This window comes from Triticum urartu, chromosome 1A, assembly GCF_056163025.1.
Source record: "Triticum urartu cultivar PI428250 chromosome 1A, HENAU_Tu73, whole genome shotgun sequence".
NCBI classification, from domain to species: domain Eukaryota; kingdom Viridiplantae; phylum Streptophyta; class Magnoliopsida; order Poales; family Poaceae; genus Triticum; species Triticum urartu.
Genome location: NC_141873.1, coordinates 57,196,065 through 57,268,153, shown reverse-complemented (window position 1 = coordinate 57,268,153; position 72,089 = coordinate 57,196,065). Strand labels below are relative to the sequence as shown.

Below are 72,089 nucleotides of genomic sequence, written 5' to 3'. Positions count from 1 at the left end.
TATGCACCGTTGCCAAAGTTCGTCGTGCCCAGACACCATGTGATGATCGGGTGTGATAAGCTCTACGTCCATCTACAACGGGTGCAAGCCAGTTTTGCACACGCAGAATACTCAGCTTAAACTTGACGAGCCTAGCATATGCAGATATGGCCTCGGAACACTGAGACTGAAAGGTCGAGCGTGAATCATATAGTAGATATGATCAACATAGTGATGTTCACCATTGAAAACTACTCCATTTCACGTGATGATCGGTTATGGTTTAGTTGATTTGGATCACGTGATCACTTAGAAGATTAGAGGGATGTCTTTCTAAGTGGGAGTTCTTAAGTAATATGATTAATTAAACTTAAATTTATCATGAACTTAGTCCTGGTAGTATTAACATATCTATGTTGTAGATCAATAGCTCATGTTTAGCTCCCCTGTTTTATTTTTGATATGTTCCTAGAGAAAACTAAGTTGAAATATGTTAGTAGCAATGATGCGGATTGGATCCGTGATCTGAGGTTTATCCTCATTGCTGCACAGAAGAATTATGTCCTTAATGCACCGCTAGGTGACAGACCTATTGCAGGAGCAGATGTAGACGTCATGAACGTTTGGCTAGCTCAATATGATGACTACTTGATAGTTTAGTGCACCATGCTTAACAGCTTAGAATCGGGACTTCAAAGACATTTTGAACGTCATGGATCATATGGATGTTCCAGGAGTTGAAGTTAATATTTCAAGCAAATACCCGAGTTGAGAGATATGAAGTCTCCAACAAGTTCTATAGCTAAAAGATGGAGGAGAATAGCTCAAGCAGTGAGCATGTGTTCAGATTGTCTGGGTACTACAATCACTTGAATCAAGTGGGAGTTAATCTTCCAAATAAAATAGTGATTGACAGAATTCTCTAGTCACCATCACCAAGTTAGTAGAACTTCGTGATGAACTATAGTATGCAAAGGATGATGAAAACGATTCCCGAGCTTTTCATGATGATGAAATCGATGAAGGTAGAAATCAAGAAAGAGCATCAAGTGTTGATTAACAAGACCACTAGTTTCAAGAAAAGGGCAAAGGGAAAGAAAGGGAACTTCAAGAAGAACGGCAAGCAAGTTGCTGCTCAAGTGAAGAAGTCTGGTCCTAAGCCTGAGACTAAGTGCTTCTACTGCAAAGGGACTGGTCACTGAAAGCGGAACTGCCCCAAGTATTTAGCGGATAAGAAGGATGGCAAAGTGAACAAAGGTATATTTGATACACAGATTATTGATGTGTATTTTACTAGTGTTCGTAGCAACCCCTCGGTATTTGATACTGGTTCAGTTGCTAAGAGTAGTAACTCGAAACGGGAGTTGCAGAATGAACAGAGACTAGTTAAGGGTGAAGTGACGATGTGTGTTGGAAGTGGTTCCAAGATTGATATGATCATCATCGCACACTCCCTATACTTTCGGGATTAGTGTTGAACCTAAATAAGTATTATTTGGTGTTTGCGTTGAGCATGAATATGATTTGATCATGTTTATTGCAATACGGTTATTCATTTAAGTAAGAGAATAAATTGTTGTTCTGTTTACATGAATAAAACCTTCTATGGTCATACACCCAATGAAAATGGTTTGTTGGATCTCGATTGTGGTGATACACATTCTCATAATATTGAAGCCAAAAGATGCAAAGCTAATAATGATAGTGCAACTTATTTGTGGCACTGCCGTTTAGGTCATATTGGTGTAAAGCGCATGAAGAAAATCCATGTTGATGGGCTTTTGGAATCACTTGATTATGAATCAGTTGATGCTTGCGAACCGTGCCTCATGGGCAAGATGACTAAGACTCCGTTCTCCGAAACAATGAAGCAAGCAACTGACTTATTGGAAATAATACATACTGATGTATGCAGTCCAATGAATGTTGAGGCTCGCGGCGGGTATCGTTATTTTCTGACCTTCACAGATGATTTGAGCAGATATGGGTATATCTACTTGATGAAACATAAGTCTGAAACATTTGAAAAGTTCAAAAACTTCAGAGTGAAGTGGAAAATCATCGTGACAAGAAAATAAAGTTTGTACGATCTGATCGCAGAGACAAATATTTGAGTTACGAGTTTGGTCTTCAATTAAAACAATGTGGAATAGTTTCACAAAATCATGCCACCTGGAACACCACAGCATAATGGTGTGTCCGAACGTCATAACTGTACTATTATTGGATATAGTGCAATCTATGATGTTTCTTACTGATTAACCACTATAGTTTTGAGGTTATGCATTAGAGATAGCTACATTCACGTTAAATAGGGCACCATCTAAATCCGTTGAGATGACACCGTATGAACTATGGTTTGGCAAGAAACCTAAGCTGTTGTTTCTTAAAGTTTGAGGTTGCAATGCTTATGTGGAAAAGTTTCAACCTGATAAGCTCAAACCCAAATCGGAAAAGTGCGTCTTCATAGGATACCCAAAAGAAAATGTTGGGTACACCTTCTATCACAGATCTGAAGGCAAGATATTCATTGCTGAGAATGGATCCTTTCTAGAGAAGGAGTTTCTCTCGAAAAAAGTGAGTGGGAGAAAAGTAGAACTTGATGAGGTAACTGTACCTGCTCCCTTATTGGAAAGTAGTTCATCACAGAAATCTGTTCCCGTGACTACTACACCAATTAGTGAGGAAGCTAATGATGATGATCATGTAATTTCAGATCAAGTTACTACCGAACCTCGTAGGTAAACCAGAGTGAGATCCGCACCAGAGTGGTACGGTAATCCTATTCTGGAGGTCATGTTACTTGACCATGACGAACCTACAAACTATGAGGAAGCGATGATGAGCTCAGATTCCGCGAAATGGCTTGAGGCCATGAAATCTGAGATGAGATCCATGTATAAGAACAAAGTATGGACTTTGATTGACTTGCCCAAAGATCGGCGAGCCATTGAGATTAAATGGATCTTCAAGAGGAAGGCGGACTTTGATAGTAGGGTTACTATCTACAAAGCTATAATTGTCGCAAAAAGGTTTTCGACAAGTTCAAGGTGTTGACCACGATGAGAATTTCTCACTCGTATCTATGCTTAAGTCTGTCCGAATCATGTTAGCTATTGCCGCATTTTATGAAATCTGGCAAATGGATAAACAAAACTGCATTCCTTAATATGATTTATTAAAGAAGAGTTGTATATGATGCAACCAGAAGGTTTTGTTGATCCTAAAGGTACTAACAAAATATGCAAGCTCCAGCGATCCATCTATGGACTGGTGCAAGCATCTCGGAGTTGGAATATACGCTTTGATAAGTTGATCAAAGCATATAGTTTTATACAGACTTGCGGTGAAGTCTGTATTTACAAGAAAGTGAGTGGGAGCACTACAACCTTTCTGATAAGTATATGTATGACATATTGTTGATCGGAGATGATGTAGACTTATTCTGCAAAGCATAAAGGAATGTTTGAAAGGAGTTTTTTCAAAGAAAGACCTCGGTGACGCTGCTTACATATTGAGCATCAAGATCTATAGAGATAGATCAAGACGCTTGATAAGTTTTTCAATGAGTACATACCTTGACAAGATTTTGAAGTAGTTCAAAATGGAACAGTCAAAGAAGGAGTTCTTGCCTATGTTACAAGGTGTGAAGTTGAGTAAGACTCAAAACCCGACCACGGCAGAAGATAGAGAGAGAATGAAAGTCATTCCCTATGCCTCAGCCATAGGTTCTATAAGTCATGCTGTGTACCAGACCTATTGCATACCCTGCCCTAAGTTTGGCAAAGGAGTACAATAGTGATCTAGGAGTAGATCACTGGACATTGTTCAAAATTATCCTTAGTGGAATAAGGATATGTTTCTCGATTATGGAAGTGACAAAAGGTTCGTCGTAAAGGGTTACGTCGATGCAAATTTTGACACCGATCCAGATGACTCTAAATCTCAATCTGGATACATATTGAAAGTGGGAGCAATTAGCTAGAGTAGCTCCGTGCAGAGCATTGTTGACATAGAAATTTGCAAAATACTTACGGATCTGAATGTGGCAGACTTGTTGACTAACCTTATCTCACAAGCAAAACATGATCACACCTCAGTACTCTTTGGGTGTTAATCACATAGCGATGTGAACTAGATTATTGAATCTAGTAAACCCTTTGGGTGTTGGTCACATGTCGATGTGAACTATGGGTGTTAATCACATGGTGATGTGAACTATTGGTATTAAATCACATGGCGATGTGAACTAGATTATTTACTCTAGTGCAAGTGGGCGACTGAAGGAAATATGCCCTATAGGCAATAATAAAGTTATTATTTATTTCCTTATATCATGATAAATGTTTATTATTCATGCTAGAATTGTATTAACCGGAAACATAATACATGTGTGAATACATAGACAAACAGAGTGTCACTAGTATGCCTCTACTTGACTAGCTCGTTGATCAAAGATGGTTATGTTTCCTAACCATAGACATGAGTTGTCATTTGATTAATGGGATCACATCATTAGGAGAATGATGTGATTGACTTGACCCATTCCATTAGCATAGCACTTGATCGTTTAGTTTGTTGCTATTGCTTTCTTCATGACTTATACATGTTTCTATGACTATGAGATTATGCAACTCCCGTTTACCAGAGGAACACTTTGTGTGCTACCAAACGTCACAACATAACTGGGTAATTATAAAGGTGCTCTACAGGTGTCTCCGAAGGTACTTGTTGGGTTGGCGTATTTCGAGATTAGGATTTTTCACTCCGATTGTCGGAGAGGTATCTCTGGGCCCTCTCGGTAATGCACATCACTTAAGCCTTGCAAGCATTGCAACTAATGAGTTAGTTGTGGGATGATGTATTACGGAACGTGTAAAGAGACTTACCGGTAATGAGATTGAACTAGGTATTGAGATACCGACGATCGAATCTTGGGCAAGTAACAAACCGATGACAAAGGGAACAACGTATGTTGTTATGCGGTCTGACCGATAAAGATCTTCGTAGAATATGTGGGAGCCAATATGAGCATCCAGGTTCCGCTATTGGTTATTGACCGGAGACGTGTCTCGGTCATGTCTACATTGTTCTCGAACCCGTAGGGTCCGCACGCTTAAGGTTTCGATGATAGTTATATTATGAGTTTATGAGTTTTGATGTACCGAAGGAGTTCGGAGTCCCGGATGAGATCAGGGACATGACGAGGAGTCCCAAAATGGTCGAGACATAAAGATCGATATATTGAACAACTATATTCGGACATCGGAAAGGTTCCGAGTGATTCGGGTATTTTTCGGAGTACCGGAGAGTTACGGGAATTCCTCGGGGAGTATATGGGCCTTATTGGGCCATACGGGAATAGAGGAGAGAGGCCAAAAGGAAGAAGGCGCGCGCCCCCCCTCTGGTCCGAATTGGACAAGGGGTGCAGCCCACTTTTCCTTGTTCCTCTCCCCCTCTTTCCTTTTCTCCTACTCCAACAAGGGAAGGAGGAGTCCTACTCCTGGTGGGAGTAGGACTCCCCCCTTGGCGCGCCCTCCTCCTAGGCCGGCCGCCTCCCTCCCTTGCTCCTTTATATACGGGGGCAGGGGGCACCCCATAGACAGAACAATTGATCATTGATCTCTTAGCCGTGTGCGGTGCCCCCCCCTCCACCATAATCCTCGATAATATTGTAGCGGTGCTTAGGCGAAGCCCTGCGATGGTAGAACATCAAGATCGTCACCACACCGTCGTGCTGACGGAACTCTTCCCCGCCATTCTGCTGGATCGGAGTCCGGGGATCGTCATCGAGCTGAACGTGTGCTAGAACTCGGAGGTGTCGTAGTTTCGGTGCTTGATCGGTCGGGCCGTGAAGACGTACGACTACATCAACCGCGTTGTTATAATGCTTTCGCTTCCGGTCTACGAGGGTACGTAGACAACACTCTCCCCTCCCGTTGCTATGCATCACCATGATCTTGCGTGTGCGTAGGAATTTTTTTGAAATTACTACGTTCCCCAACACTGGTACCAAGCGCACGGAGCCTGCTTGAGGCCATACAAAGACCGCGAGAGCAGGCACACGTGGTCGGGAAGCGCCGGGTCAACAAACCCGGTGGGCTGCTGGCAGAAGACCTGCTCCTCGAGGTGACCATGGAGGAAGGCGTTGGAGACGTCCATCTGGTGCACCGGCCAAGCACAGGATACCGCAAGGTGAAGAACTGTGCGTATCGTGCCGAGCTTGACGACCGAAGCGAAGGTGTCGGTGAAGTCGATGCCAGCACACTGTCGGAAGCCACGAACGACCTAGCACGCTTTATAGCGATCAAGGGTACCATCAGGACGAAGCTTGTGTTTGAAGACCCACTTCCCGGTGATCGCGTTAGCGTGCCGGGGACGGGGAACAAGCTGCCACGTCCGGTTATGCAACAGGGCGTCAAACTCCTCTTGCATCGCAGCCATCCAGAGCGGGTCACGAAGAGCGGCTCGAACAGAGGACGGCAATGGCGACGGTGACGGCTCAGAGGTGGACACCGCATGGACGTAGTCATCTGTGGCGTAGCGCGAGTTCGGGCGGAATACGCCCGTACGGGCGCGGGTGACCGGACCGGCCGCGTGCGTCAGGGGGCGCGGGCACTGGGGCGTGGGGGTGCCGGGGGCGCCGAGGGTGCCGAGTGGGCGGCGGGCACCGACGTCGGGGGTGCCAGGGGCCCCTGGGGCGCCGGGGGCGCCAGGAGTGCCGAGGGGGCGGCAGGCACCGGGGGCCGCGGGGCGCCGCGGGTGCCGACGTCGGGGGTGCCGGGGGCGCCAAAGCCGCGGCGGTAGGAGGCGCCGCATGCGGGGGGTGCGCCTCAAAGCCAGGGCGGGCCAAGAGAGGCGCGCGAGTGCCCTGGGTGAGGCGTCGAGGAGCCCGCGTCAACGGTGGCGGGAGGAATAGCCGGGGTACCTGCTGAAATGGAAACACATGTTCATCAAAATAAACGTGCCGGGAAGTGAACACACGATGGGAGACGGGATCGTAGCACCGATATCCCTTGGAGTTAGAGGGGTAGCCGATGAAGATGCAAACGACAGAACGAGGTGCGAGTTTGTGAGGAGCGGAGTTGGCAGTGCTAGGATAGCAAAGGCACCCGAAAATACGCAAGCCATCATACGATGGGGGCGTACCGAAGAGAAGATGGTGAGGTGCATAGTTCCACCATGGGCGGCAGGGGCGAAGGTTAAGGAGAAGTGAAGCGGTAGCGAGTGCGTCCAGCCAGAAACGGGGCGACACATTAGCATGGAACAGAAGCGTGCGAACGCAATCATTCAAAGTGCGAAGGACGCGTTCGACTCGACCGTTCTGTTGTGAAGTATACGGGCATGTGAGACGAAAGACCGTGCCGTGGTGCGACAGAAACGTGCGGAAAGCAAGGTTGTCGAACTCTTCTCCATTGTCAGTCTGAAGAGCAAGGATGAGACGCCCAAACTGCGTGCTGATATAGGAGTAAAAAGCCGTCAAAGTGGAGAGGGCATCCGACTTTCGTCGTAAAGAAAACGTCCACACATAGTGAGAATAATCATCAAGAATAACTAGATAATATAAATAGCCCGAATTACTAGGAAACAGAGAGGTCCACACATCGCTATGAATCAACTGAAAAGGAAAAGAAGCTATGGTGGTGGAGTTATTAAACGGGAGGCGAACATGTTTGCCGACATGACAGGCATGACAGATGTGATCATGTATCTTATTACAACTGAAACTGAAACTCCTAAGAACATGATGAAGTGTGACGGGGTTGGGATGACCCAAACAAGCGTGCCAGAGGTCGACGCCGGCAGAGAGAGCAACCGGTGCGGTGGTGGAGGTGGACAGCGGATGCACCGGATAGAGCTCGTAGAGGCTGTCACATCGGTGAAGTACCATCCTGGTTCGAGCGTCCTTAACACAAAAACCAAGGTCGTCAAATTCAACAGTAACAGGATTTTCACGAGTTAAACAACGAACAGAAACAAGATTTTTAATAAGATGAGGTGACACAAGTATGTTAGACAAAGTAATATGCATGGAAGTGGAAGGAAAAGAAGTGTGCCCGACATGTGTGATAGGAAGTGTGGAACCGTCGCATACAATGATGCGGCGGTCGGTGGTGACGGGAGTGAAGGAGGCAAGATTATTAGGATGAGCAAACATGTGAGCCGTAGCCCCGGTGTCCATGTACCAATCACCGCATCCAGTGTAGTTGCTCGGCGTAGGCGCGGTGTGCAGCGCGGCGAGGAGCGTCGGATCCCAAGGCGCCGGCGGCAGGGCTAGCGAGGGCGGCGGCGGGGCCATAGGGAGACCGTAGGCGCCGCTCAGTGGCGGCGGTGGGTATCCTCCGTACGGCTGCGGAGCCGCGTAGTACGCCTGATGCGCCGGCGGGCACGACACGGGAAGGGTCGGTGCAGGAGCCCGTGGAATCGGCATGGTGTAGGCATGAACAACACCGGTCCACGGGTTGTAGCCGGAGGCGCATGGAGGGGGCACATGAAACTGTTGTTGTTGCTGCTGCTGACGGGGCTGGCCGGTGCCCTGCGGCTGTTGCTGCTGACTGCCGTGGCGGCCCCCACTGCGCCGGCCCCCGCGGCGCCGTTCGGCGGGAGGGGCGGGAGGACCATAGGGCAGTAGAAGCAGCCCCGGCTGCGAGTGCGCCGGGTACGATGGTGATGCTGGGAAGGACGCCTGGTGGCGCGGCGGTGGGGGTGCGGCCGGGGCGGCGGGAGGCGTCAAGGGCCCGCCACGGGTGGTGCCAGTGGTGAGGGCGGTGTGGATGGCCCGCGCCTTCACCTGCTTCATCCGCCACTTCTTCAAGCGGAGGTACACAACGAACTTAGCGAAGGACGGGTTGGGGATGAGGCTGAAGTTCGTCGCGGCGTTGCCGAAGTCCTTGTTGAGTTCGGCAGTGAGCGTGCTGAGGAGGAGGTCATCATCGATCTTCACGCTAATATTGCAAAGCTCATCAGCGAGAGTCTTCAGGCGGCGACAATAGTCGTCGACGGAGGTGTTGTCCTGGTGACACCCAAAAACTCTTGCTGCAAAAAGATGCGACGCTGGAGCTGATTGTCGGTGAAGAGTCCGTTTAGCTTGGTCCACACGGCGCATGCATCGTCACCGTCCTCCACGACCGTCTGAAAGAGGTCTGTCGAGATGGTGAAGAAGAACCCGCGGACGATGGTGGTGTCGATGGTGGACCAGTCATGAAACTCGGAAACGAGGCTGGAGTCGATGGTGCCGTCCACGTGGTCGATGAGATGATACTCCCGGAACACGAGAGAGAAATACGTCTTCCACGTGTAGTAGTAGGAGTCCGCCTGCTAGAGACGAATCGGCACCTGCTCGAAGATATTCAAGTTGCGGATGTCGTTCATGTCGAGAGGGTTAGCGTCGGCGAATAGGTTGGAGTTGATAAACACAGAGGATGTGACGGACGACATGACGACGGACGGCGGCTTCGGCGGCTCGGGCGAGCGGGCGGCTCGGCAGTGGCGATCCTAGCGATGCAGCGGGGCGATGCGGGTGCAGCGGTGCAGGGATGCAGCAGGGCGATGCAGCGATGCGGGTGCAGCGGGGATGCAACATATTGCGGCGGGGCTAGCAATTGGGTTGGAGTAGTACGCGAGGCAGAGAGGCGGGTGCAGCGATCAGGCGATTGCAGCGGGGCTAGCGATCGGCCTGTCGCGACGCAGGCTGGCGCAGCTGGGGTAGCACACGCAGGAGAGGCGGCTGGAGTAGCACGCGGCGGCGGCGGAAGCGAGGAAAATACTTAAAAAACTGATACCATGTATATTGTGGGAATTGCACATTGTATTGCACTCGTGTATAGGTACGTATATATGATGTATAATGATGGGCCACGAATCTCAACTATACAAGGAATTAGGAGACGGGTCCAATATACAATATGCACATAACACATATACTCAACAATTTCAACTATAAATTCGATGATCTTGCCCCTGGAGACTATTATCTGGATCTGCATTTTGCTGAGATAGTGCACACGGATGTGCCAAAAGGAATCAAATCATTTGATGTGCTCGTGCAAGATGACAAGGCAAACTTACTGACTTGTCTGTCTTTTTAAATTTCGTTGCATGGTTTCCTTATCCACATTTGGCTCAAACAGTCTACCTATTTTGTTCACAGATTTTGTCTTAACTTGATGTGTTTGTGGTAGTTTGAAGGTAACAGGCTCCTTCAGGTGCTTGACATTAGGGCTTTTTTTGGGGGTAAGAGCAATGGTGCTATCATCAACTTCCAGGGAATAAGAGGGAACCCATGGTTTGCGGCATCTGCATTCGGAAAGCCCCACCAACACCAGGTACTTTGTTTATTTTAGATGCAATGTGCTCATTCTCGAGCTTGCATTCCCATCGGTAATCTTTGCGTTGAACGTAAAGCAGCAAAGTTAGGTACACCTGGGAGTGGCTTATGCAAAGAATGTTAACTGACGTTGAGATTTCTTCATCTATTCATGTCAGTTTTTTCACAAACTATTTTTCAAGAGAATTTTTACGGTACATCATACTACTAACCAATATAATGGGTAGTATCTAGCTGATCCAACGGTTAATGTGGATCAAACAAATTATCGCTTTAGGGTGTATTGGCTTAGCGTCGCTGCAATTTTACAGAAAAATCCCTCTGTTATTTAGAATTCAACCCGCAGTCCTTTTTTGAGTGACTACGTGAGATACCGTTTCATTTTTCAGAAACGTCCCTGTAGTTTAGTACATTCAACCCGCAGCCCTCAAATCATACATCACGCCACGATCCCCTTCCTGTCCCCCACGCACGGGCGGTCGCCGCCGGCGTCGCCGCCGCCGCCTTCCTCGCTGAGTCCGCGGCCGAAATCCACGCAGGGAGAAGAGGTATCCATCCCTTCGACGCCTTCCTCTCCCTCAAGCCTCGACCTCGCCGGCAGCCCTCCTCCCGTCCCAAGTCCAGGAGACGCATGGGAACGGCGGCGGTGGCGAGGCGTCTCGCGCGCACGGACACCCCCACCCTACGCCCGCTCTTGCGCGCTGCCCTGCGAGGTTTAAGGCATCGCGCCTGCTGCGCTCCCTTGTGGCGATGATGTGGCTTACTGCTGCCATACAGCGCCTCATCGAGGAGTAGAGCAGCTGCCCCATGCCAGCCAAGATCTTCCAGATCCTCTCCACCCTGCCACCGTCATTGCAGGAGGACTTTAACGAGTGGTCACCAAGAAGCTGCCCCAAATCCTACAAAAGGCTCAGGTAAGAATACATACGTACATTAACCTCAATATCTACTTGATTAATTCAGTTATAACACTTTCCTTTTGAACCAATATATGCACTTTCAGTTGAGACACTCATCTTGCTAATTAAATTGTGTGGAAAATCTTACATGGGCAGTTTAATTGTGTGATTGCTGAGTGGTCCAGTGAGTAGTGCTTCTATAAGCAAGGGAATGATAGAATGATGCACGATTCTACAGGTTAGATGAGCCGCTGACAAAGACACACCTCTATTCTGAATTTTTACATGCGAAGATGGACCATCAGCTACGGAATATGTTGGCTAACCTCTCACAGGTTGCTAACAAATTTTTTCTTATTGTCATCTTGGTAATTGACATTGGTGGTATTGTCTTTTAGTTCAACAGAAAGTTGTTCAAGTGAAAATTCAGAGGAACATGTGGAACAAAAGACATGGTATAAAAAGGAAAGGAAAGACTAAACAGTACAATGATGCAGGTTCAGGTTTCATATGTTGTCTTCGCTGCCTCATGAATATGCTAGCATGGTTGTCTTCTGGATTATGCACATGTCTTTGTTTGCCATATACTCTCGACACATTGTGTAGTATGTACTAATTCTAGGGAGACTGATCTCATATTGTTCACTCTTCAGAATTAGTATTTATAAGTTTTTGTGTGGTTTTAGCACCTCAGTTAAGAAATAAATATTAGCCTTCTCTAAAGAGGTTTGTTGCCTTGCTTTTTAACCTTTTCCCCTGTTCAAATTGTCAGATGATGGCTACAGATATGGACACTTGTATACATACGGGATGTGGAATGTTTCCTCCGTCAATGCCGTCCTTTAATCCAGTTAATGATGCTGAAGTTTTCAATGGCTTTGGCACCACATACATATGGGATGTTTCCTCCGTCAATGGCTCAATACTGTCCTTCAATCCAGTTAATGATGCTGAAGTTTTTAATGGCTTTGGCATGCAAAGCCATCCAAATGTGGAAAATAGATCTGTTGGTTGCAATGAGGGAGTTGTATATGAAGAAGCTCTACAGGTATATAATGTTACGAGTCACTGTAGAAATAGTATATGCTTAATTGCCTGGTTACTTTGATCGAAATCTAATTACTATGGATGGTAAACAGAAATTTTATGCAGCATATCAGTCAAGAAACAAAGGAAGAAGATCTGTCTCAAGGTGCGTCGGGTCGGCGATGGGTCTCTGTTAGGCATGAACTGAGCTATCAATAATTTGTATATGTTTAGTCTGTTAGTACAATTTGCCAGGTTATTTGGAGAAGGGAAACCAGTAGAAACAATTATAATTGATAAAAATGCATGGTTGCATGTGCTTTCTCTTTACACTAAGCAATGGATAAATATTCCAGCTTTATTTTTCCTTTTGTATTTGGCTTTTTTTCTTGGTGGCTAATCTATAACTACCCAGTAGTAATGACTTTCTCTTTTTACATCAGCGGGATTTAATCGATGGAGTTCCGCTGCTAAAGGACGTGAGAGGCAGTCCCATCATTGGAAGTTTACTGTTTGAATCACAGGGATCTGGGATTACATAAGCACATACTTTACTGAATTCTATAGTTCTATTCGTTGGCACATCGGTTGATCAGTTTTGAGGTAAAGCGAAGTTGTTATCCGAAAAATACTTACCTACTTTAGGAAGGTCCAAATAGAAAAAATGTTGGTTTTCAGGTATGCTAGCATTCAAATCTACTTCGGACACCAGATCACACATCAAAATTTTGATACCTGAAATGGTAGCTTCAGAAGAAGGGTGTCAAAATAGATTCATGGTCTCTTTGCTTAGTTCTATGCTTCTCAAAATGCTTTAGTATATGCCCATAATATCATAGTACGAATTGTTCTATGAGCAGTTTCCTTTGTCTACCATCAGGGATAGTAATTCATTCGGTAATCTGATATGTATATGTTCTGCATTTCTGACTGAAATAATGGTAAGTTTGGCTTTGGCAATTGGTGTGTGTAGTTTTTTCAGTTGATATAATTTGATCATGCTGAAGGCAAGATATACATCATGGTTACTTCAGGTAGCTTAAAGGGTGTGGGTCAGTGTTAAATGTGAAATAGCTTTACCGGGCAAGTTGTTTCACTTCTTTACATTCAAGAGTTAAACCAGGGACGAAGCACAATCAGACACTCTGTTTTTGCAAAATATTTTCTACCTTCCTCTGTCGTTGAAGTGTATTGGCTTTCTTTCTTACAATACAAAACTGAAAAGTATTGTTTAATAAACTATAATCGAATTTTTCTAAGGTGGCGATGAGAAAAATTGTGAACAAGATAGAACACACTCAGTATGGTACCTGTGTTTCTTAATCAAGGTCCTGAATTTAGCTTGACGAACTATCAATTCAAATAGATCATAGAACAATGGTTATAACTTTAGTAGGGCATTCTGTCCTGGAAATACAATTGTTGATAGATCTGCTTTCCTGCGATCAAGAGACAAAGAAAACTGGAACGAAGCAATCCTGTTACTGAATTTTCGTGTATATATACGTGCGTCATCCCTCAAGAGAACTCTTAGTCAGAGTCGAACTCTGCATCCTCTCCGCCTTCCCTAACCCCTCTCATAAATATCGTCTTCGGTGGCTTGGGGGAGAGGAGCGGAGTGGGGTTTGGATCCCGTGGATGCGGACGAGAGAAGCAAAACATTGATGCCGGCGGCAAGGGCTTTTTCGAGACTCTGAACGTGCTGCTTGACAGAGCTTGGACATGTGCAACGGAGGCTCGCCGCCGTCGGGATCCGGCCACCACGGGCTCCCAGCGTCAGATCCGTAGGTACCGGAACCAATCTTGCAGCCACCGTTGGTTTCTCTCGGAGCAAGTGCCGCTGGGATCCGGCTACCACAAGCTCCCCAGGGTTGGATTCGTCTGTCCTGGAGCCGACCCTGCACCCTGTGCTCCTTTCTCTCGGAGCAAGCAAGCGATTGACGTAGCAGCGGCACGAGGGAGCGAGCTCTGCCTCGAGGTGCCACTGGGGCAGACAACCACGAGCTCCTCCACCACCATCTCCTCCCCTACCCGGGTTCATTTGCTCATCTCTGTAGGGATTGTGTAGCGACCAGATCTCAAACAGTCTAATCTCTGTACTCCGGTGTCATCCCTAGATCAGTAATGCTGACACCACACAGTACTCGGAGGATTTATAGCAGAGTAGCAATCACACACTTATTACATCGAGTATCTCAAAAGAGAACTTATTACAATAAATATGGCTTAAGGCCATCTAATAACGATAACAGCGGAAGGCTTGGAAGATAAGTGAGTCCATCAACTCCAACGGCATCACTGAGTATAGAACCACGACCTAAAAACTCCTTAATCGTCGTCTGAAAAGTCTGCAACATTAACGTTGCAGCCCGAAACGGGTCAGCACATGGAATATGCTGGCAATGTAACACATAGAGAGTAATGGAATGAAACACCTATACTATATGCATATTTGGCTGGTGAAAATCTCTATGGTTACAGTTTTGCGTAAAGCCAATTTTTCCGTACTACAAAGGAATAAATTTATTTAACTATCATGGTAGTTGTTAAACATTGAGAATGGTTGACAGCATTCTCAATCCCAATTAAGCATCATCATTAAACAAAACCCAACAAAATTAATTTAGAGTAACATGTTGAGATTCACATGATAATCCAAGTACTAGATACTCAAGATGTCCATAACCGGGGACACGGCTAACCATGATTAGTTTATTACACTCTGCAGAGGTTTGCACACTTTTCCCCACAAGACTCGATCGCCTCCGTTGGGTTTCTCGCACTACAGGATGTTTGAGAAGACGGATGACCGAGACATGGTCTTTCAGAAATGCTAGCACCTTACGATCGGGTAGACCGTACCACCTACATCCCCTACATCTGCTAGTCTACCACTGTAAGAGTTCGCACGACTTAGTCAACTATGCTAGAGCCCATAATAGCTTGTGGCTGCACACGGAAGTTTCTAGTATGAATAGTCTCATGATCCCTTTGAGCCTGGGTGGCGGTCCAAAAGAAAACAGGCAAGTCCTGGAATACCCAGGTGCCTCAATCCACCCAGATGTGTGTTTAAATTGCCACCTTAGATAAACCATTAATTAAAAAAAACTCACATCTGTCATGGATATCACTCACCCAATCCACGTCTACTAGCATAGCATGGCATAATAAGCAAACGTAGAAGTAACTTCCAAAGGTTTGATAATAAACAGGTAATAGGTACTACCTCATCTACTTCTCATCCCACAATTTAATTAGATCCTAACCATGCAATGTGTGAGGATTGATCTAATGCAATAAAACTGGTTAGTAGAAAAGGTATAATCAAAGTGTTACTTGCCTTGCTGATGATCCGGGAAACCTAGCGATTCGAAGTAACAAGCGGCGCACTCCGGGTATTCTATCGCAGACAAACAAACAAGCATACAATAAGTACTCATCTAATGCACATGTAGAACTCAAATAAGAGATCTAACCAGAAGGTTCAACTTAAGAACTTCGGTTGGCAAAAAGAATCAAATCGAACGAAGCAACGAAAATCAAACGGCGAAAGAAAACAACTTCGTTCTACTAATCTGGATCTAGGGCAAATTTTACAGTAGCAACATCTTGTTTAAATTGGTTAAACGGATAGAGGGTTTTGAGACGAAACTCTAGGCGCTTGAATCGCCTGATTCCGATAAACGAGCGAAAAGTTAAACTAAAACAAAAATCGGATCAGGAATCACGATCAGAAAAATCGCGGATTTAATCCGAGAAAAAGAAAAACGACGAACGCTCGCTAAATTAAATAAACCGGAAAAACCGATCTATTAAAAAAACCAAATCTAAAATAAACCGACGGAAAAACCGAACGGTTTTTCAAAAAAAAACAGCGCGGATTTCGGGGCGGCGGCGGACCTCGGGCGTCGTGCGGCGGCGGCGGCGTCCGGCTACGGCGGCGGTGAGGCGACGCGGCGGCGGGAGCTGGGGGCGGCTCGGGCTAGGATTAGCTCTGGCTGGGCCTCCCCCCCGGCTTAAATAGCCTAACGGGCCGGGAGTCCTAGTCGGACACGGCCCTAGGTCGGTTCGATTTTTTTAAAAATAATAATTACGCGTAGAAGAAAATAAAAAGAAATACTAAACGGACTCCAAAAATTCCGAAATAAATTTTCACGAGCTTCTAAAATCAAGCCACACAAGGTGAACATTTATTTGGGACCTAAATGCAATTTTGAAAAACACACATTTTTCCTAAATTCAAATAAAACACCGAAAAACTCCGAAATAAAATCTTATTTGATTTTATTATTAAATCCTCAATATTTCTTTATTTTGGGAAAGTCATTTTATTCCCTCTCTCATATTTTTGTAATAGAAATAATTGATAATAAAATAAATAAAATCAAATGATCCTATTCTTATAATTTGAGAAAAGTCAAATATGAAAATAACGAAATCCCCAACTCTCTCCATGGGTCATTGAGTTGCGTAGAATTTCTAGGATCAACCAAAATGCAAAATAAAATATGGTATGCAATGATGATCTAATGTATAACATTCCAAATTGAAAATTTGGGATGTTACAAACCTACCCCCTTAAGATGAATCTCGCCCTCGAGATTCGGGTTGGCTAGAAAATAGGTGAGGGTGGTCCTTGATCAAATCTTCTTCTCGCTCCCAGGTGGCTTCATCCTCTGTGTGGTGGTCCACTGAACTTTGCAAAACTTGATAACCTTGCTGCGAGTTACTCGGCTGGCAAACTCGAGGATTTTAATTGGTTTCTCCTCGTACGTCAAATCGTTATCCAACTGAATAGTTTCCAAGGGCACTGTGTCTCTCAACGGTATGTCAGCCATCTCCGCGTGACATTTCTTTAACTGAGAAACGTGGAACACATCGTGAACTCCTGACAATCCTTCGGGCAATTCCAACTTGTAGGCCACTTCTCCCATACGCTCCAAAACTCGATATGGTCCTACAAATCGTGGTGCTAACTTCCCTTTAACTCCAAAACACTTTGTTCCCCGAAGTGGAGATACTCGAAGATAAGCTCTATCTCCAATTTCGTAAACTGTCTCCTTACGTTTAGAATCTGCATAACTTTTCTGCCTGGACTGGGCTATCTTGAGCCTATCGCGAATCAACTTCACCTTCTGTTCAGACTCTTTAATCAAGTCAGGTCCAAACAACTGGCGGTCTCCAACTTCGTCCCACGATAACGGTGTCCTGCACCTCCTTTCGTACAAGGCTTCGAAAGAGGCCATCTTTAAACTGGTTTGGTAACTGTTGTTGTAAGAGAACTCTGCATATGGCAAATTATCGTCCCAACTAGATCCATAATCTAGCGCACAAGCTCTCAGCACATCCTCCAAAATCTGATTGACTCTCTCGGTCTGTCCATCTGTCTGTGGATGAAAAGCTGTACTGAATTCTAGCCTGGTACCCAAAGTTTCGTGCAACTGCTTCTAGAACTTTGAGGTAAACTGGGTTCCTCTATCTGATACGATACTCCTCGGAACTCCATGCAGACATACGATCCTGGTCATGTATATCTTTGCCAATTTAGCACTGGTGTAAGTGGTCTTTACTGGGATGAAATGAGCTACTTTCGTTAATCGATCGGCTACAACCCAAATCGAGTCATAGCCTGAACGAGTCTTGAGTAATCCTATGATAAAATCCATGCCTAGCTTATCCCACTTCCATTCGGGTATCGGCAATGGTTGTAACAATCCCGCTGGCTTCTGATGCTCTGCCTTTACTCTCTGACATACATCACAAACTGCTACATACTCCGCAATATCCTTCTTCATTCCGGTCCACCAGAAAATATCCTTCAGATCCAAATACATCTTGGTATTTCCTGGGTGAATTGAATACGGTGAGTCATGTGCCTCTTGCAGTATCAACTTCCTGATCTCCGGGTCATTGGGCACGTAAATGCGGTCTTCAAACCATAGGGTATCGTGCTCATCCTCACGAAATCCCTTAGCTTTTCCTTTGCTCGGTTTCGCCTTAATGGAGGCAATCTCTTTGTCAGTCTTCTGAGCTTCTCTGATTCTATCCATCAAAGTTGACTGAATCTCCAATGCTGCTACATAGCCTCTCGGAACTATTTCCAAATATAGTTCACGAAGACTTTCTGCTAACTCCTTGGATATTTCTCCCGTCATTAATGTATTGACATGGCTCTTACGGCTTAATGCGTCAGCTACTACATTAGCCTTTCCGGGATGGTATTGCAATCTCATATCATAATCCTTGATGAGCTCCAACCATCTCCTTTGTCTGAGATTCAACTCCTTCTGGGTGAAAATGTACTTCAAACTCTTATGATCCGTGTACACCTCACAATGGTTTCCAATGAGGAAATGCCTCCATGTCTTCAGTGCATGCACTACGGCTGCTAATTCCAAATCATGTGTGGCATAATTCAACTCATGAGGCTTCAGTTGTCTTGAGGCATATGAAACAACTCTCCCTTCCTACATAAGCACTGCTCCAAGTCCTCGACGTGAAGCGTCGCAATACACCTCATAATCTTTGGTCTGGTCTGGCAAAATCAACACTGGTGAGGTAACCAAATGTTTCTTCAACTCCTGGAAACTAGCCTCACATTCCTCTGTCCATATGAACTTGGTATCTTTCTTTAACAACTCAGTCATAGGCTTTGCAATCTTTGAGAAATTCTCAATAAATCTCCGGTAGTATCCTACGAGTCCAAGAAAACTCTGGATCTCTCCAATTGTTGTTGGGGCTTCCCACTTGGTCACGGTATCAACTTTAGTGGGATCAACTGATATACCTTCTCCAGATATAACGTGTCCGAGGAATCGTACTTCCTTCAACCAGAACTCACATTTGCTGAACTTGGCATATAATTGATGTTCTCTGAGCTTTCCAAGTACCAAACGCAAATGCTCCTTATGCTCCTCTTCATTCTTCGAATAAACCAGGATATCATCAATGAACACTACGACGAACTTATCCAAGAACTCCATAAATACTTTGTTCATCATGTTCATAAAATAGGCAGGTGCGTTAGTCAGACCAAATGACATAACTATAGGAAATATGCCCTAGAGGCAATAATAAATTAGTTATTATCATATTTCCTTGTTCATGATAATCGTTTATTATCCATGCTAGAATTGTATTGTTAGGAAACTCAGATACATGTGTGGATACATAGACAACACCATGTCCCTAGTAAGCCTCTAGTTGACTAGCTCGTTGATCAATAGATGGTTACGGTTTCCTGACCATGGACATTGGATGTCGTTGATAACGGGATCACATCATTAGGAGAATGATGTGATGGACAAGACCCAATCCTAAGCCTAGCACAAAGATCGTGTAGTTCGTATGCTAAAGCTTTTCTAATGTCAAGTATCATTTCCTTAGACCATGAGATTGTGCAACTCCCGGATACCGTATGAGTGCTTTGGGTGTGCCAAACGTCACAACGTAACTGGGTGGCTATAAAGGTACACTACAGGTATCTCTGAAAGTGTCTGTTGGGTTGGCACGAATCGAGACTGGGATTTGTCACTCCGTGTAAACGGAGAGGTATCTTTGGGCCCACTCGGTAGGACATCATCATAATGTGCACAATGTGATCAAGGAGTTGATCACGGGATGATGTGTTACGGAACGAGTAAAGAGACTTGCCGATAACGAGATTGAACAAGGTATCGGACACCGACGATCGAATCTCGGGCGAGTACAATACCGCTGGACAAAGGGAATTGTATACGGGATTGATTGAATCCTCGACATCATGGTTCATCCGATGAGATCATCGTGGAACATGTGGGAGCCAACATGGGTATCCAGATCCCGCTGTTGGTTATTGGCCGGAGAGTTGTCTCGGTCATGTCTGCATGGTTCCCGAACCCGTAGGGTCTACACACTTAAGGTTCGATGACGCTAGGGTTATAGGGAAAGTATGTACGCGGTTACCGAATGTTGTTCGGAGTTCCGGATGAGATCCCGGACGTCACGAGGAGTTCCGGAATGGTCCGGAGGTAAAGATTGATATATAGGAAGTATGGTTTTGGCCACCGGAAGTGTTCCGGGCATCACCGGTAGTGTACCAGGACCACCGGAGGGGTCCGGGGTCCACCAGGAGGGGCCACCAGCCCTGGAGGCTTGCGTGGGCCATAAGTGGGAAGGGACCAGCCCCTATGTGGGCTGGGGCGCCTCCCACCAAGGCCCAAGGCGTCCTCAAGAGGAGAGGGTGCAAACCCTAGGCGCAGATGGGCCCTAAGACCCACCCTAGGTGCGCCCCCCTCTCTCTCCCCCTTGGCCGCCTCCCAGATGGGATCTGGGGGCTGCCGCCACCCCTAGGGAGGGAACCCTAGGTGGGGGCGCAGCCCCTCCCCTCCCCCTATATATACTTGAGGTTTGGGGCTGCCCAACACATGTGATTTGCTCTCCCTGTTGGCGCAGCCCTACCCCTCTCCCTCCTCGTCTCTCGTAGTGCTTGGCGAAGCCCTGCTGGAGTCCCGCGCTCCTCCACCACCACCACGCCGTCGTGTTGCTGCTGGATGGAGTCTTCCCCAACCTCTCCTTCTCCCCTTGCTGGGTCAAGGCGTAGGAGACGTCACCGAGCTGTACATGTGTTGAACACGGAGGTGCCGTCCGTTCGGTACTAGGATCATCGGTGATTTGGATCACGACGAGTACGACTCCATCAACCCCGTTCACTTGAACGCTTCCGCTTAGCGATCTACAAGGGTATGTAGATGCACTCTCCTTCCCCTCGTTGCTAGATTAATCCATAGATTGATCTTGATGATGCGTAGAAAATTTTGAATTTCTGCTACGATCCCCAATAGTGGCATCATGAGCTAGGTCTATGCGTAGTTTCTATGCACGAGTAGAACACAAAGTAGTTGTGGGTGTCGATTTTGTCAATTTACTTGTCGTTACTAGTCTTTTTGATTCGGCGGCATTGTGGGATGAAGCGGCCCGAACCAACCTTACACGTACGCTTACGTGAGACCGGTTCCACCGACTGACATGCACTAGTTGCATAAGGTGGCTGGTGGGTGTCTGTATCTCCCACTTTAGTCGGATCGGATTCGATGAACAGGGTCCTTATGAAGGGTAAATAGAAATTGGCAATTCACGTTGTGGTTTTGGCGTAGGTAAGAAACGTTCTTGCTAGCAACCTATAGCAGCCACGAAAAAAACTTGCAACAACAATTAGAGGACGTCTAAGTTGTTTTTGCAGCAAGTGTTTTGTGATGTGATATGGCCAAAGGATGTGATGAATGATATATGTGATGTATGAGATGATCATGTTCTTGTAATAGGAATCACGACTTGCATGTCGATGAGTATGACAACCGGCAAGAGCCATAGGAGTTGTCTTAATTTATTTATGACCTGCGTGTCAACATAAACGTCATGTAATTACTTTACTTTATTGCTAACCGTTAGCTGTAGTAGTAGAAGTAATAGTTGGCGAGACAACTTCATGGAGACACGATGATGGAGATCATGGTGTCATGCCGGTGACGATAATGATCATGGAGCCCCGAAGATGGAGATCAAAAGGAGCAAAATGATATTGGCCATATCATGTCACTTTTTGATTGCATGTGATGTTTATCATGTTTTTGCATCTTATTTGCTTAGAACGACGGTAGTAAATAAGATGATCCCTCATTAAAATTTCAAGAAAGTGTTCCCCCTAACTGTGCACCGTTGCGAAAGTTCGTCGTTTCGAAGCACCACGTGATGATCGGGTGTGATAGATTCTAACGTTCACATACAACGGGTGTAAGACAGATTTACACACGCGAAACACTTAGGTTGACTTGACGAGCCTAGCATGTACAGACATGGCCTCGGAACACAAGAGACCGAAAGGTCGAGCATGAGTCGTATGGTAGATATGATCAACATGAAGATGTTCACCGATGATGACTAGTCCGTCTCACGTGATGATCGGACACGGCCTAGTTGACTCGGATCATGTAATCACTTAGATGACTAGAGGGATGTCTTTGTGAGTGGGAGTTCATAAGATGAACTTAATTATCCCGAACATAGTCAAAAGGTCTTCGCAAATTATGTCGTGGCTCGCGCTTCAGTTCTACTGTTTAGATATGTTCCTAGAGAAAATTTAGTTGAAAGTTGATAGTAGCAATTATGCGGACTAGGTCCGTAAACTGAGGATTGTCCTCATTGCTTCATAGAAGGCTTATGTCCTTAATGCACCGCTCAGTGTGCTGAACCTCGAACGTCGTCTGTGGATGTTGCGAACATCTGACATACACATTTTGATAACTACGTGATAGTTCAGTTAAACGGTTTAGAGTTGAGGCACCGAAGATGTTTTGAAACGTCACGAAACATATGAGATGTTTCGAGGGCTGAAATTGGGATTTCAGGCTCATGCCCACGTCAAGAGGTATAAGACCTCCGACGATTTTCTTAGCCTGCAAACTAAGGGAGAAAAGCTCAATTGTTGAGCTTGTGCTCAGATTGTCTGAGTACAACAATCATTTGTATCGAGTGGGAGTTGATCTTCCAGATGAGATAGTGATGTTTCTCCGAAGTCATTACCACCAAGCTGCTAGAGCTTCGTGATGAACTATAATATATCAGGGACATATATGATGATCCTTGAGATATTCGCGATGTTTGACACCACAAAAGTAGAAATCAAGAAGGAGCATCAATTGTTGATGGTTGGTGAAACCACTAGTTTTAAGAAGGGCAAGGGCAAGGGCTAGAAGGGATACTTCATGAAACGGCAAATCAGTTGCTGCTCTAGTGAAGAAACCCAAGGTTGAACCCAAACCCGAGACTAAGTGCTTCTGTAATAAGAGGAACAGCCACTGGAGCAGAATTACCCTAGATACTTGGTAGATGAGAAGGCTGGCAAGGTCGATAGAAGTATATTGGATATACATTGTGTTAATGTATACTTTACTAGTACTCCTAGTAGCACCATGGTATTAGATACCGGTTCGGTTGCTAAGTGTTAGTAAACTTGAAATAAAAGGCTGCGGAGTAAACGGAGACTAGCTAAAGGTGAGCTGGCGATATGTGTTGGAAGTTTTTCCAAGCTTGATGTGATCAAGCATCGCACGCTCCCTCTACCATCGAGATTGGTGTTTGCGTTGAGCATAGACATGATTGGATTATGTCTATCGCAATACGGTTATCCATTTAAGGAGAATAATGGTTACTCTGTTTATTAATAATACCTTCAATGGTCTTGCACCTAAAATGAATGGTTTATTGAATCTCGATCGTAGTGATACACATGTTCATGCCAAAAGATATAAGATAGTAATGATAGTACCACCTACTTGTGGCACTGCCACGTAAGTCATATCGGTATAAAACGCATGAAGAAGCTCCATGTTGATGGATCTTTGGGCTCACTCGTTTTTGAAAAGTTTGAGACATGCGAACCATGTCTATTGGTGTATATGCATGAAGAAACTCCATGCAAATGGACCGTTTGGACTCACTTGATTTTGAATCACTTGAGACATGCAAATCATACCACATGGGCAAGATGACTGAAAGCCTCGTTTTCAGTAAAATGGAACTAGAAAGCAACTTGTTGGAAGTAATACATTTTGATGTGTGCAGTCCAATGAGTGCTGAGGCGTGTAGTGGATATCGTTATGTTCTTACTTCACAGATGATTTGAGTAGATGTTGAGTATATTTACTTGATGAATCACGAGTCTGAATTATTGAAAGGTTCAAGTAATTTCAGGGTGAAGTTGAAAGATCGTCGTGACAAGAGGATAAAATATCTATGATATGATCATAGAGATGAATATCTGAATTACGAGTTTGGCACAGAATTAAGACATTGTGGAAATTGTTTCACAACTAATACAGCCTGGAACACCATAGTGTGATGGTGTGTCCGAACATCATAACTGCACCTTATTGGATATGATGCATACCATGATGTCTCTTATCGAATTACCACGATAGTTTATGGGTTAGGCATTAGAGACAACCACATTCACTTTAAATAGGGCACCATGTAATTCCGATGAGATGACACCGTATGAACTATGGTTTAGAGAAACCTAAGCTGTCATTTCTTAAAAGTTTGGGGCTGCGACGCTTATGTGGAAAAGTTTCAGGCTGATAAGCTCGAACCCAAAGCGGATAAATGCATCTTCATAGGACACCCAAAACAGTTGGGTATACCTCCTGTCTCAGATCCGAAAGCAGTAAGGGATTGTTTCTAGAATCGGGTCCTTTCTCGAGGAAAAGTTTCTCTCAAAAGAATTGAGTGGGAGGATGGTGGAGACTTGATGAGGTTATTGAACCGTCTCTTCAACTAGTGTGTGGCAGGGCACAGGGAGTTGTTCCTGTGGCACCTACACCAATTGAAGTGGAAGCTTATGATAGTGATCATGAAACTTCAGATCAAGTCACTACCAAACCTCGTGGGATGACAAGGATGCGTACTACTTCAGAGTGGTACGTAATCCTGTCTTGGAAGTCATGTTGCTAGACAACAATGAACCTACGAGCTATGGAGAAGCGATGGTGGGCCTGGATTCCAAAATGGCTCGAGGCCATATAATCCGAGAGAGGATCCATATATGAAAACAAAGTGTAGACTTTGGAAGAACTACTTGATGGTCGTAAGGCTGTTAGGTACATATGGATTTTAAAAGGAAGATGGACAATGATGGTAAGTATCACCATTAAGAAAGCTCGACTTGTCGTTAAGATGTTTTCCGACAAGTTCAAGGAGTTGACTACGATGAGACTTTCTCACTCATAGCGATGCTAAGAGTCTGTTGGAATTATATTAGCGATTACTGCATTATTTATGAAATCTTGCAGATAGGATGTCAAAACATTGTTTTCTCGACGATTTTCTTGAGGAAAGGTTGTATGTGATACAACCGGAAGGTTTTATCAATCCTGAAAGATGCTAACAAGTATGCAAAGCTCCAGCAATCCTTCTAAGGACTGGAGTAAGCATCTCGGAGTTGGAATGTATGCTTTGATGAGATGATCAAAGATTTTGGGTGTATACAAAGTTTATGAGAAACTTGTATTTCCAAAGAAGTGAGTGGGAGAACTATAGAATTTCTGATGAGTATATGTTGTTGACATATTGTTGATCAGAAATGATGTAGAATTTCTGGAAAGCATATAGGGTTATTTGGAAAGTGTTTTTCAATGGAAAGCCTGGATTAAGCTACTTGAACATTGAGCATCAAGATCTATAAGGATAGATCAAAACGCTTAATGGTACTTTCAAATGAGCACATACCTTGACATGATCTTGAAGGTGTTCAAGATGGATCAGTCAAAGAAGGAGTTCTTGCCTGAGTTGTAAGGTATGAAGTTAAGACTTAAAGCTCGACCACGGCAGAAGAAAGAGGAAGGACGAAGGTCGTCCCCTATGCTTTTGTCATAGGATCTATACGGGATGCCATGCTGAGTACCGCACCTGATGTGTGCCTTGCCGCATATTTGGCAAGAGGGTACAAAGGTGATCTAGGAGTAGATCACCAGATAGCGGTCTAAATTATCCTTAGAGGAATAAGGATATGTTTCTCGGTTATGGAGGTGATAAAGAGTTCGACGTAAAGGGTTACGTCGATGCAAGCTTAACACCTATCCGGATAGCTCTGAATAGAGATACCGGATACGTATAATGGAGCAACAATTTAGAATAGCTCCAAGTAGAACAGTTATTTGAAATGGCTCCAAATGTAGCGTAGTAGTTGCATCTACAAGATGACATAGAAATTTGCGAAGTACATACGGATCTGAATGTTGCAGACCCGTTGACTGAAACCTCTCTCACAAGCATAACATGATCAAACCCAGAACTCTTTGGGTGTTAGTCACATGGGGATGTGACCCTGAGTGTTAATCACATATCGATGTGAACTGGATTATTGACTCTAGTGCAAGTGGGAGACTGTAGGAAATATGCCCTAGAGGCAATAATAAATTAGTTATTATCATATTTCCTTGTTCATGATAATCGTTTATTATCCATGCTAGAATTGTATTGTTAGGAAACTCAGATACATGTGTGGATACATAGACAACACCATGTCCCTAGTAAGCCTCTAGTTGACTAGCTCGTTGATCAATAGATGGTTACGGTTTCCTGACCATGGACATTGGATGTCGTTGATAACGGGATCACATCATTAGGCGAATGATGTGATGGACAAGACCCAATCCTAAGCCTAGCACAAAGATCGTGTAGTTCGTATGCTAAAGCTTTTCTAATGTCAAGTATCATTTCCTTAGACCATGAGATTGTGCAACTCCCGGATACCGTAGGAGTGCTTTGGGTGTGCCAAACATCACAACGTAACTGGGTGGCTATAAAGGTACACTACAGGTATCTCCGAAAGTGTCTGTTGGGTTGGCACGAATCGAGACTGGGATTTGTCACTCCGTGTAAACGGAGAGGTATCTTTGGGCCCACTCGGTAGGACATCATCATAATGTGCACAATGTGATCAAGGAGTTGATCACGGGATGATGTGTTACGGAACGAGTAAAGAGACTTGCCGATAACGAGATTGAACAAGGTATCGGACACCGACGATCGAATCTCGGGCGAGTACAATACCGCTGGACAAAGGGAATTGTATACGGGATTGATTGAATCCTCGACATCATGGTTCATCCGATGAGATCATCGTGGAACATGTGGGAGCCAACATGGGTATCCAGATCCCGCTGTTGGTTATTGGCCGGAGAGTTGTCTCGGTCATGTCTGCATGGTTCCCGAACCCGTAGGGTCTACACACTTAAGGTTCGATGACGCTAGGGTTATAGGGAAAGTATGTACGCGGTTACCGAATGTTGTTCGGAGTCCCGGATGAGATCCCGGACGTCACGAGGAGTTCTGGAATGGTCCGGAGGTAAAGATTGATATATAGGAAGTATGGTTTTGGCCACCGGAAGTGTTCCGGGCATCACCGGTAGTGTACCGGGACCACCGGAGGGGTCCGGGGGTCCACCAGCCCCGGAGGCTTGCGTGAGCCATAAGTGAGAAGGGACCAGCCCCTATGTGGGCTGGGGCGCCTCCCACCAAGGCCCAAGGCGTCCTCAAGAGGAGAGGGGGCAAACCCTAGGCGCAGATGGGCCCTAAAGCCCACCCTAGGTGCGCCCCCCTCTCTCTCCCCCTTGGCCGCCTCCCAGATGGGATCTGGGGGCTGCCGCCACCCCTAGGGAGGGAACCCTAGGTGGGGGCGCAGCCCCTCCCCTCCCCCTATATATACTTGAGGTTTGGGGCTGCCCAACACATGTGATTTGCTCTCCCTGTTGGCGCAGCCCTACCCCTCTCCCTCCTCGTCTCTCGTAGTGCTTGGCGAAGCCCTGCTGAAGTCCCGCGCTCCTCCACCACCACCACGCCGTCGTGCTGCTGCTGGATGGAGTCTTCCCCAACCTCTCCTTCTCCCCTTGCTGGATCAAGGCGTAGGAGACGTCACCGGGCTGTACGTGTGTTGAACACGGAGGTACCGTCCGTTCGGTACTAGGATCATCGGTGATTTGGATCACGACGAGTACGACTCCATCAACCCCGTTCACTTGAACGCTTCCGCTTAGCGATCTACAAGGGTATGTAGATGCACTCTCCTTCCCCTCGTTGCTAGATTACTCCATAGATTGATCTTGGTGATGCGTAGAAAATTTTGAATTTCTGCTACGATCCCCAACAATAACGGTATACTCGTACAACCCATACCTGGTGGTAAAAGCTGTCTTCGGAATATCCTGTTCTCGAATCTTCAACTGGCGGTATCCTGATCGCATATCGATCTTGGAAAATACCTTAGCTCCTTGCAATCGATCAAACAGATCGTTGATCATTGATAGTGGGTACTTGTTCTTGATCGTTACTTCATTCAATCCTCGATAATCAACAACCATCCTTAACGATCCATCCTTTTTCTCCACTAGAAGTACTGGCAATCCCCAAGGCGAAGAACTTGGGCAGATATATCCCTTATCCAGTAACTCCTTAATCTGCTTCTTAATTTCTACCAAATCCTTTGCTGGCATCCTATATGGTCTCTTTGATATTGGCCCTGTGCCTGGCAATAGCTCAATCAAAAACTCAATATCTCTCTCCGGTGGCATGCCTGGCAACTCCTCTAGAAATACTTCAGGGAAATCCCTTACCACTGGTGCTTCCTCCTGCACAACTCCTGTTAGGCAATTTACTTGAGTCCTCTTTGGCACATGTCGGGATACATACTTGATCCTTCTCCCTTCTGGGGTAGTAAGCAAAATTGACTTACTAGCACATTCAATATTCCCTTCATACTTTGATAACCAATCCATGCCTAATATCACATCCAATCCTTGGGATTCCAATACTATTAGGTCTGAGGGAAAAACATAGTTACCAATCCTTAATGGTAACCGATCACACCATAGACTAGCCACATACTCTGCTCCAGGCGAGGTTACTAACATGGGTGACCTAAGGGCTTGGGTTGATAGGTTATACTTATCCACAAATCCCCTTGAGATGTATGAATGCGATGCGCCAGTATCAAAAAGAACGAGTGCAGTAAATGACTTAACCAAAAACTTACCTATTACTGCACCGGGCTGAGCTTCAACCTCCTCCACGCTAACGTGGTCCACCTGTCCCCTGTTGAAAGGGTTCGGCTTCTTCCCAAAACTTCCATTGCCATTTTGGCCTTCAGGACATTCATTGGCATAATATCCGGTCTTCTGACATTTAAAGCAAGTGACTTGGCTCAGGTCCTTCTTGGCTGGGGTTGATGGGTTGGTGCGGTTCTGGCCGTTGCTTCCTCCATTGCCATTATCATTATTGGTGCCATTATGATTGTGCGAGCTACCTCCTCCATGGGTATGTTGAAAATGTCCTCCCGGTCTAGGGGTAAAACGTGGTTTCTGCTGAGCTCCTGAATTGTACTTTCCTTGTCCATACTTCCTCTTGCGATTCTCAATTTGCTACTGCTTCCCTTCAATCATAAGAGCACGATCTACCAACTCCTGGTAGTTGTTGAAGGTTGCTACCATCAACTGCATGCTCAACTCATCATTCAGTCCTTCCAGGAACTTCTCCTGCTTAGCTGCATCCGTAGCGACGTCATCTGGGGCATAACGTGCTAACTTACTAAAGTCCTGCACATACTGGCCAACTGTCCGTCCTCCTTGGCGTAAGTTGTGAAACTCACGCTTCTTCATGGCCATAGCTCCTGCTGAAACATGGGCAGTACGAAAGGCCTGCTGAAACTGGTCCCATGTGACAGTGTCGACTGGGAAAGTGGCTGTGAAATTCTCCCACCATGATGCTGCGGGTCCTTCAAGCTGATGTGCGGCAAACTTCACCTTCTCCGCATCTGTGCATCCTGTTGTGGTCAACTCCCTAGCTGTCTTGCGGAGCCAATCATCTACTACTATCGGCTCGGTGCTACTGGAAAACACCAGCGGATTCAGCCTAAGAAAACGGGCTAAGTGATCAACAGGTGGTGGTGGTGGTGGTGGGTTGTTGTTGTTGTTCCCCTGGTTCTGATTCTGGACTAGCAACTGCATCAATGTGTTCTGCTGCTGGATCAACTGAGTGAGCTCCGGTGGAAAGGCAAATCCGGGGTCACGTCTCGAAGGCATCTGAGGGTTTTAGAAAAGATGAGATGTAAGAATAGAGGGGGTCTAAAGAGAAAATACTACCCATATGCACATGAGGCAAAAGCAAACAATTCACTTCATTCAATCAAACAAGGGCATACAATCGATCTATCTATCACAAAAAGTGCTCGGACTACTATATTTACATGGTGGACTACTACTACTGATGAGGTGGTCTACTAGAAATATTCTTCGATTGCAGACTCCATGATATCTGCTCCAGCTTCATCAACATAGTCATCATCGCTACTATCTGGATCCGAGTCGGTGCCGTCGATGATGATGTAGTCTTCCGAGCTAATCTCCTTGGGTTCTTCGTCTTCCTCTACTGGTGTAGGGCCTCCCATGAATATTCCAATCTTCTTGAACAGGTCGTCATTCTTCTCCACCAATACTTCAATTTCCTCTTCATAATCTTCACGTGTAGCCTTGAGTTCTTCCTCTAGTTCCTTGATTCTAGTCTTAGCCTTCTTCAGATCTATCATGTCGGCGCACATCTGGTTCTCCTGTCGTCGAATGTGCTGGTTTAGCTCCTGGATAAAAGCTGCGATTGATCTATCCTTCCTGGTGTTGATCATCTCCCAGTGCTCATCTCGGCGCCCACAAATCTGGTAGATAGTATCCTTGAGATCATTGCGGTAGACTTCTCCAATGCGTCCCATGGAGATGTGTGCTGCCATGCTCTTTCCTAGACTCCAAGTTGGTGCATCAAAAGAAAACTCTATGGGCTCAGTGACTGGCATGAACGTTCTTCCTGGAACTTGAACTTGAATCATCCAGCGCTCTTCTTCAGGTAAAGTGGCGTTGTAGGTTCCGGTGAAGCTTGGTACTCCTATATTCAGGTATCTAGTGACTTCCTTCAAGTGACGTCCAAAGGGTGTATCTTCATCCGATTGCGTGAACTTGTTCCTTGCATCTGCCATCCTAAAGAGTAGAAAAGATGAGAGGTCAGAAGAGAAGAGAGTGAATAGTGATCTAGGTCTTTTAGCTTAGTGGTCGTGTCCTACAGTCAGCGTGTGCTCTGATACAATCTCTGTAGCGACCAGACCTCAAACAGTCTGATCTCTGTGCTCCAGTGTCATCCCTGGATCAGTAATGCTGACACCACACAGTACTCGGAGGATTTATAGCAGAGTAGCAATCACACACTTATTACATCAAGTGTCTCAAAAGAGAACTTATTACAATAAATATGGCTTAAGGCCATCTAATAACGATAACAGCGGAAGGCTTGGAAGATAAATGAGTCCATCAACTCCAACGGCATCACTGAGTATAGAACCACGACCTAAAAACTCCTTAATCGTCGTCTGAAAAGTCTGCAACATTAACGTTGCAGCCCGAAACGGGTCAGCACATGGAATATGCTGGCAATGTAACACATAGAGAGTAATGGAATGAAACAGCTATACTATATGCATATTTGGCTGGTGAAAATCTCTATGGTTACAGTTTTGCGTAAAGCCAATTTTTCCCTACTACAAAGGAATAAATTTATTTAACTATCATGGTAGTTGTTAAACATTGAGAATGGTTGACAGCATTCTCAATCCCAATTAAGCATCATCATTAAACAAAACCCAACAAAATTAATTTAGAGTAACATGTTGAGATTCACATGATAATCCAAGTACTAGATACTCAAGATGTCCATAACCGGGGACACGGCTAACCATGATTAGTTTATTACACTCTGCAGAGGTTTGCACACTTTTCCCCACAAGACTCGATCGCCTCCGTTGGGTTTCTCGCACTACAGGATGTTTGAGAAGACGGATGACCGAGACATGGTCTTTCAGAAATGCTAGCACCTTACGATCGGGTAGACCGTACCACCTACATCCCCTACATCTGCTAGTCTACCACTGTAAGAGTTCGCACGACTTAGTCAACTATGCTAGAGCCCATAATAGCTTGTGGCTGCACACGGAAGTTTCTAGTATGAATAGTCTCATGATCCCTTTGAGCCTGGGTGGTGGTCCAAAAGAAAACAGGCAAGTCCTGGAATACCCAGGTGCCTCAATCCACCCAGATGTGTGTTTAAATTGCCACCTTAGATAAACCATTAATTAAAAAAAACTCACATCTGTCATGGATATCACTCACCCAATCCACGTCTACTAGCATAGCATGGCATAATAAGCAAACGTAGAAGTAACTTCCAAAGGTTTGATAATAAACAGGTAATAGGTACTACCTCATCTACTTCTCATCCCACAATTTAATTAGATCCTAACCATGCAATGTGTGAGGATTGATCTAATGCAATAAAACTGGTTAGTAGAAAAGGTATAATCAAAGTGTTACTTGCCTTGCTGATGATCCGGGAAACCTAGCGATTCGAAGTAACAAGCGGCGCACTCCGGGTATTCTATCGCAGACAAACAAACAAGCATACAATAAGTACTCATCTAATGCACATGTAGAACTCAAATAAGAGATCTAACCAGAAGGTTCAACTTAAGAACTTCGGTTGGCAAAAAGAATCAAATCGAACGAAGCAACGAAAATCAAACGGCGAAAGAAAACAACTTCGTTCTACTAATCTGGATCTAGGGCAAATTTTACAGTAGCAAAATCTTGTTTAAGTTGGTTAAACGGATAGAGGGTTTCGAGACGAAACTCTAGGCGCTTGAATCGCCTGATTCCGATAAACGAGCGAAAAATTAAACTAAAACGAAAATCGGATCAGGAATCGCGATCAGAAAAATCGCGGATTTAATCCGAGAAAAAGAAAAACGACGAACGCTCGCTAAATTAAATAAACCAGAAAAACCGATCTATTTTTAAAAAACCGAATCTAAAAAAACCGACAGAAAAACCGAACGGTTTTTTGAAATAAAAAAAAACCGGCGCGGATTTCGAGGCGGCAGCGGACCTCGGGCGGCGTGCGGCGGCGGGAGCTGGGGGCGGCTCGGGCTAGGGTTAGCTCTGGCTGGGCCTCCCCCCCCCCCCGGCTTAAATAGCCTAAGGGGCCGGGAGTCCTAGTCGAACACGGCCCTAGGTCGGTTCGATTTCTTTTAAAATAATTACGCGCAGAAGAAAAATAAAAAGAATTACTAAACTGACTCCAAAAATTTCGAAATAAATTTTCACGGGCTTCTAAAATCAAGCCGCACAAGGTGAACATTTACTTGGGACCTAAATGCAATTTTGAAAAACGCACATTTTTCCTAAATTCAAATAAAACACCGAAAAACTCTGAAATAAAATCTTATTTGATTTTATTATTAAATCCTCAATATTTCTTTATTTTGGGAAAGTCATTTTATTCCCTCTCTCATATTTTTGTAATAGAAATAATTGATGATAAAATAAATAAAATCAAATGATCCTATTCTCAAAATTTGAGAAAACTCAAATATGAAAATAACGAAATCCCCAACTCTCTCCGTGGGTCATTGAGTTGCATAGAATTTCTAGAATCAACCAAAATGCAAAATAAAATATGGTATGCAATGATGATTTAATGTATAACATTTCAAATTGAAAATTTGGGATGTTACAGACTGTACCTTGCTTCGTTCCGACGCGTGGAGGCTGGCCTCCTCACCCACCCCGTACTACACTGCTGCAAGGTCTGCATTGCTCAAAATTCTCTCTCTACACCTGCTCTCCCTTTATACCTATAGCATGGCATGCTAAAGAACTTGATCAATTCCAAAAAATATTCAGTTTTTACATTACAAGTTGGTGTATGCCACATGTTAGATATTTTTCCTACAATAACCTAAACTTCCTTTTCATAATGGCAGGACAAACCAACCCAGGAGGAGGCAAATAATGTAGTCAAGCAAATGCACATAGTACTATAGGGTCTGATCACTTCCTGTGTGTACATTGGTACTGAGTTCAGAATGCATGACATCCAACTAATGCATCATATATAAGTGATGGCTTGCTGTTGCTGAATTGTGAACCATACATCTACAAAGAAAATCATGGGAAACTTCCTTCCGTGTAAATTGTGTTTGTACAGATCAACTGCAGCTGTGTATGTATTGCTGAATATTTATGATATGCAGAGGGTTGTACACACATATTTTCAAGAGGAGTAAAAGGGCAGTTGTTGTCAACCTGCTTGTGCTCTATAACAGACTTGCTTACTAATCGTGTTGGAGGATGCCGATGCTGCCATAAACATGTCTATGATTTAATGACCTGCATCCCAGCTCAAATCTTGTGCCTCCATTGATTTTGTTGTTTTTGCATAGCTTCTGAAGGTCAATGTAGCCAGTGAGTGTTCCCTCGAAATCAACGTCCTTCATATTAGCATCGTCGAAGGTTGGTCTTAACAAGACGGCGTTCTTAAAGATTGCAGCTTTGACATCAGCTTTTCAAAAAGAATTGAGAGCTTTCGGCTTTTCCAAAATTGGCAGCGTTCGTGAAGCTCGTGCCTGAAAGTATTTCGAAGAGAAGTGTCTATCTTCATGTTCATAATGAAACATGCTTGGAGCAAAGTTATATCTCAAAGGGTTTGTATTTGGGAGAAATCACAACAATACACTATGGTGAATAAACAAGCATTTTATGTCTGCCTATGATCAATGTGAGGGTACATATGAAAGGGTCAGTATTTGGAAGCAATGAAAACAATGAACAAAGCAGTGTGGTATAAAACCAATTAACATGTGTAGTTATGTTTCTGTTACCTTTGAAACATGCACCAACAGCATAAGCCTTGAAAAATGACAACTTCTATCAAGTTAGCACCTTCAAACTTTGCGTCCAACATAAAAGCCGCGGGTAGAGTCTTGCCTTTCAGATTATCTTTATCGTTTGCGAAATTATAGAACCGGAGATGGTGCTACACACCTACACCCCAGTTGCCTGACCAACCGTGTTACCATAAAATCCAGCCTCACATCTCTTTGGATTGGTTGATGGTAGAGGCAACCTCCAACAATCATAGCAATCAGGGAATAATGTTACATCAGAAAATATTTTCTAATTGACAAACTCATGATCTTTCATATAGTAGCTTGGATGGTTAAATTGGAGCCAGAAATTGCTGCCCATCAACTTCAGGTACAACTGTTCTTCGATATTCAGTAGTCTGTATGCATGTTGGTTAAGAAACTTCAGGTTTGATATTTTGTTAGTACATCTCTCAACTGACTTGGGATATTCTATTAGTGTAATCCCATGTGATATTTTGTTCAAGCATATCCACAAAATCACACACTTCTGACTTATCTTCCTAAGCAGACGAATTTTCTTTCAACATTACGTGACCAAGTGAAAATAGAACACAATTATACATTTTAATTGGACTCTAGCATTTTCTCAGTAGCGTTGTGCTACACTTACTGTATTCTCCCGTTGCAACGCATGGGCATTTTTTCCACCCGCTAAGTCCTCCGCCATCCCGACGCAGCTACAGTCAGTGCATGCACAAATCAAAACAAAATAGCTTGTAGGCACGAGCGACTGCGCCTACAACCCACGTCGCCACTGATCCCTCGGGCTGCCGGAGCGATGAGCTCGTACTGGCGTGGTTCAAGCGCAAGTGGCGGACCCATGATCGCAGCTCAAGAGCATCAGCGCCTCCTGTGGAGGCTGAAGTGATGAGAACAGCGACATCGTCGGAACCCGACGAAGCCAGCTGCGACATCGGCGCTGGTTGAGTTCTTCCGTGACAACCTTGTATGCTTTGGACTCACTCTGACGGAGGCCGAGCTCATGGAGTTCACCACCGACATGGAGGCCCTTCTTGACCCGTCGGGCATGGACGAGAGCAACGAGGAGGCATGGACGTGACGGTGGCTGAGTCAAGCTGGAGATCTGGGCCAATGCGAGCGTGCGGCCTCGAGCAGCAGCCCGAGGTGTCCGGCGATATGTTCGACATTGACTTTCGACTATGGCTCTCCTCAGACTACAATCGCGACGCCACACACCAGATGAGAAACACAGCAACAACGGTGCCAGTGCCGACCTTCATCTCCTCCCGTGGAGCTAGCCTCGAGCCCTCAACCTCAATCCAAATTACCAGGCCATCTTCGATTACTTCCGGCACGGTGACGACGACGACGAAGTAAGCTGACTGTTCCTGCCCCAAGCTGTACGACGCAATACACATATGTAGGTTGAACGTGCACGTACACAGCAGCCCGCAGGATGATCGCTTCCGTTCGCTAGATCGATTCCGGCTGACATATGCACACATGAATCTGCTTGCCTGAATCTGCCTATGTTTTTTTTTGGAATACGCAAAGCTTGCGTATCATTGCATTGATAGGAGAAATTAAATGAGTACAAGAGGTGATACAACACATGACACAGACACAAAAGACGTGAACATGATGCCCCAAACCAGAGAAACATGAGGCACTCGACCCAAATAAAAACACAGCTAAACTCGCCAACCAGAGACACAATCCGACCAATAACTAGACGACCGACATCACCGAAGTCAGCACCGAGGACGCCGCGAGCAAACAAGACATCGCCTTCAGGAAGGAGAACGACACGAGACGCCGCCATCGTCCGATCCGGGAAGCCGGACCTAGGGTTTCCCCTGTTGCTCGAAGAGGGGCCCGGATAGTGGCCATGGCAGTGCCTCCAAGAAGGGAACGACACCCGCAAGTGTCGCCACTGCCATCATAGAATGCGGGGATTTCTCCCTGGCCAAATTCCGAACAATCCCAAGCCGTCGGAGAACAAATCGAAGAAGAGGAAGTCGAGTATAGGCCGAAATTGCGTCTGGAGGAAGGAGAGCCACGCTCGACGCCGAAGAAGGCACCGAGCGCCGCCGGACTTGCTAGCTCCGTTCGAGGGCGGGGTTGCGTGGCTGAGCGAAATGGAAGGCAATGAGTTGTGACGGTGGCCGGAGCCCCGGACAAACCAGGATCTGGAAAACGCAGATCAAGGCCACTGGGACCGGAGCAGCAGAGTGCCGGCAAGCCTAAGAGCTGGAAGGGGACGTAGCTCCCGAAGCGAGCCGGAAACGAAGATGCACCGGGATGGACGGCCAACCAAGGGCACCGGCAGGGTGATGATGCGGTGATGCCGAGGAGCCAACGAGCCAAGAAAATTGGAAAGAGCGCAGCTTTCATGGTGTGTTGGATCCAAAGCCATGCAGGCCGGCCATGGACGTAGGAAGGGGCGCAGGTCCGTAGCCGCCATGCCGAAGCCGCCCCTGCCGGGGGTGGGTGGGTGGTGAAGTTCACGCGCAGCCAAACCTCCCGGCCTGCGCACTGCAGGAAGCAACCGCGGCCGGGCACAACCCCACGCCTCCACGACCGCCATAGCGGGAGGCAGACCCGGAGCCGAGCAGGGGGTGAGGGTGGTGGGGTCGGTGGGAGGGGGTGGACACAGCGGAGAAGGCACGCCGGCCGTCGTGGAGGCCGAATGGAGAGCGCCACATCCAGCCGGGCGAGGTCACATATCCCATCTGGGCCAGCAGAAGCCGCCAGCGTCATCCAGGGGGAAGACATCACCGGGGGAAGGCCGCCGCCACCGCTGATGGAAGCCGCCGGCGCCGCCAGGGACCGGATCTCGGGGGAGGGGCGGAGGACGAGGCCATGGGGTCGGAGGAGGAGAGAAAAAAACAGCCCCGCCGCCACCATCCTAGGGCCTGGCGAGTCTTCATCGGACGGCTCTCCGGCGGCGGCGACGCGGAGATGGGCGAGAGGTGGGGGGCCGGCCGGCGACGGCAGGGATTCCACCGAGTCGCCCGGTCGGGCGACGCGAGGGTCAGGAGCTTGTAGTATTCAATATACTACCGAAAATCTACAGTAGTATTGGCTAATCCGGGCCCTCTAACCACAAAAATGAACGGTTCAAATTATCTTGATGCACCGTAAAAGGTCTCTTCAACTTTTTCAATCATATCTCATGTAATCCTGATATATGATCAATGTAAAAAAATTGCAGAAAAGGACACTAAACTGATCCCAAAGTACGAGAAACAAATAGAGGAGCTAACCAGCCAATGCACCATGAAGTCCGTGGTCTTTAGTAGAATCTACCAACCAGGAACTTCTCAGGCTTAAGATGTAGCTTCACCAAAAGCTTGTGCAAATTGATAATTTTGGTAAGTACAAACTAATGCATTAAGCATCGTCATGTCCTAGTTTTTTTATATATAAGTATAATTGTTCTAACATATAACTTAATAACTTGCACAACAAGTTCTTGACAAACAAACAGACCAACTAAGAAAAGTTTCTCAGAACTACGAAAATGAAATCACAGAAACCGGAAAACACGAATAGGATGGAGGGGTCGAGCGTCGGTACTGGCGACCCGCCGGGCGACTCCGACACCATCCTGCTGCTGGTGGCCGTCCACTCTCCGTCCGCCGATGTTCCGCCCCCCACGGCTCCAGCCGCTACTCCGTCCGCTCCTCCCCTTAGCGGCCGGCCTGGGCTCTCTTCCGATGGCGAGCGGGCTCGTCGTAGGCGCCGGGGTTTCCGGGTGGTGCCGTGTCCAGGTAAAGCTTTCCAGTCCAGAGTCGCTTCCTTCCTCCGCTCCCCCGTTGTTTTCGACGCCGCTGCTGGTCCGGGTGCCTCCCCGGGGGTGATCTGGATCACACCGCCGGCGATGGGGTTTCACATCTCCGCCGCTTCGCTTTCCACCCTTGTGTCCATCCGCTTCTGCGCGCACCCTGCGCGCCTGGTTGCTGAGCTTGTCGAGCCGCTGGTTTTCTCCGTTCAAGTTGCTAGCTCGGCGGTGGCCCGGTTCATGGTTGACTCGGGCGCCGGCGCCGGCGCCGCTATTCCGATCCGGCTGCATCTGTCGGTGGAAGAGGCGCGTGCTTCAGCTGCGCTGGTCCTCGAAGCTCGCGCGGGCGCTCCACCTACCGCCTTCAAGGCGCGGGCTAATGCGCGCGGGCACGGGCATAGCCTTTCGGCTCGGAGACGCCCGCCTCCTCCTAGGTCCTGTCAGCCCCCTCTTTTGCCCCTTTCCGTCACTGGCCACGTTTCGCGCCCTGGTTGGCCGGCCCCGCTGCCCGCGTTTCCTGGGGGAGACCCTGGTGCCCCTGGAGGGAGCAAATGCAATCTGCCTACCGCTTCCCAGCGAGATATCGCACTGTCCTGCACGGCGGGCGCAGTTCCCCTGGCCTCCGACAGCGACGGGGCGCTTAATGTGTTTAATGTGGGGGCCTGCTTTGCTCCTGTTTCCCCGCCTCAGCCCTCCCTCTCGCCCGACACGGATGAAGCTTGCCCTTACCGCGCGGCTTTATTATCCCCAGCGACTGCGCCCTCCCCTCCCTCACCTCGCCCAGCTCCTCCTCTCCTCTCCCTCGACGGCTGCTTCCGCTGTCTCTCCACTCGTCACTTTGTGAAGGACTGTAGGGACCCGGTTCGCTGCTGCCGTTGCCGTCGCTCCGGCCACCGCGCGCGCTCCCGCTCGTGTCCCATGGCTCCCCCGCGCCCCTCTGTTGTGCCTCGTCCCGCAGTGTCCCCCCCCCCACCGCCACATCGCCAAACCCCGTACCCTTCGGCGGCTCGCCGTCCCATGTTGCATGCGGCTCGCCTCATCGAGCCGCGACGCCTCGAGGTCGGCGGCCCCAGCTCTCCCGCTCCCTCCCCTCAGCCTTCGCCACGCGACATCTCTCTTGATGCCGTTGTGCGCTTGCCGCCGCAGTCCCCTTCTCCGGCGGTGGAGCTGCTTGCCCACCCGCAACCGGTGCCCGTCGCGGCCGCCCCGGTCGCTCCGCCCCCGGAGCTCCTCCTCCCACGGGTCCTGCCTTCCTCACGCCGCTCGGCCTTGTCCGAGTCGGACGTCTCCTCCAGGAGCCGGGTCTCGGTGGCGGCCGAGTCGCAGCGCCCCGACGTTATGGATGTCTTCATGCCCGCGGGTGACCTGGAGGCTGCGCGACGCCTCGCCGTCGTCTCTATCGAGCCTCCCAACGCGTTCATCAACGCGACAACGGCCATCCAAGCGGCTATGATGCGGGACCTCGGGCACCTCTTCTTCGACACGGTGCCCTCGTCGGTGGGGATGTGCTACCTCCGCTTTGCCTCCTGGGCGGCCAGGGAGGAAGCCATCAACAGCCAGCCTCTAGACTACCAGGGCGCGTGCATCGACCTCCATCGCGAGGAGTTGTATGGGTGGGAGCCGCAGCGCGCGCGCCAGTTCGCTCTCTTGGCTGCCACGGGCTTCCCCGCCGAGTTCGTCACGCCAACCTGCATCCCTGTCGCCTTCTCCGGCTTCGGGCGCGTCCTGGAGGTCGACCCACGTGCCCTCTCCGGGCACGAACTCGCTACGATCCGCGTGGTCGTCCTTCTGGAGCGGACGCGGGACATCCCTTGCGATGTCTGGCCGTGGTGGGGTGGGGGTGGGGGGGCGTGGCCAACGCATGTCGTCTCCATTGAGCCGACCGCGGTCTGGCCCATGGCCCGCACCTTTGACGCCGATGGGGAATATGTGCCCTTTTCAGCCACCCCCCGCCTCCCTTCGCCCACAACCGTCCTGACGGGCTTCGCCGCCACGGAGACATTTCGGTGCCGGCGTTTCGCCGGGTCGGGAGGATGGGTGGCGGTGGTGGTGGTGGAGGGAGTTTCGCCCTCGACTCCGTTCTTCTGGTGCTTGGCGCACCCCCCTCCCCCGCCTTAGCCCTCCCCGCCCGCTGGGTCTGCCGCCGGCTCTGTCCCTCTCTCCCTCGGCCTCCTCGGTGCGCATCGAGGAGCTGGAGGAGGACGTGTCATGCATGGGGCTGCATGGGGTGGGGCCCGTCTGCATGGGCACCCCTGTTGACTCTACTCCATCCGCTGTTGTGCCTTCTCTGCCTGAACCCTGCGAGGAGGGGGGCGTCGCAGTGCACGGCTGGCGCTCGCTGACTCCGGCAAGTTCGTGCCGATCGTTGACAAGGCGTTCAAGCGGAGGGCCTTGAAGGACGCGTTGATCGTCTGTTCTCCGAGGCTCCAGGCGAGGGCGGCCAGGGAACGGGTCATCGACGCGGTGGTGCAGCCGCTCTCGGCTGCCTCTGTTGCCGGGCTGCGCGCTGCCGCGGCTCTCAAGACCTCGGTGGTGTCGGCTCCCTCCCATGATTAGCGTGTCTTGTTTTAGCTTGGGCTCTAGGCTCTCCCTCACCGGGGGTGTGGAAACCCGGTTGTATCCCTTCTATTCTTTAGTCTGCTCCATTTGGAGTAGCTTTGTTCCTCTTTCGCGTAATATGGTGTGCGTTTGTATCAGCCCCTGGGTGCCAGTGTGTGCCTATGGTTAGTCGTGTTCAGAATCTCTCCTTCCTCTTTTGGAATGTGCAAGGGCTTGGGGATTGCGATAAGTGCGACCTCGTTCGTAACTCCCTCTCCTCGGCCGTCCCCTCTGTTGCATGTTTGCAAGAGACCAAACTTGCGACGCTTGGCACTCAGAAAGACCGGTCCTTCCTGCCTAGCCCCCTTTCTGATTTCGTCACTAAGGATGCAGATGGCTCTCGCGGTGGCATAGTTACTGCTTGGGATCCCCGGCTCCTGTCTCGGGTCTCCTCTGCCGAGTCGCGTTTTCTCTCACCGTCTCTCTCGCATCTACCGTTTCTTACTTAGCTTTCTCCGTCACCAACGTGTACGCCCCGGCTGATCACTCGCTCACTGAGGCGTTCGTTGCCGATATACTTGCCCTGGCTTCGTCTGTCCACGGGCCATGGCTTGTGGTGGGCGATTTTAATCTCATCCGTCTCCCGAGGGAGAAAAACAACAACCGATTCGATGCTGGGCGCGTGGGCACGTTCAACTCCATGATCAATACTTTGGCTTGGCATGAGCTGCCTCTCTCTGACCGTCTGTTCACTTGGTCTAGCAAACGTGTGCCCCCCACTCTTGCGCGGCTGGACCGTGCGTTTTTCAATGCTGCCTGGGACATGTTGTTTCCCGACTCATCTCTCGCGTCCTATCCCCGCATCACCTCTGATCACTTCCCCCTTCTAGTCTCCGTCTCGACCCGCCTCCCTCCTGCCGGTCGCTTCTTCTTTGAAACTTCGTGGCTACTGGACCCTGGGTTCCTTCCTGTGGTTTTGCCCTCCTGGACCCGCGTCCCCCGCTCCCCCTGCGCCGCGACCCGCCTTGCTCGTCAAAAGAAATGCCTCATGTTTGCTGCCAAGGTATGGAAATGACAACACAAATTCGTTCATGTTTTCGATAACAACTGCAAGTTTCTGATTGACCTTATAGACTTCTGGGAGGAGTGTCAGCAGCTTTCCATGGCCGAAGAGGAGCTGCGGCGTGACGCCCGGCTGCAGCTGGCGGGCTCGGTTGCGCGGCAGGCGGCCTATTGGTGTCAGCGTGGGAAGTATCGGGCGGTGGCGGAGGGGGACGAGAACACCGGCTACTTCCACGCCCGCGCCTCCCACCGTCGTCGGTGCAACGCCATCCGGGTGCTCGCGGTGGATGGCGTCGAGCTTGTGGCGTACCAGGCCAAGGAGGCGGCGCTGCGTCGCTTCTACTCCACCCTGCTGGGTCGAGCCCCGGTTACCACCTGGGGGTTCGACCTGGCTGCCCTCTACGCTGCGGCGCCCCGGGTGGACGGCGCTCCCCTGGTGGCTCCCTTCTCCCGGGCGGAGATCCGAGCTGCCGTTTTCGCCCTAGACCGAACGAGCGCGCCGGGGCCGGACGGGCTCGGCCCTGCTTTCTACCAGGCCGCCTGGCCGGCGGTCGCGGACGACCTGCAGCGCCTCTTCGACGACGTCCACCGCAGCGTGGCATAACTTGACGGGATCAACCCTGTTCTCATTGCCCTGCTCTCGAAAAAAGATGGAGTGCTGGGCCCTGGCGATTTCCGTCCCGTTTCGCTTCAGAACGGTGATGTGAAAATCCTCTGCCGAGGGCTGACCTCTCAGCTTCAGTTGCAGATCGGGGCCATCATCGATGAGGATCAGTCAGGGTTCCTATCCGGGCGCAGCATCTCGGAGAACTTTGTTTATGCGGAAGAGTTGGTGCAGTGCTGCCACCGGAGGGGGGCGCCCACGCTTGTCTTCAAGCTGGATTTCGCTAAGGCGTTCAACTCCATCGCCTGGCCAAGCCTTCGCCGGATCATGGAGGTCCGGGGGTTCCCGGCTCTCTGGTGTGATTGGATGGACCTCATCCTCCGTTCCTCCAAGGCCGCGGTCCTTCTCAACGGCGTGCCGGGGCGCTGGTTTGCGGTTCGGAACGGGCTGCGCCAGGGAGATCCCATCTTCCCATACATGTTCCTCCTGGTCGCGGACGTCCTCCAGCGCATGATCAGGGGCGACGGGGCTCTCTGTCACCCCCTGGTGGGAGGGGCGCCGGTGGTGGTCCTCCAGTACGCGGATGACACGTTGATCATCATGCGTGCTGACCCCGCGGCTGCAACGCGACTTCGGATCATCCTCGACCTCTTTGCGGCGGCTACCGGCCTCGTCATCAAGTTCTCCAAGAGCGCGCTCGTCCCGATGAACGTCGAGCGCGGGGTTCTCGCCTCTGTCCTGGCGTCCTTTGAGTGCACTGTGGGGTCCTTCCCCTAGTCGTACCTTGGCTTGCCTCTCTCGTCCGACAAGCTCAAGCTCGACGACTTCGCCCCCATGCTTGCTAAGGTAGACCGTTACCTGGCAGGGTGGCGGGCACGGCTGCTCTCGCCGGCTAGCCGGTTGGTGTTGATCAATGTCGTCATCGACGCCATCCCCACGTACGCCATGGCGGCCATGCGCCTTCCGCGGGCGGTCCTGGCTCGCCTGGATGCGCTGCGCCGGGCGTTTCTCTGGAACGTGGCGGACCGGGCCTCGGGAGCTCAGTGCCTTGTCGCCTGGGAGCGCGTCTGCCGCTCCAAGGCCGAGGGAGGACTCGGCGTCCGGTCTCTCCGGGATCAGAACGACTGCCTCCTTCTCAAGCTGCTTCACAGGCTGCACTCCGGGGCGCCGTCTCGGTGGGCCTGTTGGGTCTGGGGCCTGATGGGAGGTGGGTCTTTCTTGGCTCCCGGACGATCCCCCCTCCCGGGCGAGCACTGGCAGTCCCTCCTCGAGCTGTTGCCGGCTTACCGGGCCCTTACGAGGGTGGAGGTGGGGGACGGCAGAATGATGTCGTTCTAGCAAGACCGGTGGCTTCCGTGCGGGGCGCTCATCGTGGCCTTCCCCGCCTTATTCTCGCATGCGCTTCGCCGAGAGGTGTCGGTCTGGGAGGCCCGTCGCGGCGGCGTCCGTGCTCTTCTCGTACCCCGACTCACCCCCATGGCGGTGCGCGAGTGCGCCGCCGTGTAGTGACTCATGGAGGGGGTGCCGCCCCTGGATGGACATGATTCCCGGGTGGCTGTCCTTTGCTCGGGACCGAAAAGGAAAATCTCGTCGCGGGGGGGTCTACGGCCTAGTCCGCTTCGGGGGGATAGAGTGGTCGCCGACGCCCTTCCTCTGGCCGTCCCGGGCTCCATCGCGCGTTGCGTTCTTCGGTTGGCTGCTGTCTCTGGCTCGCATTCATACGAGGGATGTGCTCCTGCGGAAAACCATCCTGACGGTGGCGGAGGCTGGGTGTCCCTGCTGCTCGGCCGCGCTTGAGACTGCGAACAACCTCATCTTCAGGTGCCCCTTTGCGGCACAGTTCTGGCGATGCCTCGGCATATCGACAGAAGGGGGAACGGTGGAGTCCATCCACCGCCTGGACACGTCTCCCGCTGTGGGGGGGGGGGGGGGGGGGGGGCGTCGCCCGCTCCCTTCATCCTCCTCTGTTGCTGGAGGCTTTGGAAACGTGGGAATGCGGTCGTCTTCCGCAATGACCGGCAGTCCCTTGCAGTCACCCTCAAAGCCTGCCGCGACGATGCTGTTCTCTGGCGGGCGAGGCTGCTCCCCGGTGACCGCGCTCATATTGATGTTTGGCTATCTGTTCTTAGGGTTTGAGTAGTTTCGGGCCTCGCCCCCCTCCCCCCCCCCCTCTTTTGCTTTGTACATCTATGCATCTGTGTACTCAGGGCCGTGGTCCTTTTTTTGGGTAATATATTCAGGTGGTGGAGGCCCCCCCCCCCCCGGGTGAAAATTAAAAAAAAAAGAACTACGAAAATGACAAGAAACTATGGGCTGCTGCTGTCAAACATGGTCCACACTGACGATGATATAAATATGAAGGTTGTTCGCCCAGAGAAATCCCATATGTGAACCTAAATATAATAGACATGTTATTGAAGAAAAGAAACACAAAACTTTACACATTCAAGTGAATACCGGCTTAGACTCCAAAGCCAGAATCTTGTTTGCTCATTTTTAATGTTCACGGCTGAGTTATCCTTATATGTTAAAAGTAAAATTTAGAACATTACAATCTTCTTATGAACTAAAGTAAAATCCATGCATGAAAACATAAAGATACTTTACTACTGATCGTCACCGTTAGCACATATGCCTCTTCACTAAGCAATGAACTTTTCCCATTAGATTTGAGAGAATCAAAATTCCTAGGTGAGAACCAAGAAATCAATTAATTTGAGACAAATAATATCGACAATCAGGGCAAGCCAAAAATCGGAGCATAGCGAAACCAGTCAGCTATGCATATTTAACGATTGGTAGGCCTAACTTTTAGGTGCATCATTGCATTCAGATATTGCATTTATATAATCCCACTTCCTATCCATCCACCAGCCCAAGGAATAAATGCAAGAGGCCAAATGCAATACCAATTTTCTTGGTCTGAACTTGTTGTATGCTGTAATGCATTCCCTTAAAAATAGTTTAAAGCAGATTACATCCAGGCTTCATGTACCCGTGCCCCGCTCCTTGCACTGCAAACCGGTACAGCTTCGCTTTCGTACGGCAAAAGAAGAAGCCTCGGTCCTATAAATTAAAACATCAGGTCATAATACTGTCTGCATGGTTCTTTGCTACATCACGTTCATCAGAGCAGGATATATACGTCGCTTCACAAAGTTTCCTTGTCATAAATTAAAAACAGGATACTTCAGACACAATAATGCATACTGTATTGAAAATTCGTGTGCAAAAAAAAATGGCATATAGCTAGCAAAGAATAGAAAAAATCATTACCCCAAAAAACAGACAAGTGGCGCTCCAGACATGACAATAGCGAAGTATCCACTTTCTTTAACAGAGATTTATAAAACTTGCGAGATATACTCAGCCAGATCTGTTACTATCTCATCTGAACTCTCAAAAATCCTCATTTCAGTATTCAGTTTTGGTTAATAAGGCAGCTATACATTTTCCTATCCATTCTTTGCCCTGGCCTAGAACTACCATTCTTGCTACATCAAATAATCCTACACAAAAAGCACCAGTATATTACCAACAAGAACGCCCGAAGTGACCCAACTCATGGACAGAACATTAGAATTTAAGAGAACTTCAACATAGTGATAACATCTAGTAATACATCTCTAGTAGTAGTTACAGATGTCACACATCAAATGTGAAAATTATTCAGCGAACCTCTGCAGCTTGGTTCTCCGCCATGTGCTGGTCCAGGCTGAGTGCCAGCAGCGTTTCCAGCTGCATCAGAGGCGGGCCATCTCCCCATCGACCATCTCCGCTGCCAAAATTTTGTTGTAAATTCAGATAAAGAAAATCAGTGCAAGGAGAGAAAATTATATCATACTGGGTTTATTTCATCCCCAAAAGCTTATGATACTGTTCACAATATGTATGCTCAGATATAGTAACAAAGCTGAATAAATTTAGCCCTTAAGCCCTAATAAATGCAGCAAAAGATTCACTATTTTTTTTAATGCATATATAGGAATCCAAAAAAAATCTCAACAAACAGAAAATAGTAAATGTGTAACTGCTTCAAGGTGGAAACTATGAATGCCATTATCGTGTTGTAACCTCTAAAACAACTTTGGATCTCCCTGAAGCTCGGTTTCTCAGTTACACGAGCCTGATCAAGCTAGTTGTGCACTGAGAAAATGTATAAAACAAGGAAAAGTGCAAATGTACATACAAACATGTAGCCGATATAAAGAGAAAATGAAGGCACTGCTTTGGGGACATGGAAACGATGAACAATAGCACCAAAGCATCGCCCTTGTAAATCACTGTACCAGAAAACCAGTGGTTAAAAGCAGAAGAGTTATAGGCTAAAATCAGTATCAAACCTGTAGGAATTAACATGGAAACCTATAAAATATAATCTGTAGCTCATACTGGGATTAACAAATATGGACATTTTAACTCATCAAGAAAGTGAGATGGTAGAATCATACCTACCTACGTTTTTTCCATGGTAGCACAACATTACCAGCAAGATATATCATGATATATGTTCAAACACCAAACATATATGACTGGTTGCAATCACACAAAACACCTCTCATATGCAAAGGATCTATAGAGGCAACTCAAATGCGCATGTTCACAGGTTTTGCCCGAAAGCAAAGAGGGCTCTCACTTGATGCATGATCAACATTTTTTTTATCTTCATGGTTATTTGAGTTGAAGCTCCAGGCGTGTATCTTAAAGTTTTGCATGTTTTTCTTCTTCTTTTTCCTTGTGGTGTACATTGTAACCAAGGAACCATCAGGCTCCTTGTTCGAATGAATGCAGTGCACCTTCATTTGGAGGGCTGGAGTTTGCAAACAACAGTCTCAAGTACATGTGCATTTTGTTTAGGGTAGTATCTTTATCCAAAGCTTGTGGTCTTTCAAGGTGACTACGGCATTTTAGAAACATAATACAACATTAATGTTGGATGTCATGTGTGGTCTCTGTCTTTCTGAGTCAATTACACCACAGGTGTCTAAACTTGGCAAGAAAATTCACTTTGGTGTTGAAACTTGTGGCGTACAGATATGTGGTGACAGAACTTGGCTTCGCGGTGCATATACGGTCAGAATCGGGTTTGCATACGTACTGAGCGCTGACAAGGCATGCCAGCGAGGCGCAGGCAGAGGCGTGTGGCCTGTCTATTTGCGGTGAACCCCCTGGAAGTTTTATTTTTGACACGAAAAAGACCCTGCAGAGCACAACGGTAACTGAAGATTGCTGAACGTGGTAAGAAGCGATACTGTGCATTTTTAGTCAGTTTCCTTTCAACATCCTACTGGTAACATGTGTCGGGCTTGCACTAACAGATCTTTGGTTCGAATCCCAGATCCCCCAATTTTTTTGTGTATGCAGTTTCGGCAACAAATAATCAGTTTTCCTCACTATAAATTCAGAGAAAAGCATAGGCATCAGTTTCAGAGAAGATATTGCAACATGGAGGGCTACTGGCTGTGTTGGCGATCTCTGCCGACTTGTTTTTCTTCTTCTTTGGTGTTTTGTGCTTGCCGCTTGTGGCTGGGCTTCGCCTCTGCTTATTCAGTGTGTATACAGAGTTTATACAGAGCAAAATTTCAGTCAGTACAAATGCAGAAAATGCAATTTGTGTATGCAGTTTTTGACAGCAAAAATTCAATTGTACTCAGTATAATTTCAGAGAAAAGCATAAGCATAATTTCGTTCTAGAGATTGCACATACAGTTTTTGATGAACTGCTGTACCCACAACCACTGTCCAAATATTCAGTTAGCTACTCTCGAAAAATTCAGTTAACTACTGTCGAAAAATTCAGTTAGCTACTGTCGAAAAACTCAGAAATTCGGTTAGCTACTGTCGAAAAATTCAGTTAAGTATAGACGTATAATTCATGAAAATTACAAACTTCTGTACCCACATCCAATGTTTTCACAGGAGCAAACATGTTCTAACAATCTTGTAGGTGGCTAATTTCTGAGGCATATCTCAATATTTACGTTCACAAAACAGAGCCCATTTTAACCCAGGAGAAACCATGTACAGAACTGGCACTATGGATGAATGTGAAGGGGGTTTCATACAACTCGGCTTTAAACAAGCACCCACGGACGAAATCAAGACCTAACTACAAAATTTCCATCGATTCGACCAACTGACAAAAACCCTAGAATAAACAGGGGAGTGAGAGGTGGCAGAGAGAGAAATCGAGGGCATGCACATCATATACAGGGGCTGGTTCCCCTGGATCTCGCTGACGGGGCTCCATCGTCGTCGAAGCCGCCGACCAACGCCGTCGCCCCAACCGCCGCCGCTGTCGCCTACGATCGATCAGGAGGAGAACTCGAGGCGAGGCAGTCGAAGAGGCAGGGTTTTGGTTCACTAATCCAGCCTCTGCAGGGTCTTTTTCGTGTCAAAAATAAAACTTCCAGCGGGTTCGTCGCAAATAGACAGGCCACACGCCTCTGCCCGCGCCTTCCAGCCACTGACAAAGGGCCCCGTGCCTCGTTGGCACGCCTCGTCAGCGCTCAGTACGTATGCAAACCCGATTCTGACCGTATATGCACCCACGAAGCCAAGTTCTGTCACCACATATCTGTTTTCTTGCCAAGTTTAGACACCTATGATGTAATTGACTTTATTATTATTGGTTACCACATGGTATGTGTGGTAAAAAACTTCTAATAGAAATCCAGTTGTGATGATTTAGGTCCTTAATTAGACTTTGAAAAAGTACACAAGCCCTCAAAAAACATGTTACTACTACCTCTATGTCATAATATGTGTCATTTTAGCACTTCAAGTGCTAAATATGGTACGGAGGGAGTATTATCAATTTCCAACAAAGCAATCTTTTTTTTTAAAAGAAGGCCATCATGGCTAGCTTTATTGATTTCAAATAGGAATTACATTGTCTACGAGTTTGGAAACCAGACAAGCCGGGGGCTCATCAGTCCATGAACTACAAATCTTATTACGAAAACAATAACTAGCTAGCACATGCGCCGCTTGATTCGAAGAACGAGCACAATGTTTAAAGATAACCTTCCCAATTGACAAAGACACGTCAATGCATTCTGCAAATACTGCTGCAGTCTGTCCCGAGCAATAGTCAATAACAATTGAAGAATCTGACTCTGCCTCCACCTGTTGAATCCTAATGAGCTTGCAAAGATCAATCCATCTCTCATCGCCATAGCTTCCGAGGTAACTACATCAGATGCATACTAAATATATTTGCACTGAGCTGCCAAAAAATTACCCTTCTCATCTCTAAGGATTGCCGCCGATGCTCCAGCACCCTCATCCGCATAGAAGGAGGCATCTACATTTAACTTAACAAATTTTGGACCGGGTTTCAACCATCTTTGTTCCTTTATCACCCTGTTCTTCTCATTTGCTTGATGAAAATTGTTCGCAATTGCTAGAACAGACATAGGCCATCTCATTGTCGGGGGTGTTGCTCCATCATAAGTGTGTTGGCGACGAGTCCACCAAAGGTACCAACTACCAACAGCAAGAATTTGCTTAATATCCAAGTTCGGCTTCATCGGAACCGGCTTATCCTCTGCCAACAGTAAATGCTCCAATATTACCGAACCAGAGCGATCCACCGTTGCAGCTTCGTCAAGAATTTCCAATATGCCCAGGCCTCTCCAAAGTTCTCTGGCCGTCACACATTCAAAAAGAAGATGTTTTATATCCTCAGCAGGTCCATGACAAACCGGACAAGCACCATCCGATCCCACATGCCTGTTCATTAGTATGGATTTTAGAGGGATGATTCCATGAAGAGCACGCCAGCAAAATATCGAAACTTTACGTGGTATATTTAGTTTCCAGAGTCTAGTCCACACTTCCGGAGCTTGGGATTGCCTTGGGCATTCAGCCATGTTTGTGTGTGTCCCGAAAGTCCGATACCACTGTATTTTGTACGCTGATCGTACTGTGAATATCCCTCTGCGGTCAGGATGCCATGCAATAAAATCGTCAAATGCATTGTGACTCAGCGGTATTTGCATAATTCGCCTAACATCCACCGGATTCATAATTGTTCGAAGCAGTGCTTCATCCCATGTCCCTGATATAGGATCGATTAAGTCACTAACAGAATTGAGCAGAGTATGACCACGACCTGAAATAATCTTTCTATCCGGGCTCCCCGGGATCCATGGATCAGTCCATATATTCACCTTCTCACCGTTTCCAATCCTCCAAATGTATCCTAATTTGAAAGTTTCCAATCCTTTCATGATACTTTGCCAAGTGAAGGAGGATCCATTTTTCAATGTAGCATGGAGCAGACTACAATTGGGAAAATATTTCGCTTTTAGTACCCTCGCACAAAGAGACTCTGGATTGGTTATGAGACGCCAGCATTGTTTCGATAGCATAGCAAGATTAAAGGAGTGGAGATCCCTAAAGCATCCCTCCTTCATTTTTTGGGTAACAAAGCTTCCACCAGGTGTACCAATGCATTCTTTTGTGGTCGTCGTCATCACCCCACCAGAATTGGGTAATCAAATCGGTGATGTCTTTACATACCCCTTTAGGTAGGCTAAACACTAACATAGCAAACACCGGGATAGCTTGGGCCACCGCCTTAATAAGAATCTCTTTACCCCCTGTAGATAATTGCTTTTCCATCCATCCCTTCAGTCTCTCTTTGATTCTTTCATAAAAATGTTTGAAACCGTCGCTTCTATTAGCCCCCACCATTGCCGGTAGCCCCAGATACTTGTCAGACAATGCTTCAGTATCAATATGTAATTCCTGACAAATCTCAGTCCTTGATGTGGCCGGAGTGTTAGGACTAAAAAATACACTTGATTTTGACAGACTCACCATCTGTCCCGAGCTATGACAGTAGGTATCTAGAACATGCTGTAAGGAAGCTGCATTTAAAACATCTGCTTTCATAAAAATAAGAGAATCGTCAGCGAATAAAAGGTGTGATACTGACGGTGCATTTCTGCACACTCTAATTCCCTCTATGCCACCAGCTTCTTTTTCATACTGCAGTAAACTAGAAAGACCTTCTGCGCATAAGAGAAATAGATAGGGAGAAAGGGGGTCCCCCTGCCTAATACCTCTCGCTGGAGTAAATGAATATGTCTCTTGAGAGTTGAACCTTACTTTATATCTCACAGAGCTCACACATGCCATCATCATCTCAACCCACTGATTATCGAAACCGAGTGTGAGCATCATATCACGCAGGAAAAGACCATTCCACCCTATCATAAGCTTTGTGCATATCAAGCTTGATTGCACACAATCCCGTCTGTCCAGCTCTCTTATTCTTGATTTTGTGCACACATTCATATGCAATCAAGATGTTATCAGTAATCATCCGTCCTGGCACAAAAGCACTTTGGATAGGGGAAATAATCTCTTGCAGGATACTTTTCAGTCTTTGAGCTAGCATCTTAGAAATTATTTTGTATAACACATTGCAAAGGCTAATAAGGCGAAATTGTGTTACCAGTTCTGGAGAATCTATCTTGGGTATCAACAAAGCAATCTTGATTTGCTCGAGAAAACTAAAACAGAACATAAATAGAGGCACGCTAGAAACAACTTGTTTCTATTTTTCTGCAAAAGGAAAAGTAAAAAATGCATGGTTATTTTCACAAAGTATGGTGGCCAGCTCATAATAACACGTAAGATAACATCACCCTGGAACGGGCGGAGACCTAGCCACTGACATAGCGGTCCCACAGCAGATGGTCTAGCACACCTCTCTAGCAATCACGTAAAAATGTTTCTTAAACTCCAACCTCCCAGCTCATAACCACGCGTAAGGTAACAGCACACCAGATCAGCGGCTAACCCAGACACTGACAAGTCGGTCCCACACCAATAGTTCACTGTATACCCTTACCCAATCGCGTAACAATCATTTGTGAAACTAGGCGGCGCGTCTCGTTTCCGTTTCTTCCAGAACACGGTATATACAGAGACGAGCCGTTGCGTTTGCGCCGCGGAGACGGGCCCCACAACCACCGCCGCGGCAAAGCCAAACCCCTCCCCACCCCCACGCCGTCGCCCGCCAACTGCTCGGCGGAATGCTGCACGCGCCGCCGCCGCTGGAGGCGGCCGGGTCGCCCGTCGCGCATAACCGCTGCCTCCTCCGCGACCTCGGCGGCCATGGCGCGGTGCCGGCCGACCTCTCCGCGCTCTACGGCGCCGACGCGGCCACCACCCAGTTCCTCCTCGAGAGGATTCTGCGGAAGAGGGGCACCGCGCGCCGCCTCGTGACTTCCTCCTCCTCTCCAGGTTCCTCCTCGGTGGGCGCAGCGGACACCGACTCGGGCGAGCCCCAGGACCCGGCGGTGTCCGCCCATGGCCTCGTTCCGGTCTCAGGCTCCCCGGATCGCGCCGACCGCACCCCCGCAGCTAGCGGTCCAGGCACTTCGCCCGCCACCGCGCTCCACGGGCCCCTCGAATCAACGGCGCAAGTCCCCGCCAGCCGCCTCTCCGCTCATCTAGGACCGGGAGGTCGCATACTGATCGTGGCCAATCGGCTCCCCGTCACGGCCAAGCGCGACCCGGTTAAGAAGTGGGAATTTCCGAGCAGCTCTGGCGGTCTCGTCAGCGCTCTGCAAGGTAATCCCCCTGATCGAGAACCCCCACGTCTTTTTTCTGGCGATGCGATAAGCTCTGTGCTAGGTTGCCACGATACTATATGCTGGGTAATCCCCCTGACCGAGAACCCTCACGTTTTTCTTTCTGGCGATGCGATATGCTGTGAGCGGTTGGCAGGATACGAATATGGTGATATGTCCATTTTTCATAAACGCAGATCTGGTGATGTGTTAGTATATCTGCAGTTAGTACATAGATCAGTGATTATATGAAAATAATATGGCAGTTTAGGAATACTATTAAGGTGATAGAAACATGGAAAATGCACCATAAATATGATCCTAATTTTCTTCAGCTGCTGCAAGTTCAACTTGAAGCTGTCGGTCACATGAGGGCATTATGTGATCCCCTTCTTGGATATCTTGAGAAAATGTGCTTGAACTCTGTTGTAGCTTCTTCTGTATTCTTATGTACAATACTTACATCAGAGTCAACCATTTCCTCCACGTCCTGCATCTGTCTATAATCTCTCATGATTCCGCAAAGGCCTATCGCCTAGATTATTTGCTAGCACATCCGTGTGAGGCACATATAGCAGTAGACAATGAGAAGACCTATTTTAACAGGCAAGGACACACGGCAGAATCTCAAACTCACCATGGGTAAGAAAAGGTCGTTTAGATTTGCTGAGTGGAGCACCAGAGCACTGTTTCTCTTCCTAAGTCCGCTGCTAGGTCAGGATGGAGGTGTGGGTGTGTGAGAATGAAGCGAGGAAGGGGCATGTGTTGTTGTTTGTATGGGCTTTAACGTATTAGAAAGATATGGGGGCTGTATCCCACAGGTATCTGTTAACTTAATTTTCTAGAAAATAGAAAATAGTCTGATGCGTATGGGATACCTATCTTCGCGCATCTGGATGTATCCAACCCCCGCATGCTAGTTTTATGCCCTATCTGAGCTTTGTATGCTGTGAGCCCCCATGATGTTGTTTTTTTTGTTTTTATATGATGTGATCCGAGCCCTCAATCAGAAGCTATTTTGTTTATTGACAATGTGATATGCTGTGAGTCATGATTCTGAAGCAATGTTGTGAATTGTGATGTCACAGGTGTTAAAGACGAGGAACTGATGTTTGTCGGCTGGCCTGGCGTCAGCGTCACCGACGACGACGACCAAACATTCATCAAGAATGAGCTATTTAAGAAGGTTGGTTAAATTCTCACAAACCCATGTAGTCTTTGATGTTGTAGATGCGTAAGTGGTGATTTGGTTGGGTTAATCAACATTGTTTCTGTTTTTTAAGAGGTGCGTACCTGTGTTCCTGAATGAGGAGTTAATGGACCAGTACTACAGCGGGTATTGCAACAACATTCTATGGCCGCTCTTCCATTACTTGGGGCTTCCACAGGGGCACAAGGTCAATAAGACAAAAGACTTTAAGTCACAGCTTAAGGCATATACTGAGGCAAACCAGATGTTCGCGGATACTGTGTGCGGAATCTCTAAGGAAGGGGATATCATATGGTGCCATGACTACCATTTGATGTTACTTCCCAAGTTATTGAAGCAGTTCAACACGAACATGAAGGTGGGCTGGTTCCTGCACACACCGTTTCCCTCATCTGAGGTTTACCAGGCATTGCCGAACCGCAAAGAGCTGTTGCAGGCTGTGCTTGAAGCTGACTTAGTGGGGTGAGTCATCTCCCTCCACTTCCTAGATTTTTTGCTACTGAAATTCAGACATTAGCTAGGAAAGAGGCAGTAGTTGGATCATAGCGATTTGGGTTTAAAGGATAGCAAGGGAGCATCCCAAGTACACAGCAACCCAAGTGAGCAAAGGGAACATGACCTGTGCTGTTTGGGTTCTGGAGAGCCACCTGTTCCTTCCTAGCAGCTCAGCTTCCACATAAGTCCAGCCACGAGACAGTGCAGTCCCCACTCCTGCCTTCAAGGATGAGGTTGTTATTGTTTGCTCCTAGGGTGATGCAGGAAGGGAGATGGTGGCAACACGACGGTTGGGAACATGAACAGCAATGGGTTAGGGTGGGCTAGGATACCATGTAGTCCTTGGGGGGAATTCTCCGTGTCTCTCCACCAGGGAGAGCACCAGGTTTTGCACATAAGCCCAATCAAATTGCATGTCTTAATGTAGTGGTTGTTTACTATCATTAGGTGTGCATTGGTCCTCACAAAGTTATTTTCCCCTGTAGTGATATTGCCTCTCTTCTCTGTTCTCCAACCCCTCCCAGTGCTGCCAGCACCCAATCTTTAAAGTGTGTATGGAATGCCTGGTAACTCCTTGGCGAGCTAGGCGCTAGGCAGTGGCAAAACACACAATTTATGCCCAGTACTTATTTGAACCTTGTGATTTAATCCCACTTATAATTTATAGGAAGTATCAACTTCCTATAGTGCAGGGATCCTTTCATGTGTACTCATGCTTCCTTTTTCAGGTTTCATACGTACGAGTATGCGAGGCACTTTGTGAGTGCTTGCACCAGTCTGCTGGGTCTTGAGGGTCGCCTTGGAGGCATTGAGTTTAAAGAAAGGATTGTTAAAGTGGATGCTGTACGTATGGAAACTTCAATTTTTATTATTTTATTATCTTATCTGAAACTTTCAAGATGATTTCCAATGTTGTTAATACAACATCAACTATCATGTTGTACATGCTGACTTGTTCATCATGATATCCGAATCTTATCACCATTCAGAAGATTTGAAATTATTTGTTTATACATGCAAGAATTGATTCTGTTTAATACTCACTATGTTAAAATACCTAGTTTCCGATCGGGATAGACGCTCAGCATTTTAAAGAATCTTTGGATCGTGATGCAGTCAAAGTGAAAATAACTGATTTCGAATCAGTTTTTGCTGGTCGAAAGGTATGAACATACTTTCTATAGTTCTAAGTTGTTTTTGAGGCTTTGTGTAACCCAATATGGATAATCGTCGTCGACATATATTCATGCGCTGCAAAACAAAATGTCATACCACCAGATGTTTGTATCACCTCAATAGTTGGCTCTTTAATTTTGTTTGGCAATCGTACACACATCTTGATTATCAACAATTTATGTTATTTCCATTCATTGTTGTTTGCCAATGTGAAAGGTAATGCTTGGTGTTGATCGGTTAGACATGATTAAAGGACTTCTGCAAAAGTTATTGGCCTATGAGAAATTTCTTGAGGAGAACAAGGGTTGGGAATCTGAAGTGGTCCTTGTGCAAATTGCTGTGCCAACCAGAACTGACGTACCTGAATGTAAGGTCCATTTCTTGGGTTGTTTATAATTGTTTAATGCCCCCTACACAAATAACTTGTAGGATTGAGATGCTGAATATTTTCTTACTTGAATGAGTTTATAATTATTACCAGTACAGTGTGATATTATGCTTTTAGAACATGTGTACTAGTACTTTCTAGTGACAAGATAAAAAATGCTTGATTAAGGTTTAAGGGTCTCAAGTCTGAAGATAACAAGATTACATGCGTAATAATTATATATTTTTCAACACATAGAGATTTTTTTATTCTCTTATTTTTAGACCAATACTCTAATATCACATAAATAGTTGATATTTTTTAATTTTGCATCCACAAGTGGAGTATTTACACTGATTGACTATTGATTAGCAGAATTACATCATTTTGGTATTTTTACCAAGAAAGAAAGGTGATTTAACATTTAGGCATAGCTGCATAGGATGGTCAATATAGGCAGTTTTTAGTCTTCAGATTTAACTTTTGCTATCATGTACTCCCTCCGTAAAGAAATATAAGAGCATTTAAATCACTACTTTAGTGATCTAAGAGCTCTTATATTTCTTTACAGAGGGAGTACTAACCACTAGCTGCACTTAGCATAATTATTTCTGCCAAAAACACTCATGGCATCCAGCAGTTCATCCGAAATGTGACCAAATATTTGGAAAAACTCTAGTGATAATGCTTCTCTTTCTAGACCACAGGACTAGCTGCACTTAGCATAATTATTTTTCCATGTTTGTTAATGTTTTATTTACTCATATGAGCAGATCAAGAGCTGAAAATTCAAGTGCATGAAATGGTTGGACGTGTAAATGGAAAATTTGGAACATTTAAAACCTACCCTATTATATATCTGGTTCGTCCCCTTCCCCTATGCACACAAATTTTATATCTGATTTATTAAGGACCAGTGTACATTCTTCTTGTAATGGACTAGTACTTAGTGAATGTTTGTATCAAAATACATTTTAATCATCACAACTACAGTAAAGATGTTAATTTTGGGCATTTTGTGTTATTACAATTTACGACCGAAATATAAGTAAACTTTTTCCTGACGTTGTTTATCTTACAGGATCAAACCGTTGAATTTGAGGCATTGTGTGCTCTTTATGCAATCACTGGTACTATTTCTTGTAAATATCTCCTTTGTGTTTATCACTTATATCATTATGTTCTAGTACTGTTGTAATTGTGAATCTATTCTGTGTTGCTCAGATGTGGCTCTGATAACATCACTGAGAGATGGAATGAATCTTGTAAGCTATGAATATGTTGCCTGTCAAGAATCAAATAAAGGTGTTCTGATACTGAGTGAGGTAAGCTGATTTTGACCTGACCGATATTTGAAGGTATCTTCTGGTGCTGATGTGGTCACTATACATTTGCATGTTGCATATTTCCCTTTTTCTTGAAATATTGGGTCAATGTCACATGAATTGCTGTTATTCCTATTTTCAGTTTGCAGGGGCAGCGCAATCTCTTGGCGCTGGTGCTATTATTGTAAACCCATGGAATATTGCAGAAGTAGCAAACGCAATAAAATGTGCTTTGGATATGCCATCTGGTGAAAGGGAGCGACGTCACAGGCATAATTATGAAATTGTGTCAGCACACACTGCACAAGACTGGGCAGAAAACTATGTCTGGTAAGGAGCGCATGCTTTACAATCTGGTGTGGAGTTTGGAACACTAGTATTCATCAGTTGACTGGATTTCTTTTTTGCCCTACACATATTATTCTTACTACCCTTGGGACTTTTACAATTATAGTATTTCTTTTCCTGCAGGGAGCTAACGAATGCAGTTATTAAAGCTCCGCTAGGAACAGGAGAAAGTGTCATTGGACTCCCTATTAAAGAAGTAGCTGAACAATACGCGAAATCCAAAAGTCGTTTGCTCATATTGGTAAATATTGCAACATTTCTCTTTAATTTTCCCACTATAAATTTACTTGGTCGTTTCATTCTTTCTTTGGAAAAATTTCTGATACTGACATTTTTTCAAAGGAACCTGTGAATACACACTGTTTAATGTTGTCGTGTTTGTTGCACCCATCATCTTCTATCAACAATAATGGAAGGCTTACATTGTGCCTTTTTTATTTAGAGTACACACACGTGTGCGTGCATGCATAAGCATACGTGTGCGTGTAACTTGGGGTTGCTATCAAGTATTGAAAGAAAACCAAGACATGGCGAGCCAACTGGTACATTTTTTAGTGAAAGTTAAGGTTAAGCCCCATGTCTAGAAATTATTCAAAATAATAGCGGGTGACTCACTGCATATTATAGTCTTATACGAGTTTTATAGACTGGTTTAGCTGGGCACCCTCATTTGCTTTCCTTTCAAGAAGAAAACTTATAATATGTCAAACTAGATGCACGTAATCACAATAGCGTTTCCCTCAGGAAACAGAACTGTAAAATGTGTAGTGATTTTTTGCTTGTGAGTGAAGTAAGATGTACTGATGAACTGATCTTCCATGCCTTGAGCCATCTTGTGATGATTTCTTCAGATTATGATTTATGTTTGTTCTGTCGTCAATAACTTTTGGTGCACTTTGGTATAACTTTGTTTAGTCCATAGTGCTGCTACTAACCGTGTTTCTATACAGGGTTTTAATGCGACATTGACTGAACAGGTCCAATCTTTTGAGACAAGGGCTACTGACCAAACTGGGAACACGACACTCAAGTTGGACCCTGGGTTGAAGGGAGCCCTGAAAACCCTTTGTGATAATGAGGATACAACTGTGGTTGTTGTCAGTGGTCATGGCAAAAGTGTTCTCGATGAAGTAACCTCTTAATGATTCTTATTTGCCTCTTACATTATGTATCGTCAAATCTCTGGTTGAAAATGACAAACACATTTCCTGCATGTAGAACTTCGGAGAATTTAAGATGTGGTTGTCAGCAGAGAATGGGATGTTCGTACGACAAACTGGTGAAGATTGGATCACCACACCTGAGCACCTGAAAATTGGCTGCCATGACACTGTAAAGGTGCATCTACTTGGTGAACTGTATTCTGTTGTTGCAGTTTTGTGTTTACTCTTCTGACGCATGCTATTCTTTTCCAGAAAGTTTTTGAATACTTCTCTAAAAGAACTCCAAAGTCTTACTGTGAACTGCGTGACAAATCATTTGCGTGGAACTATAAATATGCAGGTCAGTGTTTAGTTTACATTCATGATTCTTGTATCAACACAAACCAAAACGTCTATGTTTCTAATTTCATACAAATGTTCCACAGGTGATCAGTTTGGAACAAATCAGGCAAATGATATGCTACAGCACTTGGGGGCATATTCATTGTCAAATCAAAGGGGTGAGGTTATTCAAGGCAGCCGGTCAATTGAAGTGCGCCCTGTGGGAGTCACCAAGGTCAGCTCCCTTGTTGTTCTTTAATTGAAACAGGAATGATTTATTGGTTATTCTTTATGCAAGAAAAAGAAGGTACAAGGATGGAATATAATGGTTATTAGCTGTGTTTTCTAAACAGATCCTTTCTTTTTGTAAATAGAAGGATCAAACATATTGCTTGTTGGCTATGTTGTATAAACTGATTATTTTTTTGCCCAGGGTAATGCCATTAATAAAATTATGCACGAGTTAGGTCGCAAGAAAATCATAACCACTCCAGTCGATTATGTCTTGTGCATTGGCCACTTCCTTGCAAAGGTAATTCCTGAATTTTTCTCTACTGTGTTGTTTTTTATGTAAATTTAGTTGAATAGAAAGAGACAGGACAAAAAGCGAAGATGAATAATGATGCTTGGAGTCAAAGGAGATTTTTGAATTTCATAAGGCAGAAACCTATCAAAAAGTGAAGATGAATAATGATGTTTCGAGTAAAAATCAAGAAACCACCCAGTCACAACGGTTAAAGTAGAAAACAGAAAGCAAGACACAATTTATTTTGAAACAAAGAAGACAAAGGTTCAACTTAGTAATAAATCGGTTCTCCACTTTCTATTCTATATTTCTAAGTTGAGATTTTGCAGAACAACAGAAATGATTTTTTGATGTCACAGTAAGAATCATACCCAAAGGTCCAGTGAACAATTCAGTGAGACAACTATTGTGGATGTATCGTAGTTAGAAAATGGAATTAGTAGAAGAGAAATCAACTTCCAATGATATGGTAGTTTTGCAATATGTATTCAGATTTCTGTTTTCATGTGTTTGCCACGTTCCTAAGTCAACAAATGTATAACCAACAATTCAGGATTTATGCATTATTATATGAAGTTTGGAATACTGTATCCTATGAATCCAGTGGGAACCCATTTCTCTCCTGTTCAATCTTGTGCTGCTAGTCATGTGATTTAGTCGGTAGCTATGCTCAAACTCAAAGTTGAATGATATTTCACCATTTTTCAGGATGAAGACATCTATACCTTATTCGACTTCGTTGTGCAAACTGAACCGGGAAGAAAGGGAAAGGAGGGGTGGCAAACAGATCGTATGAGCATCGAGTTTGACCTCAAGACTGATAAATACTTCCCATGTACTGTTGGGAGGAAACGGTCTCTTGCACGATACAAGCTTGAGGGAACTAGCGATGTCGCCTCCTTACTGCACAGTCTTGCTTCTGCTGACACAGTTGAGCATGATGGCTCGTCTCCAGCAAAGAAACAAAGAAGATAATGAATTCAGGAGCTATGAGTGAGTAGTGACTTGGCCTTTTCTCATAGACTCCGAAGGGTACAGATACTAGAAAAAAGGGTTCTTTATGTTGTACAGATACTAGAAGGAATTCTAGGCTAAGCAAAACAAAAGTGGTACAAATACTACAAAGAAATTGATTTTTTTAGATCTAAGAACTCAAAAAGGGGTTTGAGAATTCTTCGATCTGCAACTGCAAAAGTTTTGATCGATGGATGTATAGAACGTGATGCTGTAAAACTGAGGCATGATGTCACCAAAGTATGATTCTTTTGTACTCCCTCCGTCCCATAATGTAGAATGTTTTTTGACCTATATTATGGGATGGAGGGAGTAGATTTTATTCAATTGAAAACTTTGTGCTTGGAAATGCAGTGAAAAGCAGTTCACTTGTGTTGTCATGTTCCTATTTTCCTTGGAAATGCAGTGAAAAGCACGCATGTCTACTGTTCAGTACTGTATTTGTTTATGCATCTTTGCACCAATATCGAGCACCATGCCAAGTTTGTTTTCCAGGGATGAAGAAAAGATATGGCAACATAGGCTCGTTCTTCTGTCCTTAGTTTCTGGTCTTTCAAGGCAGTTGTTCATTACCACTGAATATGGCAGTGGAGCTTGTTCTACAAGTTGAGCATGCAAACTTTTAATGTGTTGTACTCGTTTTGATCCATATCGTGCTTGCTGTTGTCACTGTTTTGTTTGTCTCTTTTTTTTGTGAGTAATTTGTTTTGTCTTATTATTACATGTCTGTAACGACGCCAGAAATTTATTTTGTGAGGTTTGTTCTGGACATATCAGATATGTAGTTTGTGCTAGAGAAATGTGAGTCTGGAGAAGACTACTTGCCTCGTCGGCTCGTCAGCAAATTTTTTCCATCAGCCTGAATGAGTTCTGAGCATCAAAACACCCCTGGTATCTTCTCGCACCGGCGCGTGCCTTCATCTCCGGGCAACCCGAACCAGCTCGGCGCCGGAGCAGAACCGATTGACCGCCACACGGCCACACATAAGATCTTCCACTGATGAATCAAGGCACACACCTTGCCCAGGACGACTTGAATGCTTGTTCATGCCACGCCCTGGAAACAGAGTTAATTACGCATAGTCCAAAGGCTCGAAACGGCAGCAACACAAGCAATCCCAACAACTGACTTTTCATTATTAACACACCACAAGGCTGAAAGTTCAATCATGTTATCAGGAACAGTAAGTGAAAACTATCAGCGACAGCAGGTCATAGTCTCTCGCTACCACACATTAAAAAAGAAGGTGCTGAACAGATTCACACTCTCCGCAAAATAGACAAGTCAGTTTTGTAGAAATTGTAGGATGGCTAAATATTATGTTATATTGATATGATCCTCTATGGAGTATATATAGGATACATGAGGGGATAGAGCCTTGGAATACAAGACAAGACAATACATGTTTAAACTAATTCTATCTCTATCTACTTATCTCTAACTCAAACCCAATATGTATTCTAAGGGCATCTCCAAGGCGGGCCCACAAACCGCTCGCATCCGTCTGGACCGCAGAAGCCATCCAACGTCGACTTGTATCGGTCCGCGGGGCGGTCCAGACACGATTTCTCCCTCAAATTGGAGATAAAGTTGGGGGGCGGGGGGAGGGGGTTGCGGGAGTCCGGACACCCGAAACGTAGGACTCCGACACCCCCGGTGAAGAAAATATGCCCTAGAGACAATAATAAAGTTGTTATTTTATATTTCCTTATTCATGATATGTTTAAACTAATTCTATCTCTATCTGCTTATCTCTAACTCAAATCCAATATGTATTCTAAGGGCATCTCCAAGGCGGGCCCACAAACCGCTCGCATATGTCCGGACCGCAGAAGCCATCCAACGTCGAGTTGTATCGGTCCATGGGGCGGTCCAGACGCGATTTCTCCCTCAAATTGCAGATAAAGTTGGGGGTGGGGGAGGGTGTTGCGGGAGTCCGAACACCCGAAACATAGGACTCGACACCCCCGGTGAAGGAAATATGCCCTATAGGCAATAATAAAGTTGTTATTTTATATTTCCTTATTCATGATAAAGGTTTATTATTCATGCTAGAATTGTATTGATCGGAAACTTAAATACATGTGTGAATACATAAACAAATACCGTGTCCTTAGTATGTCTCTACTAGACTAGCTCGTTGATCAAAGATGGTTAAGGTTTCCTAACTATAGACATGTGTTGTCATTTGATAACGGGATCACATCATTAGGAGAATGATGTGATGGACAAGACCCATCCGTTAGCTTAGCATAATGATCGTTCAGTTCAATTGCTATTGCTTTCTTCATGTCAAATACATATTCCTTCGACTATGAGATTATGCAACTCCCGGATACCGAAGGAATGCCTTATGTGCTATCAAACGTCACAACTTAATTGAGTGATTATAAAGATGCTCTACAGGTATCTCCGAAGGTGTTTGTTGAGTTGGCATAGATCGAGATTAGGATTTGTCACTTTGAGTATGGAGATGTATCTCTGGGCCCTCTCGATAATACACATCATAAGCTTGCAAGCAAACGACTAAGGAGTTAGTCACAAGGTGAAGTATTATGGAACGAGTAAAGAGACTTGCCGGTAACAAGATTGAACTAGGTATGAAGATACCGACGATTGAATCTCGGGCAAGTAACATACCGATGGACAAAGAGAATTACGTATGTTGTCATAACAGTTCGACCGATAAAGATCTTCGTAGAATATGTAGGAGCCAATATGGGCATCCAGATTCCGCTATTGTTATTGACCGAAGAGGTGTCTTGGTCATGTCTACATATTTCTCGAACCCGTAGGGTCCCCACGCTTTAACGTTCGATGACGATATAGTATTATATAAGTTATGTGATTTGATGACCGAATGTTATTCGGAGCCCCGGATGAGATCACGGACATGACGAGGAGTCTTGAAATGGTCGAGAGGTAAAGATTAATATATAGGACGATGATTTCGGACAACGAAAGTGTTCCGGAGAATACCGGGTACATATCGAATCACCGGAAGGGGTTTCGGGCACCCCGACAAAAGATATGGGCCTTATGGGCCAAGAGGGGAAACACACCAGCCACAAGGGGCTGGTGCGCCCCCATATGGGCCAGCCTAAGGAGGGAAAGGAAAGGGGAGAAGGGAAAGGAAAGTGTGGATTAGGATTCCCACTTCCTTCCCTCCCTCCCTCTTTCCTTCTCCCTCGGTTAAATATGGCAGGGGGGCGCCACTTGGGAAGGACCCCAAGTAAGATTCGGCCTACTTGAGGCGCCTCCTGGCAGCCTCCCCTCTCCCTCCTCCCCCCCCCCCCCCCCCCCCCCCCCACACACACACACACACACACACACATATATATATATACCTTTTCCTTCAGTTCGTCGTTTTCTATCTAGAGGTAACTTGTGCCTTCCTCCTTCCATTTCCTATTTTCAAGACGTAGATGGATCTAATGGAGTATGCACGCTGCATCTTTGTTGTGCTCCAACACTCGATGCGTAGCACGTGCGCCAGGATCAGAAACATAACACATGATTTGTCAGCTATTCCTCTGAATCTCAGCGTTAGGTGTAGTTTAGTTTCGAAGCGAGATATTTCATCGGGCACGTGATTGTTTTTCTTCCCTCATCGATGTAATTCCATTTGCCCATTTTCATATCACCGTGACATTAATATGTGACTCCTTTGACAAGCTAGAACGAGTACATGTTCCGAGAGAAGAATATAGCAATATATGCACTATCTTAAATAAAATAAATCATAAGCGAATAGACATATAAAATAGGGATACCTGTTTTGTTGTGTTTGATCAGCATTCACATATCTCACTCCACAAAACAACTAACTACATTTATTAACAGAATATCAAGAGAAATGTTGTCATGATGAAGCACACTTACAACACATAATCTTCTTTATCTGATGGGAGGGACTTTTCACATATGTATAACCAACGCATATTATCAAAGTCATCCCAGTTGTCTCTTCCACAAGTCGAAAGAATTAAAAATATTTATCTTACTACATACAACGCGAAAGTCACCGAATGGGTTTGGTCCGTCTTTTCCTGATCTTTGTTTGTCCCCCCAAAAAAGGCGTGAGAGGACGTTGCAGATGTCCGGGACGGACACGACTTCTTCTAACGCTAGTTGATGGAGCATTATCTACAACCCTGAAGCGAACTATGAAAAAGAAATCTAGCAGTCTCTTCCAGCAATGAATTGTAGCAGGGCTTGGTCTCGAAAGGTATAGATACCGCCAGAAGCTTGGAAAGAAGAAGGAATGTCGACCTACCGCTCCGTGGACTTTGAACCTTGCCTTACGTAAAGGAAATTAGTACGATTCACTTCTGGATTTGAAATCACTGCTTATACCAGGTATTGGGCATACAAGAACATTCTGTAGTATTAGTAAGAGGAGGAAGGGTTAAGTATCTAACGGGACTGAACTGAATCCGACTTCTTGGTAGCCCAGTGGCTTTTGGTCCCCATCGGAAAGTGCTAAATGGATTGCTCCTTGCCCAACGACAAAAAGAAAGAAATTTAGGAGAGGATTGATAGGTTTTCAACCTTGTCAAATTCTGAACCATCAACAGATTGACACTCACCTATTATTTTTTTATTATAGAAACACGAAGATAGTCCTGCCCACACACATTTGGGATTTATCAATGGATGCAATCAATGTATAAGTCTTCTATTTCCTGGATCAGGCTTAGTCTACATTAATATGAACAAATGCAGCTATAATTTCTTTCTACTTAATATGATCAACGAGTGTAATTACAATTTACATTCTTTTAGGGATAGTGCTTACAGTTTACAGAGATGCAGCGAAAATGAGCCACCGACAACACTAGTAGAAAAAGGGGCTTTCGTTCGGGCCTGGCCAGCCCATTAGTCCCGGTTCTTCCACGAACCGGGACCAATGGATGAGCCCAGGGGGCTGGCCGGGGCCTCGTGGGCATTGGTCCCGCTTCGTATGGACCCATTTGTCCCGGTTCCACGCGCGAACCAGGACCAATGGGCCTCGCTCCTGGCCCACAAACATTGGTCCTAGTTCTTGGCTCGAACCGGGATAGAAGGCTGGGCTTTAATCCCGGTTCCAGCCATGAACCGGGACAAATGAGCTGCCTATATATACCCCCTCGCTGCAGCAAAGCACTCCACAGTGCTCTGTTTTTTCTGGCCGGTGAGGAGAGGGCATTTGGGTGCTCTAGCTCACCTCCTATGCACACGAGGTCTTCGATGAAATGCCCAAGCCACGCTAGTTAAGCCTCTCCTCTCGAAGCTCGACCTCCAAACTCCATTTTCCCCGAGATTTGTCTAGTTTTAGCGGTCCGTCCCGTCCCGTCCCCGTCTTCACCGCCGTCGATCGCCCGCGCCAATCTCGTCGCCTGCACCACTGTGGTGAGCCGCTTATCTTCTTCTGAAATAAAAAAAAATCCTTACTTTAGATAGATACTTGTCTACTTTTCTTACTTTTATTATTGCTTGTGCATATATAGTGCGATGGTTTTGGTATCCGCCCCCGTCGGCCCTCGTCCTGGCTATGATTCGGATGTGGTATATATTACCTTTTATAACTATTTGGTTCATTTATTGTTTATGAAAATTATGCCCATCAAGTTGACATAGATTTTATTTATGTAGGAGGTAGTTGAACCGGAAATTCCAACCGACCCTATTGTCGAGAGGTCAAATTTAGTTGAAGAAGAAAACAATTACTTGAAGGAAAAAATAAAAAAATTGAGAAGGAGAAGATGATATTGGAGTTGCATGTTGCGGATGTCGTCGATGATCACAAGATCAAGATGGATGCAATGCGGTTGAAGATGAGAAAGATTAGAAAATATGCCATTCATACCGAGGCTTGGTATCATTATGCCGTTGGATCAATTTTTTACCTTGGTTGTGATTATGATCGCATTTATTGTTGCATTGAAAGGTTTCACATAGTTTCAATGTATGGTTTAACTAGATGCTCTAGAGAGCTATATTTTGTTCAATGAGAACTATGTATGTACTTTGTTTTTAATGTGATGATGAACTTTTATTAATTTGATCACTTATCTATCCATGAGAGCTATATGTACTAAATTGATGATGTAGCTTTGAATGGTGCATTTTATACACGAAGTGCATCTAGTTTTTTCCGTAAGCCTCTCTACTTTCTTGCGCATGCTATGTGGGTGAAATGATGATACCATGCCAACTTTCAACCTTTTCAGAGTTCATTTGTAGTGCTTTTTAATTTCAGGGTCTTATAGCTCAAAATAATCAGTAAATGCATGAAAAATAATAAATGAAGTCAGAAAGGGTTGAAAATTGATGATGTGGCTTTGAATGGTGCATTTTGAACACAGAAAAAGTATGGAGTTCAAATAAGTTCAAAAAAAAATAAAATCCCTTTGTAACAGATGAGTTTCCGTATAAAACCCTGATACTTCGAAAGAGATTGTGCATTTTGTACACGAAGTGCATCTAGTTTTTGCCGTAAGCATCTCTACTTTCTTGCACATGCTATGTGGGTGAAATGATGATACCATGCCAACTTTCAACCTTTTCAGAGTTCATTTGTAGTGCTTTTCAATTTCAGAGTCTTATAGCTCTAAATAATCAGTAAATGCATGAAAAATAACAAATGAACTCAGAAAGGGTTGAAAATTGATGATGTGGCTTTTAATGGTGCATTTTGAACACGGAAAAAGTATAGAGTTCAAATAAGTTCAAAAAAATGAAATCCCTTTGTAACAGACGAGTTTCCGTATAAAACCCTGATACTTCGAAAGAGATTGTACATTTTGTACACAAAGTGCATCCAGTTTTTGCCATAAGCCTCTCTACTTTCTTGCACATGCTATGTGGGTGAAATGATGATACCATGCCAACTTTCAACCTTTTCAGAGTTCATTTGTAGTGCTTTTCAATTTTAGGGTCTTATAGCTCAAAATAATCAGTAAATGCATGAAAAATAACAAATGAAGTCAGAAAGGGTTGAAAATTGATGATGTGGCTTTCAATGGTGCATTTTGAACACAGAAAAAGTATGGAGTTCAAATAAATTAAAAAAAAAAATCCCTTTGTAACAGACGAGTTTCCATATAAAACCCTCATACTTCGAAAGAGATTGTCCGTTTTGTACACGAAGTGCATCCAGTTTTTGCCGTAAGCCTCGCTACTTTCTTGCACATGCTATGCGGGTGAAATGATGATACCATGCCAACTTTCAACCTTTTCAGAGTTCATTTGTAGTGCTTTTTAATTTCAGGGTCTTATAGCTCAAAATAATCAGTAAATGCATGAGAAGTAACAAATGAAGTCAGAAAGGGTTGAAAATTGATGATGTGGCTTTGAATGGTGGATTTTGAAAACAAAAAAGTATGGAGTTCAAATAAGTTCAAAAAAATAAAATCCCTTTGTAACAGACGAGTTTCCATATGAAACTCTCATACTTCGAAAGAGATTGTCCGTTTTGTACACGAAGTGCATCCAGTTTTTGCCGTAAGCCTCTCTACTTTCTTGCACATGCTATGTGGGTGAAGTGATGATACCATGCAACTTTCAACCTTTTCAGAGTTCATTTGTAGTGCTTTTCAATTTCAGGTTCTTATAGCTCAAAATAATCAGTAAATGCATGAAAAATAACAAATGAAGTCAGAAAGGGTTGAAAATTGATGATGTGACTTTGAATGGTGCATTTTGAACACATAAAAAGTATGAAGTTCAAATAAGTTCAAAAAAATGAAATCCCTTTGTAACAGACGAGTATTTTTTAAACTAAAATTATATAAAATTCATGCCACTGAAATTATCAAAGTATTTTCTGTTCAAAACATAAAAAATAGAAAGAAACAAAATAAACTTTAATAAAAATAAGAAACAAAATAAAATAAAATAAACTTTAATAAAATAAATAAGTAGAAACAAAATAAAACAAATTAAAATATAATACAATAAATAAGTAGAAACAAAACAAAATAAAATAAAATACATTAAACTTTTATAAAATAAAGAAGTAGAAACAAAATAAACTTTATAAAAGTAAAATAAATAAACTTTAATAAAATAAATAAACTTTAATAAAATAAATAAAAATAGCAACACTAAGGTTTTTTGTTGTAAATAGAAACAAAATAAAATAAATAAAGCAACAAAAAAAAGTGCCAACTACTGGGCCACCACAGCATGAATACGACTAGAAACCCTACATGGGCCAGGATTCAGGCCCACAGAAGGCCCAGTAGGCCCATCAGGCATAGCAGTGACAATTAGGCTCGTAAGCCTGCAATCGAGAGGAGCTCGAGAGGGGTGCGGCAGTGGGACTTATAAACCACTCCGCGCCCCTCTCAACTAGCGAGGTGGGACTAAAGTTTTGGCCACGGGGAGCACGAGGCCTTTGGTCCCGGTTGGTGGCACCAACCGGTACCAAGGGGGGCATTCGTACCCGGTACGAATGCCCCCCTTGGTACCGGTTGGTGCCACCAACCGGGACCAAAGGCCTCCGCTTCCCGCCCTTTGGGCTGCTGAAAAGAGACCTTTGGTTCCAGTTGGTGGCACCAACCGGGACTAAAGGGGGCATTGGTACCGGTTTGTGCCACAAACCGGTACCAATGCCTTGGGTATACAAGAAAACACTTAGCAGTTTCGATGAAATCCATCACTTCTTCTCCCCCGACGCCCTTGCTCCTCCCCGTCGCAGTCACCGCTCGACGCCCCTGCTCCACCTTGCCGTCGCCTCCGCCACCGACGCCGTCAGGCTGCTCAACGTCGCCGTCGCCGCCGCCACCGACGCCGTCAGGCTGCTCAACGTCGCCATCGCCCCCGCCACCGATGCCGTGAGGCTGCTCAACGTCGTCGCCGCTGCCGCTGACGCCCTCTGCCCCGAGGCGCCATCGACCCTCGCGCCCCTGCCGGCCCCGACGCGCCGCCCCCTGTGAGCACCAGCCTGCTCCCGCGCCCCTCCCCTGTCCCGCGCCCCTGCGCCCCTACCCTGCCCCGCCGGCGCCGGCCCCTCCACTGTTCCTAGCTAGATGTTTTTACATGTTTTTAGGTTATTTTAGTTTATGTTTAGTTTAGCTTTAAGATTAGGAAAATTTCGAATGTGTAGTTATATTTATTTAGATGTCTAGTTAATTTAGATGTTGTAATTTGTTCATAAAAATTGTGCACTTTTGTATAGAAACTTTAATTTTTTTTCATATGTACGAAAATGTAGAGTGAAAATTTTTATATATGCAAAAGTTACATTTTTATAAAAGTTTTATATATCTAGCTAGGAAAGGAAAGAAGAAGAAAAAGAATGAGAGGAAAAAGGAAAATAAGAAGAGGAAGAAAGGAGAAGAAGAGGAGAGGAAGAAGAGGAGAAATAAATAAGAAGAGGAAAAAAGAAGAAAAATAAGAGGAGAAGAAGAAAGGAATAGAGGAGAAGAAGAGAAAATAGATTTCTATTTTCTCTTCTTCTCCTCTATTCCTTTCTTCTTCTCCTCTTTTTTTTCTTCGTTGTCGATATACCCCATCCCGATAACTTCGTTTAGTTTTAGGATTATTTTAGTTTATGTTTAGTTTAGGATGAAGGAAAATAAAAAGGAGAAGAAGAAGAGAGGAAGAAGAGGAGAAATAAATAAGAAAAGAAAAAAAGGGGAAAAAAGAGGAGAAGAAGAAAGGAATAGAGGAGCAGAAGAGAAAACGGAAAATAGATTCTGCTCCTCTATTTTCCATTTTCTCTTCTGCTCCTCTATTCCTTTCTTCTTCTCCTCTTTTTTTTCTTATTTTTTTCTTCGATCTTCTCCTTTATTCCTTTCTTCTTCTTCTCTTTTTATTTCTTCTTCGTCTTCTTATTTTTTATCGGGTATGTCGTTGTCGATATACCCCGTCCCTGATGGTCACCGAGGGGTCGGGGGTCGCCGAGGGTTCGAGGGTCGAGGGGTCATCGTATGTTGTCGTTGTCGATATACCCCCTCTCGACCGTGATAACTTATACCACGCGAGCACCCCCCGGCCCTCTCGCTAGACCAAAACTCTCGAGGACACCCAAACCCTAGAAAAAAATGATGTTGGTCTCCTACCCCCTCCCGCCGCGCTCCTACCCGATCGACAAACTCTCTTGAGGCCACCCAAATTTACCAAGTTAAAAGAGCGTTGTCGTCGAGGCCACCCCAAACCCTAGAGAAGTGTCGAGGCCAGGCCACTAATATGATTCCTTATTGTGCTTAGCGAGCTAGTTCAACGTTTGCCACTAATATATCGATCTGTCATGTTTGAATAATAATTGCCATGTTGTAAATATTTGCAGAAACTATGGATCCGCACCCCCGAGACAAAGCACATGAAGCGGTGTTGGGGAGATAATCGCACACGTAAGTGATGCCGTCTTGTCATTTCTCAACGTCACATGCACTGATTGTCTGGAAACACAGGATGAAGAAGCAGACCACGACGATGATGATCAAACAATGGAGGAGGAAGGACACCATGATGAGGGCTCCGGTGACCGAATGGAGGGGGAAGGACACCGTGATGATGGCTCCGGTGACCGAACGGAGGGGGAAGGACACCATGATGACGGCTCCGGTGACTGAACGGAGTCCAGCCAGGTATATATATATTAATTAATTAAGCATGTGCTGACTATAGCTAATTGATGCATTAATTGTTTTTGGTATGTACACATATTAACTCTCTTATTTTTCTTATTTTCTAGCCCTCCAGATCGAGCAACACTTCGATAACGAGACAAGGCCCGAAGAGAAAGTTGCGAACGGATGAAAGGTACACGATCGTCGAAATTGATCGCGTTGGCCAACTGATTGAACCCCTCCGGACCAAGCAAAAATTTAATGCTCAGTGCGGGGTTCTAGTTAGGGACATGATCCCGATCAGCATCGAGTAATGGTTGAAGCCTAAGGACAAAGACTCTCAGGTGTCTTATGTCAGTGATAGGCAGAAAGCTGATCTTTGGACCACGCTGCAGGAAAATTTCACCTTCCCGCCAGAGGAGGATCCGGAGAATCCAGTTAAAAAGCCAATGATCAAGGCTTATGCCCTTAAGAAGATGGCTGAG

At 45.9% G+C, this 72,089-nt stretch overlaps 1 protein-coding gene and 2 pseudogenes across 12 annotated transcripts; 2 read left to right on the top strand and 1 right to left on the bottom strand.

Annotated features, from left to right (window-relative positions):
* Positions 1-10,711: 10,711 nt before the first annotated feature.
* LOC125546349 (uncharacterized) lies at positions 10,712-14,385 on the top strand. Of its 11 annotated transcripts, none has more exons than XR_007300616.2 (6): positions 10,713-11,220; positions 11,444-11,540; positions 11,978-12,253; positions 12,358-12,397; positions 12,675-12,834; positions 13,628-14,384. XR_007300616.2 is itself a non-coding variant. In XM_048710600.2 (5 exons), exons 1-5 carry the CDS (start codon positions 11,114-11,116, stop codon positions 12,746-12,748), a joined length of 594 nt encoding a protein of 197 aa, XP_048566557.2. In that variant the 5' UTR covers positions 10,714-11,113; the 3' UTR covers positions 12,749-13,191. The 11 variants fall into 11 exon arrangements, 4 of the variants coding, with proteins under 4 accessions (XP_048566557.2, XP_087402812.1, XP_048566582.2 ...); XR_015618483.1 differs by lacking the exon at positions 13,628-14,384 and adding an exon at positions 12,910-13,191; XR_015618488.1 differs by lacking the exon at positions 12,358-12,397 and having other exon boundaries at positions 13,628-14,385.
* Positions 14,386-33,967: 19,582 nt separating this feature from the next.
* Positions 33,968-36,344, bottom strand: LOC147989984 (thylakoid lumenal 17.4 kDa protein, chloroplastic-like; annotated as a pseudogene).
* Positions 36,345-52,448: 16,104 nt separating this feature from the next.
* Positions 52,449-61,393, top strand: LOC125546314 (putative alpha,alpha-trehalose-phosphate synthase [UDP-forming] 4; annotated as a pseudogene). Its single transcript, XR_015618463.1, has 17 exons — positions 52,449-53,100; positions 54,188-54,285; positions 54,383-54,771; positions 55,533-55,647; positions 55,866-55,967; positions 56,197-56,347; positions 57,121-57,209; positions 57,429-57,477; positions 57,572-57,672; positions 57,815-58,002; positions 58,144-58,261; positions 58,971-59,150; positions 59,239-59,358; positions 59,436-59,523; positions 59,609-59,739; positions 59,938-60,036; positions 60,739-61,393. The product of XR_015618463.1 is annotated as a putative alpha,alpha-trehalose-phosphate synthase [UDP-forming] 4 (transcript).
* The last annotated feature ends 10,696 nt before the right edge of the window (positions 61,394-72,089 follow it).

Coding starts and splice junctions, on each gene's coding strand:
- LOC125546349 (XM_048710600.2), top strand. CDS start 11,114: ATGCCAGCCAAGATCTTCCAGATCCTCTCCACCCTGCCACCGTCATTG. Junction 11,221..11,443: donor AAATCCTACAAAAGGCTCAG/GTAAGAATACAT, acceptor ACGATTCTACAG/GTTAGATGAGCCGCTGACAA. Junction 12,398..12,674: donor GGAAGAAGATCTGTCTCAAG/GTGCGTCGGGTC, acceptor TTTTTACATCAG/CGGGATTTAATCGATGGAGT.